A 72,089-nucleotide genomic window follows, 5' to 3' on the forward strand; every position below is an offset into this window, starting at 1 on the left:
CGATAAGCGAAGCTTCTCCCCCACTTGTTTCAAACCAACTTCTTCAACAAACAACCAAGTACCGACAGTGATTCACTCACATGTCGCGTACCAAGGGATAATATGCCGACAGTATTCAACTGTCGTGCAACTCAACTGACTCGACAATTGGCCGGACGGACCGACCTGCTCTGATACCACTATTGTAACACCCTTCTAAACCCCGCGGAAATTATTAAAATAATCCAGAGTAAAACATGAAAACAAGGGTGCCACAATTCCAATTAAAACAAATCATCATAAATCGATCGTCATGCTTCACTTAGGAACGAATCATCAATTTAACAAAATCATGTTTTTATACAATGGAACATTAATCAACGGATAAGCATAACATCATCTATGCAATATCTCACAAAATTATTCCAATAACAACAAAATAGAGTATCATCATAAACTCTAACTAGCGTTCCCCCAGTGTTACAATATCAGAGCATGACACTGACGCTATACTTAAACAAACTGGCCTATGAGCTATCCTCACCAAAGCCACAAGCCGTTATTCGCCAATCTGAAAATGTCAACAATAAGGGTGAGTCTCATTCAAATTAACAAATGTTATTGAATCATAAATAATAACACATCATAGTTACATCATTCACCCAATTGTTTCATAAACAGACATTCAGACAAGTTTCATCATCACAAAACAATCAACCAACACATCATCAATATTTACAACACTGGAATACATCCAATCATGTTATAAAAGTCATGCATATGAATGCAACTGACACTATGCATGTGGTACCAACTTCATCAAATGGGAATAACCCATGACCGATCCAACATCATCAAGATACGGCCCTGCCAGCACAGATTCCACACAATGGGAATCATGCCCTTTACTGATCCAACACATCATCATGGATACAACATCATCAATGAATATGAATGAATGCAAACATACATGAACATACTTATACCATTGTCAAGTCTATGAGTAACATCATCAAATACTCATTTCATCATCATCATCATCATCATCAACATCATCATCATCATCATCAAAGTATGTTTATATACATTAGCATCATTCAAATACAATCAATCATCATCATCATCATTAAAGAACATACATGAATCCACATCAATCATCATCATCAATAAGGAAGAACATACATGTATCCACATCATTCTAAAACAAAGCAATCATCATCATATAATTCTCAACAAATCATCACATCATAATGTTTTTCAAAATAACATCTTATATTGTCACATTTCATCATATATGTCAACAATACGTCATCCATCCAACAGACAAGATATTCACATCATACTCACATCATCACAAAACTATCTCATAAGATTCATCATACCAACAAACAAATCATCACATGAATCATGTTTTAAACATAGCTTGTATCGTTACATCTTATCATATATATCCACAACACATCATACATCAAAACAAGCAAATGTTGATAAAGTAAATTCAATATGCTGCTCATTTAATTATTATAACACAAAGAATATTTCATAAGCTTGATCCTGCTCGAAACAGCACTTAAAACAGGCCAACGGTTCAAAATTTATGCATCTTTAAACTTTTCAAAAATTACTAGCAGCAAGCGGCGCCACACATTGTTCGCGAGGCGCTGCCAGGAAACGACGCCTTCGCGGCGCAAACAAAGGTTCGTGGCGCGAAACGAGAAAACAAGTACGCCTTCGCGGCGCCAACACTGGGACGCGGCGCGACCTGAGCGTATCAAAACTTCCTGGCTTTCTGCCCAGCCGTTCACGGCGCCAACCCTATGCACGCGGCACGAACCGGTAAATTTCAGAGATCTCAATCGCAATTGACAGCATACGAACCTGAATCCCAAATTCCTCAACCTCGACCAAATCGATTCAAGTTGATCAAACACCACAAAACAGCCACACAACATATATCATACACACATATAATATATATTATGCATCATCAAACATCATACAACACCAAATTCATGGAATTCATCAAAATAGATAATTATCAACAAACATCCCCAAAATCCCAACTCTGTCATACGACTCAATTGACATGAAATAATATATCTATATCAGTCCTATTATCCATAACCCGATAATAGATGTTAATCGGAAGAGTCCCTCCTTACCTTAGCCAAGAATCTGGACTTTTCCCCTTCTTCTCCATCAATCCCGTAAGCCTCTTTTCTTCACTTTCAGCAAGAATTCCCAATCTTCAAACTCGCTTATCTCCCTCATCGAGAACCTCCCTGACACAAATTATTATATCAAATCGAAGGAAATTTCGTGTAGAATCCGAATCTTTGAGAATTACCTGATTTGGAGTTACGAGTAGAGAGTTATGACCCATTTTGTGAAGGCTGCCCCATGAATAAGAAAATGGCTTTTGTATATGAGTTCTTCTTCTCTCCCTCTTAGGTCTTTCTCCTATCTTTCTCCATTTTCTCTTATTTTCTTGTTTTATCAAAACATAACATAATTTAGTAATGGGCTTCTTTACACTAACACCCCCACATTACTAACTCCACCAATGGCCCAACACTACATTTTATTATTTATTCCCACATAATTCCAATAAAATGCTAATTCAAATTAATTAATTTAAAACTTAATTAAATTAATTAAATAAGAAATTTTGGGATGTTACACACGTCGCGTTTGCTTAATTCGTTTCGTTTTTGTGTCTGATCAATCATGTTTGCTTAATTCATGAGAATTTATCCCGTTTGCTTAATTCGGAAATAGGATCATACGTCTTGCAAACCTCACAGCGCTTGTCATTGAGTTTGTATCCAAATAGGAATGAACAATCCGCTTAGGGTATTAAAATTATAATAATCGATGATAGTAAGAACTAAATTGGTAGATTGACTTATTTCATAATTCATTTATTTCACAACAGCTTATTTCAATAATCACTTTTTCTATAAATTGAATACCAAAATAAACTCCCCTTAATTTGATTTCCAATTGGTTAGTAATAACTAAGAATCCTTGTGAGACGATATCCGAGTTGTCGTTACCGTCGTTACTACAGTTTACAAAACACTCGTTTTTTATCCGTACGCGACAGCGGATCAAATTGGCACCGTTTCCGGGGATTCTTGTCGTTATTAACTGATTTTAGAGTCTTAGGTTTAGTGTTCGTGCTTTTAGGCCATAGGTTCCTCGCGGTTTCGGCCATAACGCCTTTTTGAGTCGAAAAATCGGTTTTTGGGAAAATTGAGTTTGATCGATTCTTTTTTGCCTATTGGGAGCAGAAAAATTGTGCGATCAATACTCCAAATTCCAACCTCAAATCTCCAAATTCCTCTTTTTTCTATTTTTAGTTATTTTTTTTACTGTTTCAAAAAAATCCAAAAAAAAATTCCATAATTCTTATTTCGTCTAATTAGATGAAATTCTGTGTTTTTATAATTTTCTGATTTTAATTTAATCGTTTTCCTTCTTTCTATTTGTTTCTGCCTACTTTGGATATGGTTGGTATTTTTGTGTTTGTTGAAACCATGGTTGAACAAAGAACTTTGACGCAGTTGGCTGTCCCTAATGTGAACTATAATGGTTTATGTATTGACTATCCTGCGGCTGATGCACCTTTTGAATTGGAATATGGTTTAACACATTTGTTGCCTAGGTTTAATGGTTTTGCAGGAGAGGATCCGCATAAGCATCTGAAGGAATTTCAGGTTGTGTGCTCTGCACCTTCCGAACCTTCACTAGAGGATATTGTCAAACAAATGGCTGCAAATAATCTCCACTATCAACAACAAATAGATTCTACTCTTCAGACTTTGCAAACACAAATTGGACAACTTGTCACTTTGATGAATGCTGTAACACCCCTTTTATACCCCAAAATAAATAAGCATATAATCAGAGAATAAGCATGCATATAATTCAAAAGGGCGTCACATCGACGTTTTCAAAAACTAAAAGCTTTTAAAAACCGACAGCAATTATCTACAATATACACTACACCTGGTCATTTCAAATAACACTTAATCATTTAATCATAATTCATCCAAAATATGCATTCACAGCGAAAAATATTAAATACTCATGTATTTCATAAAATGATTCATGTCCCATACCATGATCATATCTCAATAATCATCTCAATCATAAAATGAACCATAATCAGCATATTTGGCATAAAAGCCTCTCAACAAGAAGTAGCCAAATAATCAGGTTCTGAAGTCACAACATAATACATAATCAAATAGAAACATGAGTTCAACACCACTAGTCTACCCAGTGTTACATAACTAGAGCATCGACTCACTACCTAATCTCCAACAAAACACGGAAGAATCTCTGGCTAGATCACGCACGAGCTACTAAACTCCAGAACCTGCATGTCGCCAAACGAGGGCAACATTAAAACAGAAGGGTGAGAATACAAATCATTATGAAGAAAGTATAATAAGATACAATGGTCAAAATCAACAACTATAGGGATAAATTACACCTTGCCTAATCATATAAAATAATATTAATCCATATATTCACATATATTAAGCATTCAACAAGTATCAAGAGTATGATATTCCAATTTCAATACTATATTTCCAACTATGCACACAACTACAATTATCACATATTCACACATTTAACCAAGTATGTATCCAAACATCACCCGTTTCAATTATCAAACTCATACACATATCACAACTACGTCAATTTCACATATTCAATTATCACATAACTCTAATGTGACTCAATGCAAGATATGTGACACTATGCATGTGGTACCGAAATGTGAACCCAAAGTTTCACCGCTTTCTGATTCAATATCTAGAATCCAAGCCACGCTTCCGATCCGGACAAGATCAAAGCCCCTACGCCTAATCCATATCAAGGATTAACGTCTGCTACGTCTATTTCCAATCAAGGATCACCGTCTATCACCATGTGAACCCACAGTTTCACCGCTTCCACAATAAAGCCGACTATGCCATGAATGTATGTACAATTACCAACCAACTATGCAATTAAGATTATCTCATCAATCTTAACTTACCGCATACCAACAATAATTCAACTCTATGAACTATCCGCCAATTGTACACAACATTCACAACACATATATATCATTCACATATAAAGACCAATAATCAATTACGATTCACAAAACCCAAACAATGTTATTCCCATTAATCACCAATTCTCAACATATATATATATATGGCAAAATACCCTGTTTGGTCCCTTAAGTTTACCCTCTGGTTCACTTTGGTCCCTCAATTAATTTTCGTGCCAATTTGGTCCTTTGAGTTTCTAAATGTAATCACGTCAGTCCTGTCCGTCAAGTTGGCTCTAACGTCCGTTTGTTTAGTCTAGCTGGCAGGTGATGTGTCATAGTATATTAGGTTTTCCTTCTCCCCAATTCAATTTCACGTTCTCCTTCTTCCCATCTCTACACTTCTTGTTCTCTTCTCCTTCTCCTTCGTGTTCATCACTTTTGCATCTTCTCCATTGTGTTAATCACCAACGATGAAGGAAAAACATTGTTCTGAGTTCTTCAAAGAGACCAAATCAGAAAGCAACAAGTCTTGTGTTCTTAGTAGGGCTCGTGCTATGCCAATTTGTTACTGTGGTGATGTTGCTGTGATTCGTAGGGCAAACACTGACAAGAATTTTGGAAAGAAATTTTGAGGATGTATCAATTACAAGGTAAGCCCTAATTTTTGGTTTGGTATGTTAAAGCAATGTGAAGAGGTTGTGTTGTTGATACAAATTTGTTATTTACAGGGGTCTGAGGAAAGAGGTTGTGGTTTTTTCAAGTGGTTCAGTGAGGAAGTGGTGGAAGACAAATGTGAAGATTTGATGCATAAGTTTGAAATCTTATCCAAGGAATTTGAAAAACTGAAGAGCAGAAATGAGGATTTAGGGAATAGGGTGACTGAAATTCAAGGCCAATTGAAGAAGTTTCAAAAGTGGAAGTTTATATGTTTTGTAATGTTATGTTTCTGGTTTTGTAGGATGTTTTAGTATTGGCAATTAGGATGTTTCTGGGTTTTGAATGTGTACTTTGAATGTGTATTTTGAATGTGCAATTGTAACACAGTTGTGAAATGAAATGAGTTTTAGTATTGGCATATTTGGTGTATAATGCATTTGACAGACCAAAACAAACATGACATTAACACATTTCATGATATTTCCACTCTATTCCAAAAAGCATTTGACATAAACATGTTGATAATACAAACTCCATCATGATGTTTACCATTAACATGTTACATAGACTTCTCCAAAATGCCTACAAACAGAACCAAAACAACAAACCTAATTGTTCAAAATGACTTCAAAATACATTAACCATAACCCTAAGTGTTCAAACAGAATTCAAATTACATTAATACTAATTGTAAGACTAAGTAATTTTCTTTGATGGGAGCCTCTTTGTTGGGGTAGTCCTTCTAGTTGTAGGTCCAATCACATTCTTTGCTGCAAATAATCTTGTTGTTGGTCCTGGGGCTACAAATGGCCTTCGTACACCAAGCTTTTGTAACTTCCCAGCCACTTTTGAAGATTGATTGTTACCTTTATTTCCCCTTGAACATTGTCCTGTCACTTGCTTTCCTCTAGAAGATTTTGTTGCACTCATGTAAGCCTGTGTGGATGCTGAGGACTAAGTTGCAGGCACCTGGGTACTAGTTGGCTGACTTGTATTAGTAACTGTTGCTTGACTTGGCTGACTTGTATTTATAACTGTTGCTTGACTTGGCTGAGATGCATCAATAACTGTTGCTTGACTTGGCTGAGCTAGTGGTGTCACCTTGCAAGTTAACTTGTTATGGCCAACCTTCTTGCACCTAGAACACTTAATAATAAAACATGTCCTTCTCATCTTTTTGTCACTCCCATCAATGTTGGGTAAAATCTCATTACCAGATATATCTTGGAACCTCATTCTGTTTTTTGCCCATCTCTCCATGAGGTAAGTTCTGATCTCTTCAAGCATTGTCACAAGTGGTTTTCCTCTAGAGTCAAGAATTACACTGTTACATGACTCAGACATGTTGTTGAGCACAGCATCACATTTGTTGGTTGTCCTAAAATAGGATCTACTCCAAAACCTTGGTGGAGTCTTCATCATATGGAGATATGCTTCTGCATTGGCCAGTCTCATTCTTTTCATCTCTCTTTCCCAAGCTTGAGCATATGTTGACTTTGCTGCCTTCCAGATAACTTCCTTCAACATCTTTCCAGGAAATCTTTTCCTAAAATTATTGTACAAGTGTCTAACACAAAATCTTTGTTCCACATTGGGCAACAACTCATCCATTGCAGGTAATAGCCCCTAAAAATGAAAGTTTACATTACAGAAATAATAAGTTTGCGTTACAAAAATAGTAAGTTTGCAACACATAAATATACAATGAGGAAGTTGTACATTACCTTTTGTTGGTCTGAAATGAAAGTGTAGGTTAAACACTCATTAGCACCTCCTAAGTCAGCAATCAACAACTCCAAAAACCAAGTCCAGCTATCCTTATTTTCACTTTCCACCACAGCATATGCTATAGGAAGCATTTGATCATTAGGATCCCTTCCTATAGCTTCCAGAATTTGGCCCCCACAGAGTCCCTTCAGAAAGCAGCCATCCAATCCTATAACATGTCTACTTAGTTTGAAGCTTTCTTTACAAGCTGCATAACAAATGTATAGCCTTTTAAAATATGGTCTTTGGTCATCAACACCTTCAGGAACAGGGTCCACATTCATCTTAATTGTAGATCCTGGATTTGCTTTCAACAATTCATGACAATAGTCATATATCCTATTGTAATCCCCCAAAAATGACCCATCAACCTTATCCCTGGCAGCCACTCTTGCTCTTATTGCCTTGGTCTTGTTTATCCCCACATTCCACTTTCTCAAAGCCTTTTCTTTTATATCCTTAACCTTCAACCTAGGATTGTTTTTCAATGAGTTCTGAATTCTCTTGCTCAACCACTTTGTAGATAGCAACTTCACATTGTACTCCCTACTACAATTATGTTCATCAATTATCTTTCTTACTTGCCAAGAATCCTCATCTGGTAACTTGCTACAGTAGAGCTCCCATTGACAACCATCCTTACATCTTACCCTTACTCTTTTCTTGTCATTCTTTATGAATTTCAGATCCCTACCATTCTGCACAGCATATGATATCACTGCATCCTTAATGTCACTCTTGGAAGTGAAATACATACCAAGCTCCCATTTGTAGTTGGACATGTCTTTCTTTTCTTTGTAAAATGGGTACTTCTTCCTATTAATTCCACTACTGTCATCACTATCACAGCCACTTTGAAGATCATCACTGTCATTATCACTCCCTTTACACTCTCCTGTATCTTTCATGTGCTTCTTTTTCCCACTAGACTTTCCATCACTGTCATATGAAACGAGATCAGCAAATTCATCTTCATCTATGTCATCATAATCATCAGATTCATCCTCAAATGATACCTCAAGGGCACTATCATACTGAAAGTTCTCATCCTCACTATCATCATCACTTTCATCATGAACCTCAACACTATCATCAATATTTCCTCCAGTTATATTAGCAACTCCTTCTTTAACAACAACATTTCCACCATTCAAACCAACTTCTCCTTCTTCTACAACATTATCACCATTCAACCCAACTTCCCCTTCTTTTACAACATTATCACCATTCAACCCAACTTCCCCTTCTTCTACAACATTATCACCATTTAACCCAACTTCCCCTTCTTCTACAACATTATCACCATTCAACCCAACTTCCCCTTCTTCTACAACATTATCACCATTCAACCCAACTTCCCCTTCTTCCACACCAACATTGTCAGCATTCATCTGATCCAATTTATCAGCTATTTCATCATGTAACTGATTAAGAAACTTTTCAACCTCATCTACAGGCTCAACAACAACATCATCCACTAGTCCATCATAAAAATCAGGTTGAGACAGTGTGTGTTCAATGTAAATGTCAACACTTTGGTGCACCCTATAAAGGTCTGCAATTTCTAAAGCACCTGTGTCATCAACTAGCAAATTCATACCTAATTGTGGATCCTTGTAATACATTTTCTCAAAGTCCCTATAACCTAAGTCTTTCAAAACACCTACTAACTCAAAATAACTCCACTTATCAGCATCTACTTTCAAATTATCAACCACGCCTCCCTCGTACACACTAAAATCAGAGTCAACGAAATGACCACCATGGTGAATTTTCAGTTCCAGGATTTCGTCCATGCTCACCTAACACAGTTCATTAACAATATTTCAACCCTAAATCTACAGAAAGCCCTAAATAAACAAAACCCTAAATCTAGTTAAACCCTAAATTATATCAATACCTAATAACGTGCAGAAAATACTTACCTGGTATAGTGCCTTCGTCTTTAATCGTATGTGCTTCCTCTTCGTTGCAATCGCTCCTTCTCCTTTTTCGTATTCAGCTTCTCTTGTTCGCAGTCGCCTTCAGCTTCTCCTTCTTTGTTTTGCTACTGCTGAATGAGGGTTGATTGAGGATTATAATATCATTATGTGTACACGTAACCATTTTTATGCCATCTGGAATCCTCTTAACCACGTCATCACACAATTTGCCATCCGGACGCTTTTTCTGACCTTTGGCTAACGTTTCAGTAACGGAAGGACAAACGTGATTACATTTAGAAACTTAAAGGACCAAATTGGCACGAAAATTAATTGAGGGACCAAAGTGAACCAGAGGACAAACTGAAGGGACCAAACAGGGTATTTTGCCTATATATATATATATACACGCATACATGTCATTTTAAACAATCACATAATGATTAAATCACCTACTGCCAACAAAACTATTTTTATTGAAAAAAATGCTACACTAGCTTTCTAACGCTTCGAACGGTACTCAAAACGGATTCACAGTTTGAACGTTATGAATTTGTAAAGTTTTAACGAGAATGTAAACGCCGACATCATAAACTGACAACTCTAAACATGTCAGAGTTACGCAAAATAATTAAAAGCATGACTCTTAATAACTCAAAACAACTTTGACAACTCTATTGATAACTCTAACAACTCTATTGATAACTCTAACAACTCTATTGACAACTCGAATGGAATTGAAATTGACTTAATTAACTAAATAGTCCAAATATTTATCTCTAATTCAAAACTCCTAAAAATAATATATTATTGCTATTTAATTATAATAATAATTATTACTATAAACTAAAAAAAAATATAACCTAGTCACAAGAACAAGACAAGGATTAGAAATAATTTTCAAAATAACACTGATAAACGTTGTAGGTACTAGACATATGACTTTTGGATCATTCATGTTAGTAACATAATTCTAGAATGCCTTTAGTACCTTGTGATTAATAAATTTTTCTACTGTTTCAATATCAGTGTTTTTAATAGAACAACAATTCAACTTTTAAGTATTTCAAGCAACATTCATGTGGGACTTCATATCTAACTCATAAGTCTTGTCGGCTATCAGTGTTCATTGTAGAGGAATCATCACTTCTTTGTCAAATTTACTCATAACTAAGCCATAGTCTAATCCATTGTATAACTATTGTATGGAAACCTCTAATGTTCTTAACACAACAGTGTCAAAAAATAAGACAACAACTATTTATTATTTGTATTGAAAATGATGACAACCAAATATGTATTAGTAAATATCTATGAAATTGGTTTTATAAACTAAAATATAGAACATTACAGTACGAACATGGCTGAAGCAACACTACACTACAGTATGCACTAATTGGCTATACTTTATCAAATTGTTATTTACCAATTTTCATCTCTGTCAAAATATAGACAACGTATATGAAGTTACAGTATAGAAAATATTAAATTGGATTCTCAACTATCTCTCAATTTCATTAATGTACCAATTACTAACATTAAAACATGTTTTTAACATTAATTTTATGGATTCTCAACAAAATCTAACATGTCAAAAACCTAAAAATTGAAGAGCAAAAATTCCAAAATCATGTTAATCTACTCATTGACCCAATCATACTAACCCATAATAATAAGGATTCTCCCCCTTACCTCTTCAATTTCTCCTCCAAACCCTAGCTTTTGCTCTTCTCCTCTCTTAGCCTCCTTTCTCCTCTTCCTCTTCTCTTGAAATGAATAAATGTTATGGTGTCTCTAACTCTCTCTAAACCCTTACTATATTATTCATATTGGGCTTAACCCACATAATTCCACTTCTAACTAAATAGGCCCAATTCGATAAAATAGAGTAGTTCAATAAATAATTATGCTATAACAAATAATATTATTACCCTTAATATTATTTTCCGATTAATCCAATTAAATCCGACTTTATCTTAAATAAATAAAATCCAATAATAATATTATTTCTAATATTATTTCTCCAACATATTCCACTTTATTAATTCTTCGATTAACCGAATAAATCTCAACTTTACTTAATAATCCGAACACATTTTCTCACTAATACCGACGATCCAATTACTTATCAAACTTCTTCCAAATTAAATAAATCCTTATTTTAATTTAATTAGCCAATTAATTAAATTCGGACTGTTACAAATGCCATGCAGCCAGCTCAAGGATCAAACCAACAACCCTTGGAAGAGCAATCTGATTTTCAAATAGAGTTGCTTTATGAAACTGTTGATGATACTTGTACTGATTTGTTTACATATGCTTTTCCATCATTGTTTGGTTTTGATGATGTTTATTCTTGTGATGTTTGTACTGACACTAATATTTGCTCTGTTTGTGCTGAAATTGAGCTTGCCTTGCAAAATAATATTCTTACAACAGATAAGGTTGCAAATTAAGTTGTTCATGTAGATGAAGCTCTCGACACCCCGGCTTCCCGGAACAAACCATCCATTGAACAACCACCTTCCCGAGAGCTGAAACCAATTCCTGAAAATCTTAAATATGCTTATTTAGAGATGAATGAAAAACTTCCGGTTATAATTTCTTCTAAACTTTATTTTGATCAAGAAAGTAAGTTTTTGCAGGTTTGGAAGAATCATAAGAAAGAAATTGGATGGACCTTGGATGACATTTATGATATTAGATCCTCCATGTGTGTGCATAGGATCTCACTTGAAGATGTAGCAAAAGTAGTGAGGCAGCCCCATAACATTTGGTTCCTTGATGTTGTGAAAGATGAGAGCACCTTCACGTGCCCATTTGACACTTTTACTTTTAGAAGAACATTCTTTGATCCTGGAATAAAAGACGAAGGAGCTAAACCACTTTTTAAGGACGATGAGCATTACCCGAAGCTGATCCACGAGAACTATGTTTTGGAAGGAGAGATTGTAGAAGAGCCTTCACTAGCAAAGGTTGTTTATGTGATCACATATCCTCCTTGACTACTCGGGTGTGTTCTATCCTTTCTCCCACTCTTATTTTGTATTTATGTTCTTTCATTGAGGACAATGCTTGTTTTAAGTGTGGGGGAGGGAACCATTTATTTTCTTCGCTTTTGTTCGTTGTTTTGTTTTATTTTTACTTATTCAAAAAATAAATGCTTCTTTGAAAGTTTTGAGCTATAGATTAATATGAGGTTTTGTGGAGTCTTGGGAAAAGTTCACAAGATCGGTATCGTCTTAATACCGTAAGTCTCCTGAGTGTGGAAATTATTTTGAATACTTGTTATGAGATAGACTTGAATTCGTATTCTCTAATGGCTCTTGAGTAGTTTATCTTTGCAGTCGGTACCATCTCACACATGCTCTACGCAAGGAAGTCGATGAAAATAAGTGAGTGATTCAAGTTTTATTTGAAAAAAAAAAAGAATGCACCTTCTAAGTTTGGTGACCATCACCCGGTCACTTAACCCAACGGTTGTTGAACCTACAAAAAAATGATTTCAAGACCTATTTTTAATTGGTTCATAGGTTTCTGGTGCTGAACTTGGTAGGGCGGATTACGGTCCGATCCCCCCGCAACTACAATTGGGGAATAAAAGGGGTATAGCACTTAGGTACCAGATCCCCATGCAAAAAGGATCAGAGTCACTAACCGGTAGTCTTACTATGAGTGTGTGGAGATAACGAGCTTAATGTGATTGCGCCAGAATGAAAAAGAGTAAAAAGGAGGATGAGTAAGTTACGCTTTGGCATAATAACATGATTCGAAGTGGTTTGTGTGTCCAGGAGGCTTATGACCGCACAATTGCGGATTTGTGTTCCTACAATATATGTAGTGTGCAAATTTAGTACCTATTGATGCAACCTTAACCGCAGAAGAGTTTGTAGCCCAAAATGAGTAAATGTTGCTGTGTGTTTCTTTTGAGTTTTGATTTTACTTTACTCGGAGTGCAAAAGTTCAAGTGTGGGGGAATTTGATCAGTGCATCTTGATGCACACTCTTATATTTTTATTTAGGCATTTCTTTACTTTATTTTGGTTATTCTTATGTTTTGTTATGTTTTTATATTTTACTTTATTTTTGTCTTTAATTGATTTTCGTACTTAATTTTCAGTTGTTCATTTAGATTTTTTGAAAACACACATTTTAAAAGTTTTGATAAAAAAATTCATGAAATTTATGATTTTTTTATTCAAATTTCTAATATTTTTTCAAAATTTTCGATAAAAACTCATTTTCTTAAATTTAATAACTTTAACAAGGATATAATGTAAAAGCTCGCAATATGAAGATGCCGGGTTTAAGTGACGAGGTTGCAAGTTAAAATTGACATTTACAAAAATCAAAAATTTATTTTCCATAAAATGATTTTTTTTTATTTTTTATTATAGAAATATGAGTGTCTTGAAAAGTGGCCCCGAATACTCCAAATCCCTATCCATTATGGAAACAAGATGGGCTGGTAAAGAAATGTATAGACACGTCTAGAACACTCTCAAGTCACATTCACGTGATGATTTTTCTCCACCATCTTTGTATCCAGAAATGTCCAATGAATCCTATAAATTTCAATGCAAACATCAACTTTTTAAACACCATCAATATTCTTCGCTAGCATCATTGCAAAAAAGGAAAATACAATGACTGCAATAACTCTACCAAACATGAGCTTCTCTGCTCCCACTTCATCTTGCAGAATGAACAAAATTTCTAATGTGAAATTGACAACAATGTCAAGTAGGAACAGAACTTTCTACAGCAATGTAAAGGCTATGGCAACAGGTGGTGAAAAATTGTCACCAAAGATGAAGGTGTCACAAGCTTCGCCTAGAGGTAAAAAAAACTTACAATTCCTTTGTGATTTTATCAAAGGTTTACTCCATTGACACTAACAGTGTTACATATGGCTTTTTTTGACAGTATTGTTGAACCAGTTTCCAGTAGCTAGAACTGTGCAACAAATGATGGACACAATGGATAGGATTGTGGAAGATCCATTGGTGTACAATGATGGTTCCCGTTGGATAGTTGTGGAAAATGAAGAACAGAATAAGAGAAAAATGCCTTGGCTAATAAAAGAAGGCCAAGATGATTACAAGATAAGATTCAACATGCCTGGTATGAACAAGAACGATGTTAAGGTATGGATTGAAGAGAAAATGTTGGCAGTGAAAGCAGAAAAAGTAGCTACGGAGAAACATGAAGGTCAAGCAAATGGCAATGGAAAATTAAGTCAAGAACATGAAGATTGGCCTGCCAGTAGTTATGATAGGTATTATCATAGAATTTCTCTTCCGGAAAATATCGAGTTTGAGAAAATTAAGGCACAAGTTAGAGATGGTGTTCTTTACATAACAATCCCTAAAGCCAAAGCTAATGCAAAAGTAATTGGCATAGATGTTCAGTAAACTCTGAAGTGGCACTTCAGATTAGTGAAGTGTTCTACACCAATGTGTTGATGGTTTCATTTTTTGTCAACTTAATATCTGTTTTATCGTATCAATTTATGTTTGTGTCTCTATCAGTACTTTATTTATAGAGAATGATTATAAGATCATAATAAAGGCGCAATTAACTCGTAAAAGCAATAAATGTGGAGGAAACTTATATCTAAACAACAACTAAATTTACAAAGAATTCGGCTTACAATTAGCAAAACAAATAGACTTGGATTTGAAGCTCGCGACGACTTGCAGAAAGGGTTTCAAATGCAGTACAGTTCTAGCTGAATCCATGAATCCATTAGGTACATCTTCACTTTCTGAAAAATCAGGTTGAGAGCTTCAGAAGGGAAAGAAGATCTACTGGTTAAGATGGCTTCTTTTTTCGGCCAGCTTGTGAGATACGTTTCAGCATTTGAGTTTCCCTTTTCAATCCTCTGAAATACAAAAGTTCAAACCTTGATGGAACCATTACAATTGTTATTACTATGATTATGACAAAGTTCTGAAACAAATACCTCTGATATAAATAAATGTATAGATAGTAAAATAACAGCAGCGTCACAAGAAAAATGGAGGCAGCAATGTAGAACCCGTTTTTCTTTTTCTGCACAAATCAAGAAACCAGTTAAGAATATTTTTCTTAATTTCATCATTTCATCATCGCTACAGCTCAGAAAGTAGTACCACTTCACTATACCGCTGCACTGCAGTGTAATACCACTGCATATACAGCTGCTATCTGACAACATTTTATACTAGAGTGCGTATAGCATGACAATAGTGGTTTTGTCTAAATTCGGCAAAGCTATAGTGCTATAGGCGCTATTTAACAATCCTGTACCACTTTGACTTTATTGTTTTCTCTTCACTGAGCCTTTTTCAGTGAGACCTATATTATAAGTTTCCTTACAAAAAGGTGTCATTTTTAAAATTTACTTTCACATGAACTAAACAAATTTGTTGGAGTATGTTTCTTCATAACTTCTGAATCCTTTATCATAACTAAGGAGCTCTAGAAATCAAGCATAGTTCTAACAAGATACTCCCTTTGTCTCAAAATAAGTGTCTTTCTAGCTCTAAAAAGTTGTCTCAAAATAATAGTCTCTTTGCTTTTCCAATGCAACATTGATTAATTTTTACCATTATCCTTTATCTATACTCTTTTCAAGATATGACAATGTATATCAAATAATAGTAATTAAGGGTAATTTTGTAAAAATGTTATCTTTATTGACTTAATCATTACTTTTCTTAATCTGTGTGTAATAACCTTAAACATTTTTATTTTGAGACGGAGGAAGTAACATGTAGAGTTAGAAAAACTATCACGAGAACTGACAAAAGCAAAGTGAAGGTCAATAAATCTAATCACAAGAACTGATAAAAGAAAAGGGTTGACTATGGCACATTTTAGCAGTTTGTTTAAATTCCTCTACACAACACTATTTGACATCATTTTATACTGGGACATTAGTGATTCCCACTATTTGACATCATCTTGTACTAAATAATGTATTGCGGAACAATAGCAATTTTATTCAAATTCCGTCCGCTACGTCTGCGGCGGCCACTATAACAGCTATTGAACAGTGATAAGAAAAATGATGGAAAAAACAATTTAGTTTTAGATTACAGTCAAATTACCCTGCGCCCTCTGGAGAAAGGCTTTCCACTTCCAGTGCAGCTATGGGCATCACAGAATTGATGCAAGAAGAATTCTGTCAAATTATTGGTGTTAGAATGCAGAATCACAAACTTTCATAAGCATACAAATTATGCGAAAGAATGAATAGTATATTGCAATACCATGAAGCCGGCTTGCCGCAGGGCCTGTGTTAACCGGAAAACAACTGTCTGCTAAGGTCTATAAAAAAATAAGGAAATTAGAACATGAATCTGGGTTTAACACATGAACAGACAAAAAAACAAAAGCACACCTCACATAGATGTTTATTTCTTGCTGCTGCAGCAGGATTGCACTTTGATTTTTTTGACCTGGAATTGATGTCATGGTCACAGTGCAATGCTCCACATACATCTGCTAAGCACTGGCTTTCATTCTGCATCAGAAAAAATCATCTCATTTAAGTTGTTAATGCAGTAACGCGACAAACCAAGTAGAGAAAACTACCAAAACTTTCAAAAGGTTTAACAAATTCACACCTTCCTAAATTATAACAAATGCTTTAAAACATCATTTACTTGTTCATCAATGAAAGAAAACATAAAAATTGTATTGATTCTATTAAACAAGAAGTATCATACCAAATTAAGTAAATTGGAGTGTCTGTTATCAAAATGCTGATCGAGATGTTTCTCTTCGTAGAAAGTTTTCTTACAGTATCCACACTGCCACTCATTTATATCTATATGAGATTTATGCTGCTCCTGATCTCTGTATATATCATTTTCAGAGTGAAGTCTGCACTTTCTTGAGATATTATATTTTTCTTTCTCCACAACTGGCGTCAAATACTGTGAAACAAGAATCGTGTATCAAGAGAATGTATATTTATCAATTACGCAATATCGATGCAAGTAGGTCATAGAGTAGCATTAATCAAGTCACTCATTTGAGCCCTACCTCTTGAATGATCTTCCAAGCTATTCTACTTCTTTCTCTAGAGCAATGTATTTGATGAACATCACCTTGCTCCTGATTCAGAATTCTGAACAGTGACGTTATCTATTAGTCATACAAATTACAGTACAAGAAGCAAGAAGGCCCAAACATATAACCAAGTCTTATCCCACTAAGTGGAGTCAGCTACATGGACTAACTTCCGCATTATGTTCTATTCAGGACCATGCTTCTTCTATCCAAATCGTTAATCTTAGATCTTTTTTAATAACTTCTCTTATAGATTTTCTAGGTCTTCCTCTACCTCTAGCATCTAACACTTTTTTAATACCTAAACCACCTAAGTCTATTCTACTAAGTAAAAGACATAGCATCTAACACTTCAGATTCAAGGCATGTCATGTGTCCGACACGACACTGACACATATAGTTATAGTCAATCTCTTTCATTTTCTTAGATTATTAGTCGTGTCAACGCGACACTGATGTGTCTATATGGTGTCCTTGTTAGTAGTAGTTCATTGTAAGTTATGAAGCATAGACACCGACATCAGAAACAACACATCGACACAGACACCAGTAATATTGGAATAGTAAATAAATTTGACACTTGTCGGACACCAGACACACCTCTCTTCAATCTTCAGAGGCAGTGCTACAAAGATTGTAAGAAGAATGATAAAAATGAACAAAAGCATATACACACAGTTTTTTTATTGTTTCTCCATTATTAATAATAGAATCACCAAGAAAATAAGTGATGAACTCTGAAATACATGCTAATAAGTTCAATCAGACATTAAAACTGACTCACCTTGCACCATCTGAATCTACGTAACCCTGTAACAAAAAACAAAATAAAAATTTAATTTTTACACCAAAGAAAATTACACAATAAACTATTATACAACTGCAATTCCAATTCCATTCTATGCTAATCCCATTTCAATCAAACCAAGAAACAGTTCATTGAAACAAAGTGAACTTAATTAGCTTAACAATATCAACAAAAACGCATCTTGAAATTCCCAATTCCCAATTCCAAAGTAGAAAATCAAACAATAATCCAATTCATACGATTCATACAATTCAAACTTAAATTCAACAAACTTGTCATCAATTTGAAGTATATGATTACATTATGAGTGTGTGGGAGTGATGAGGTTAAGGAAACCCTTGTAAGAAGCAAGAAGACGAAGAAACGATGACACCACCGAACGAAAATCTTATTCATTCCTCTTGTTTGCTTTCAAAGAATGAGGAAAGAAAGAAATTGAAGATGCTTGCTTGCTTGCGGAGACTCGGTACCAGAAACCACGACAGAGTAGCCTATTAGTGTTTGCCACGTGTTAAATCTTACACTCTTTTTACTTAAATGGTTTATTAATTTCTAAATATAACAATGGGCTTTGTTTGTGGATAAAATCTAGGGTTTCTTTTTCTACTAGGAGTAATTTTGAAGAATATAATTTTCATGAGATGTAATAATTTAAAATTCAAATTATATAAAATGGAATGCTTATATATAAAAAATATTTTATTATTAAATTTTTCTCTCAAAATAATCATTTTTCGTTAATATTTATTTATTCATTAAATTTCATTTAATTATTTTACTAATTATAATTAATAAGATTATTTTGATAAATAATATTAATTTTTTATTGATATCAAACACAACTAATTTTTTTTTTTTAATAATTGTCCATAACTTAAATCTGATATTTTTGTAGAAAATTTCTTTATCAACCCCCATGTCTTCTTGGTCACCTCTGGTGAAAAACCCAAACTACCCCTAACTTCGGAAATGCATTTCCGAAATGCAAGAAAAAGGTGTTTTCGGAGATGCATCTCCGAAAGCGCATTTTTTTTTGAAAAAATTGTCTTATTTCGGAAGTTCATTTCCGAAATACTGCGCGTTTTGCAGATTAAGCAAAACAGCCCCCCTCCCCCTAATCATTTACCCTAATCTTCTTCCAAACTCAAACTCCCTGCAAAAATTCTGCAAAAGCAAGTGTGAAGTAGCCAAACTCTTCTTCCAAACTCAACCAAACTCATCATCAAACACTAATTGGTAAGTTTATCATTGTTTTTTCAAGTTTTAGATCCATTTGAATAAACTCTATTAGGGTGTTTAGAAACTGAAAAAATCACATTAAGATAGGTTAGTACTGATATTAGGATGTTTAGTAGGCATAAAAATAGTTTTGGTTTAGGTTTTTGGGGTCTGCCATTAGAGGTTGCAGAGAAGTTCTGCGCAGGGGTGTTTCGGAAGTTCATTTCCGAAAACACCTCCATCCCAGTTTTCGGAAATGAACTTCCGAACTGTATCAGAAGTGCAGGAACATGTCAGGCAACCAACCAGCACGCATCAGACAGGGTAGGGAGACCCAAACTGCGTCGGCTAGACGCGAGCGGGCGGCGGCGCAGCTGGCGTCGACACAGGGACGGGGGCAGGGCCGGGGACGACGTGTGCGAGTTCCCGTGGGCGAGGGAGAGGGTACATCTGCTTCAGGATCTAGGAGTCGGCTGGCTCGGGTATCTTCTTCCCGCCAGCGAGAGGAGGAGGAGGAGGATGAGGAGGAGGTGGCGGCAGTGCCCTACCACGAGCCGGAGGGGGTACCGGATGTTGACCCTCCAGCCGGGGAGGAGGATGAGCAGGAGGACAGCTATCCGGGAGGGCCCATTGACACTTCCGTGCTGATTCACTATCACGATCACGTCGCTCGGCGTATCTGGGAGGGAGAGGTATTTTTTATAAATTAACCGTTTATTTGTCACCATTTTTTATAATTTAACCGTTTATTTGTCGCTTATTTAATATACGTCGCTTATTTGTTTTTTTTGGTAACAGGAGAGAGAGCCGTTGAAAATGGTGAACCACGCCCGGGAGATTTTCAGTCTGTTTAAACCAGCAGCTGAGTGGTTTAACGACCATGTGCGAGGTTCAGGGCTTAGCGGGCTCTACTTCACGGGGTACACCACCATCAACACCGGCATGCAGGGGGCATTTGTGGAGCGCTGGCACAAGGAGACGTCCTCTTTCCACTTGCCGGTTGGGGAGATGACGATCACCTTGCATGACGTGCAGTGTCTTCTCCACCTACCGATTAGGGGGCCGCTGTTGCACCACTCCCAGATCCAGAGGGTCGAGGCCATTGAGTGGATGACGCTCTTTTTGGGCATGGAGCACGAGGTTGCTCACTTTGAGTGCGTCACGACATATGGGCCTCATATCCGGTTCACCACACTGAGCACTTATTTTGAGCACCACCTGGACTTGGCGGCCGATGCCGAGCAGGAGGGTGACGAGCTATTCACACAGTATCACCGCGGCTGCGCTCTCCGGTGCTGGTACATGCATGTGGTAGGCGCTGCATGCTTTGTGGACAAGAGTACAAGGTACGTCGACGTGACCTACCTCCGCTACTTCATGGACCTGGATACCGTTCACCAGTGGAACTGGGGGGCAGCTACTCTGGCATACCTCTACCAGAAGCTGAATGAGGCCTCCAACTGGAGGACGAGGCAGTTGGTTGGATCCTGCACACTACTTACGGTACGTTTTATTTTAATACATTATCGTATTTATTTATTTATTTATGTTTCGTATTTATTTTTAATACATTATCGTGTTTCTGTTTCAGAGCTGGATCATCTCCTACTTCTCCCACATCCACGGCTTTCACATCGATCCTGCGTACGTGGACGCCATGCCCAGGGCCGCCAGATACGTTTTCCAGAGGGGGAACGATGCGATGGGACCATACCGTGGATACCTGGACCGCATGATGCATGATGACGTCACCTGGAGGCCGTTCAGCGATTACGCTCAGATTGTCCCCTTTGACGGCATTGCTCTATATTCAGGCTGGCTGGCATGCGGGACTACCATCATGGTCCGGTATCTCCCTGAGCGGTGCATGCGTCAGTTCGGATTCGTGCAGCGGATACCCAGGTCACCCTTTGAGGCTGCTCCCGACACAGTGACCCGAGTGCAGCTCACTGCCATATGGGAGGGCTGGCAGCATCATGTGGTACCGCAGGAGTACCGTCTCACTCGGGTCACACAGGACTGGCACAGTGAGGAGGGATACGTCACATGGTTCTATCGGGTGTCACATCCTCTGCTGAGACCCGACGTTCCCGGCGCTCCTAGGCCAGCACACGAGGAGATCCTGGAGAACCAGCAGGCCGAGGATGACCACGCCATTGATCTCATGCCGATCTGCCAGCGTATAGAGATGCTTGGGCGGGACGCGTTGGATCGAGGTGTCGTTCAGCAGGGCGGTCCAGAGGCTGTGGCTGTGATGGAGATGATCGTCACTGATGCGGGCCGTGCGGCAGGGTACAGGCGGCAGAGGAGGGCCCAGGGTGAGAGGGTTAGGCACACCCAATAGTGGTCGGGTTTATTTATTTTTTGATTTCGGATTGTATCTTTCGCACAGTATTATTATTATTTTCGGCTTGTATATATTATTTGGATTTGATTTATCATATTAGTATTTTCAGTTTATCTGTTGCTTATTTTATTTGGCGTTTGCGTTTAATTAAAATGCGAGACTATTAAGATAAAACATAAAAAAAAAACACAGTTTCTGCATAATTCGGAAGTTCATTTCCGAAGACACCCCCCATGAGGTGTTTTCGGAAGTTCATCTCCGAACACACCCCCCATGAGGTGTTTTCGGAGAAGCACTTCCGAATTGTGGAATTTTTTTTAAAAAAAAAAGCGCTTCGGAAGTTCATTTCTGAAGCAGAGGTATTTTGGGATTTTCGCTGGGGGTGACCCCCATAGGGAGGTGGCTAAAGAAATTTTCTTTTTTTATGAGAAGTAGAAAAGATTGGAATCTCATACATTTGTATACATTTGTTAGAAGATGTAATTTATAGTTCCAGTAAGCAAGTCTATGTTCGATAATATTGTGTTCGACAAAGTCAAATTTGTTAGAGTCAACATAGTTAAGATAGTTTAGTAGGATGTCGAATAGTGCAAGCATGTATTCGACAAGAGTCGAATATTGCAATGTGTGAATTGTATGTTTTGGTTGCCTATAATAGGCATGTTATGATGTAAATAATAGTAACTTGATAATAATAACTTTCTCCCTTTCATCAATATAGTTTTCTCTTCCCTCTCCTCTTCTTCTTCTTCTTCAATTTCTTCTTGAAACTCTAATTGTTTCAACAAATTGGTATCAGAGTCTGGTTGCGATTCAGGGAGATTTTGAAATGGCAAACAGAAACACAACATCAATGCAATTTCCAGCAAATCTACCGATTTTTAAAGGTGAGAACCACGAGAGATGGGTTATGCAAATGAAGATCATCTTCAGATTTTAAGATGGTGTTGAAATAGTGAATGATGGAGTACCAATATCATACGCAAAAAACTGAAGAAAAAAAGGGTGAAGTTGCAAACGCCGAGAAAATAGTTTGAGATAACACAAATGAAAGCAGATGAATCAGTTGCTGGTTTCTTCTTAAGATTAGTGTTACTCATGAACCAAATGAAGGCACATGATGAATCAATCAACGATTTGCAGAAGATTGAGAAAGTGTTGAGATCTATGACTGCAAGTTTTGATTACATTGTAGTGTATATTAAAGAGTCAAAGAATCTAGCTGAGATGAAGTTAGACAAACTTAAAGCTTAATTAGAGGCTCATGAGAAGAGACTGAAACATAGGAACTCATGAAGAGAAAAGGATGTTGAATAGGAACTACAAGTAAGATTCATCAAGAAGTCTGGAAAAGAAAGTGTGAAGCAAAGAAAGAATCTTGCTAATTATGAGAAGTAAAGTAAGAACTCAAAGAATCACGAAGATTCAACCAAGAAACACCTGTGAAACAAGTATTATGGGAAGAAAGTTAACATGAAGGAGGTGCAATGTTACAACTGACAAGGATTTGGTCGTTATGCTCGAGATTGCCGAAGCAAGAAGGAATCAAGAGCAAAAGATAATGAAGAAGTGTAATATGTACAAGCTGAAGACAGTGATTTTGATGATATTCTACTCATTGCTAACACTCAATCAAACAATGGACAAGTCAATATCACAGTTGGATGAATAAATTAAGAGAGTGATTAAGTTTGCAGACGGAAAACACGTCACATCAGGAGGAAAAGAAAACACATATGAGGTTAGAAAGGATGGTCTAAAAGCCAATATCACATATGTGTTGTATTAGGGGTGTACAAAAATTTGGTTAACTGAACCAAATATCTTATCTGAATTGAACTGAACCATAAAAAATTTAAACCATTTAAATGGTTAATGAATTGAATTGTTTATTTTAACCAATTCAATTAATCTAATTGAATTTAAAAACCAATTTAAACTGTTATAAATTGTTTCCACAATTTTATCAAAAATGTAATTAATATTATTTAACAAATTCAATAAATTTAACAAATCTAATAAACATTTTAATTACAACAACATTTTCAATTTTTTACACGTTGTTTTTCCCCAAAATGGGAACCCTAAAATCTCAAGTTTCTCTCTAACTCACACTAAGCTTCAATTTCAATTTTCTTCAATTTCAATTTTCTTCAGGTTCGATTTCGATTTCACCTTCACGTTATTCATTTTCGTTGGATTTCGATTTCACCTTCATGTTATTCATTTCGATTGATTTCATTTCACCTTCACGTTATTGATTTCAATTGATTTTGATTTTCGTTGGATTTCGATTTTCGATTTCACCTTCACGTTATTCATTTTCACTCACTTTCAATGTAACCTTCATATTCGATTTTCGTTTATGATTCATTTTCTGATTTGAGTGCATTTAGGATTTTGCAGTGGCAAGGGATTCAAGCTTTTCTGAGAGGTTCTTTGGTGGTGGTTTCTACGCCGACGAGTGACTTTGATTGCGGAGGCTGCGGCGGTTGCTATAGTAGCTAGAGGACTGAGATTACTCTACTCTCAATTTCGATTTCAACGATTTCACCCGATTTCACCTTCTCTACTCCAATCTTCTTCGTTCAAACTCTTCTCTCGACTCTTTTTGAGGTAAACTTGCTATCTATGCTCTCAATTTCACTTTGAATTGAAATAATCAATGTTAGAGTCTTGTGATAGTGAGGATGGTAGTGGTCACAGGTCTGAGTTGATTTAGTGTATTTTCTTTAGGTTAACGCGAAACTGAATTGAAAGGAAAATCAAAATTCTATTGATTGAGAGATAGAGTTTTACATTGTGTTCTGTTATGATGCCATCATCAGCTAATTCTCTTATGGCAGTTACAGCTAGCTAAGCATTTTGTTAGGACAATTACAACAGCTGACACTAATTCTAGCACATGCCTAAATTACAAGCTAGTTATGTAAACTATAAACTGACTTATCTAACACTCCTAGATACCTAAATGTGAAAATATGCCTTAGTCCAAGGTATATCCCATTGTAAATGTAAAGGGTACATAAGTGATTCTCTTTCATTACCCTAGATATTATATTTCGAAAAGAATAAATGATTGAAATTAACATTGTCAACTTTTAATGATAACTGTCTGTAGTTTTTGTAATTATAAATCTGATGTCAATATAGAAGGACAAGGAACATTGATAATCTTTTTTTTTTATGGGTGAACAACTTAGATGCTGCCCTTGAAATACTGAAAGCTCTTTTCTATAACTATTCTTGAGTTTTTCTTAGGACTTCATTCAAGTTGTTTTAGAAACCATGCCCTGTTTATCCAATTTACCAATAAAGGTTAAAATTAATCTTTAGGTGCCTATACTATTTGGGGAAATTAAGTCCTTTATTTTGAATGTTTGTAATGGCTTTTGTATGATTGAAATGGCTTTTGTATGATTGTATTCGAATTTCTTGTTTTTGTATGTATAGATGTAGGGCCGAATTTTAGTAGGAAATTGGTTAGTGACATGTTTGAAAAGTTAGTATTATGCTAATTGTTAGGTGAAACATGATGGTGTTTACAACATGTTAATAGGGCTGCTATGGTTAGGAAGATGGCTTGGATATTTACAAGTCAGGGTGGGAATGGTTTGAAACTGGACTAGCTGTTAGTGTGGTTATGCAAGTTTACATGGTTGATTTGAGGGTTTTTGCTTGTTGAATCAATTACTGTTAGTTTGGTTATAGGAAATTAATGCAAGGCTATTTTTTCTGAATTTACTGCAGGGACTGATTCTGATGTTTTTATATGGACTTGATATGCTTGAATCGATATGAATATGTGCAGGGTTTGATGAGGCTGAATGCTTTTTCTCTTTTTCTTTCTTTTTGTACAGGCTGCCCTTGGTTTTCTTGTATACTGGACTATCTTCTGCACGCTAGCACTCAATGGTTGGAATTAAATAGTATGTCATTAGATACGTTTCATCATACGACTTTATTGACTGTTTGCTCCTTACGACAGACCTGATCTAATAGGTTTGTAGGTGAAATAGTTTGGTAGCATGAAGTTAAGTTTAACAAGGCCAAAATGGAGAAAACTTGGAGATTGCTTGGACATGAAGACAAAGTTTTTGGTCCACTTGTGGAATAGGTCTAGGAAGGTTTAGGATAATGATTTTCAGTAAGTCAAAGATCTGGAGTTAACTGTTCTTTTTTGTGTAATTTTTGCAATTTCTTCATGTTCTTGTGATGGCTTTGCTTTGAATGATGTTTCACTTTAGCATATATGACTCAACATTATGCCATTTATAATTTAGTTTAGATAAAAGTTCAAGTGAATATACTTGTACAATTTAATTGGGCTGCATTTATTTGTTTTTTTATAGTTAATTGTTGTTTAAGAAATAATAATTTTAATCAAATTAAGAGTTAAAAATTTTTAATCACTTAATTTTTTTTTTAAATTTGTTAAGCAAATTAATTTTTTTTAAAAAAACTTATTTAAACCAAAAAAAAAATATATCCTGTTTTTAATCACTTAATTTTTTTTTTAAAAATTTGTTAAGCAAATCAAAGTTTTTTTAAAAAATTTTTGCTATTTAAAAAAAAAAAAAACTGCCATAATAACCAAATTTTTAATAAAAAATCCAGATTTGTATCTAATTTTATTAAAAAAACCACAAAAAACTGGTTTTATAATATATAATAAAAGCAGTTTGAAATTTGGTTAAAAGATAATCCAATTCTTTCAAAAAATTTGGTTTTAAATTGGTTATATAAATTAAACTGGTTTAAAACTCTTAACTGGTTCTAAACTGAATTGTAATTGAATTAACAGATTATCCATTTTTTGTTAAAGCAGTTTTTAAAAACTGCACTGAACCACTAATATGGTTCGGTTCAGTTCAGTTCATGAACCACGAACACCCTTATGTTGTATGTATCTTCGATGACAGGTATTTTGATAAGCATAGGTCAATTAGTTACAAAAGGATCAATCATGAAACTAGAAAAAAATTAGAGGAAGGTGTATGATGGTGAAGGAAGGTTGATTCTAAAAGTGTCATTGACGGACAACAAGACCTTCAAAATAGAGATCAACACGGTTGATCATAAATGTCTTGCTTGTACTATAAAAGAAGACAAAAACTGGCAGTTGCATCATAGGTATAAACATAAAAACTTCAAAAGTTTAGGTATGCTTAACCTAAATATGATGGTGTATGGCTTATCTCATATTAAGGAACCAAGTCAGGTGTGTGAGGAATGTTGTCTTGCCCATGTGGTCGAAAGAAAAGGTAGAGCTTGCTCACCTAGATGTGTGTGGACCTTTTGAAGTAAGGTTTAATGGAGGTACATGATATTTCCTAACTTTCATAGACGAATTCACTAGATATATGTGGATTTATATGATTGAAAATAAGAGTGAGGTATTCATGAATTTCAAGAAGTTTAAATTGTATGTCGAGAAATAAAACAGATGCAAGTTAAAGAAACTAAGAACTGATGGTGAAGGTGGATACACTTCTAAAGAATTTGCAAGATTTTGCAATGAGGACGGTATAGATCATGAAGTCATTGAAAACAATACACCATAACATAGTGGTATAGTGGAGAGGAAAAATCGAAGTATATTGAACATGGCCAAGAGTATGTTGAAAGCTAAAGAAAAGCCAAAGAGATTTTGGGGAGAAGCAGTTTTGACAGCAGTATACATAGTTAATAGATGTCCAACCAAGAAGATAGTCGACATGACACCTTACGAGGCTTGGACAAGAATGAAATCAAACACCAGTCATCTTAGAGTATTTGAATTAATATGTTTCAGTCATGTACCCGAGCAATTGAGGAAGAAACTAGATGATCGAAGTCAGACCATGGTGCTCATAGTTTATCAGTCTACTGGTGCATACAAGTTTTATTCGCCAAATGATGATAAGATAGTGATCAGTATGAGATGTTCTTGTGGACGAAATCAAAGGGTGGAATTGGATGCATGGGTCAATTTGACATGAGCAAGATACAGTCACAAATGTGCTTGAAGAAGACCAATAAATTAAATTCACAATCAATCGATATGAAGAACCACTTAAGAAAAATGTCAGAAGATCGACTAGAACGAGAATTGAGTCGAAAAGGTTGGTTGGATAAGAGATATTTCCGAATCAAGCAATTGATACATATGATGATCTCATATAAGAAACAATGATGATGGCTGAATCAAAACCAATTGATTTGAATCAAGCTATGAATGATTCGAATTAGTTGGCAGCCATGAAAGAAAAACTCAAGGCAACGGGAAGAACAAGATGTGAAGTGGGTCTACAAGTTGAAATTGTTGCCAAGTATAAGGCAAGACTAGTGGTGAAAGTTTTTTTTGTTGCAAAAACATTGTATCAACATCAATGAAGTCTATGCCCCTATTGTAAGGCTGGAAACCATCAGAATTGTTGTGTCGACCGCATCATACAAAGGATGGAAGATACATCAACTAGATGTAAAGTCAGCACATGTCGAGTTTTGAGGGAAGTCGTTTGTATCATGAAGATGAGATACCACCATATTAAATGTCATGATTCTATCCCTAGAGTACAAATCAAGCTCAACAATCCTAGACATTAGACCGCTTAGACTCTCCGCCATAAAAATGAAAGGAGTTAGCAGGTTCCCTTGCTTCAAACTTGTCTAAATGTTAATTTCTTGAGTTTGGCACCCATTAACTAGCACCACATGATTCCCATAAAACAGAGAACTCTCATCTAATATCTCAATTTCTCATCAAACACATATCAGATAAGCATTAATCCAGAAAACCCCAACTGACTGAATCATACGCTTTTTCAAAGTTCACCTTCAAAATAAGACAAGCTTTCTCCAATCTCTTGGCTAGATCTATTACTTTATTAACAATCATTACTCCATCTGCCAACATCTTACCTTTTAGAAAAATCGATTGATTTGGAGAAATGAGCTTCTCCATCACCTGCCAAAGTCTGGCCGCCAACACTTTAGCTATCACCTTATAAAGTGAGTCAACCAGAGAAATATGCTTAAAATTACCCAACTGAGAATGAGACTTAACCTAGGGATCAAAATTATAAAGTAGGATGCAAACCTACGAGGTAGAGATGTAAAATCATGAAACTGATCAAACATGATCCTTAATTCCTCTTTCAAAAGATTTCATAATCTTTTTATGAAGGAGAAATTAAAACCATTCAAGACAGGACTTTTGTTACCATCACACATACACATCAAAATCTAATTTCTAGAGTATGAAGGGATCCGTAAGAAAAAAATGACCATCTATCGAAAGAGAACAAAATACAACATCATCGATAGGAGACCTATATGCATTTAGTTCTTTAAAATGCTAGAAAAACAAACTTTATAACCACTTGCCTAATATCGGACAGTTCTTCAATCCAATATTTATCATCTAAAATGATTAATAAATTTATAAATTAATCTAAAGTATAAAATATAGTAGCAGTATATTCATGATAGTAATACCAAAATAATAACTTCTATGAAAGCTCTAATTGATCCACTTAGTTAAAGATATGCGAATAACTAATGTAATTACAATGTTCAATTAATATCCACTTAGTTTTTTTCCCGGTAATTATCCACTTAACTTCATATTTTGTTGTAAAGGTAGACAGGTAGTTCCTCCCGCATTAGTGAACACTCATAGAGTTTTGACTTTGCCTACACTCTCACTTAGTATTATTATTAAGGTGATTTTCAATAACTTCTTTTGAAAATTAATATTATTTTATGGATAGACAAACAAAGTCTTTTCAGGCTCTCACGTGTTTGAATTAGTCGAAATTTTATGACTCTCTCAAAGTACATAAGAAAAATAATTACAATTTTATATTGTACTCATGTTGTCCAAGATATATAAACCCTTGAAAGAGAAAAGAGTAATACACGTGTATGTAATTGATGGTATAATAGTGTAATTGGTTACATTTTGTTATATTTGTTAAATCTAAATGCAATCAGGTGATATAATATGTCAACTAATTCCATACGTAGTTTTTTTGTTTTATTTTGTGATTTATATGTCAACCAATTACATATAAAAGTTTTAGATTTTTTTTTCTTTCTGCTTTGATAATTGTATCTCATCTTGTGGTTGTATAAATACTTTATAATATCTCTAATAAATAATAGTTTATATTTTCACCCTATCTCTCTCTTTCTACACACTCAATTATTCACCAACCTCGTGGTTTCAAGTTCTAACATTTGACACCAAGAGTTTGGTTCAATTCATAAAACACATAGTGTGCGAAAATAATCTATGTCATTTCTAAATTTACCTATACTTGATGCGAATAACGACAAATGGTGCAAGCAAATGAATGTCCTGTTTGGCTACCAATATGTTCATGATGAGATCAAGAATAATGAGAATCCTCTTGTTGAAGATGCTACTCCAAAGCAAAGAGCGTTGCATAAAGAAGATATGAAGAAATATTTGAAAGCGTTAATCCATTAACGTGTTGATACAAGCAAGTTTGAGAAAGTTGGTAATTGCGCGGAAATCACTTTGCAAGCCCGCTTCGATGAGAGAGATAAGAATGCGAAGGAAAGTGGCCTATGAGCAAAGGTAGAGGGAACTTTCAAAATTTTGGTGGAAGAGAGTCCTAAAAGTTCAAAAATTCAACATTTCAAAAGGGTGAAAATACGGGCAATAAGGCTGTTGGATCACATAACTATAGAGGTGGAAATCTTAGAGGTAGAAATAGAAGAAAGATGAATGACAAGAGCGGTGTGCAGTGCTATAATTGTCAAAAATTTGATATTTTGTAAGAAAGTGCAATGCCATGTTATATTTCAAACTTAATAAAGAGTTCAGACAAATCAGATACTTTTTTAAATATATATGAATTGGGGTTCCTTTGCATGGTACTCACCAGAGACATGTTTTGCCACTAGTTAAAATTCACTCTTGCCTTTGCCTTTAAAGTTGATGCGCCCACTCTTTAAAAATAAAATAAAGGAACTTATTTTGTGAATGTACTAAAATAGAAAGATTTAACTTGACAAAATAAATAAAATTACTCTAAAAACATTACTTACCAAAATATGTCAGCTCATTATATTGAAGACATTAATTTAAAAACAAGACTATTAATTAAATACTTTTACTATTTTTTATTATATTAATAGTAGTAACATATATTTAATAAAAAACAGTCAAAATAGTAAAATATTTTTAGATTTTTTTTAATAATATTAATCAGTAGCAAAAAAGAGAGTTTAACATAAAAGTAATTAGATGCAATTACAATTTTTTTTATTGAATCTATCTGTAAAATCAACTTATATACCAAAATTGTATATCAATTCTTATATATTAATGCTATTTTGACACTTAAAAATTTATATATACAGCGTACTTATATTTATCAATATGATAAATAATATATTTTTAAAAAATAAATAAAAAATATTTATAAAAAAATATTTTTACTTTAAAAATATATTTTAGAACACAAATATAAGTTTAACCAACTTTATTATTGTGTTAACCAAAAATATATGTTATTAATGACATATTTTATTTATAATTTATTATTCAAATTTATTACTTTATTAACCAACAAAATATATAACATTAATCAAGTTCTGCATTAAATTATGAAAAATAATATTCAATGTTTACATTTTATTAACCAAGTTCTATATTAAATTATGAATTATATAAAATATAACACATAAAATTGGTTAATGAAGTGTAAAAACTGATTATTACATTTTATAATTTAATGTTAAAACTTGACTAATGTTATATATTTTATTGGCTAATGAAATAGTAAATTTGATTAATAAATATAAGTAAAATATGTGGTTAATAACATATATTTTTGTAGTTAATACAATAATAAAACTTATATTTGTGTTATAAAAAATATTCTTAAAATAAAAAATATTTTCATAAATATTAAAAAAAAATACATTTCATGTGTTGATAATCAATAAATGCGATACGATGTAGATGTACATTTTGGTGTCATTACTCATTCTAATATAATATAATTTTTTTCTCTCGTACAAAATATCTTATTTATAATTTCCCAAAAAAAAAAAATCTTATTTATAACACTTATCTGTTTAAAAACAACTTCCATTTTAAAATAAAATTAAACAATCAATTATTTTTTATTTATTATATCTTATTATCTTTAATTATTCCACAAATTACAATTAATAAACCAGGAACAAACCAAGTATGATATATTTTATGAAACAAACGGCATACAATTTAAAAAGTATTTACAGTCAAAAAAGTTATTCGACTATGTAAAAAAAATTTTCTTCAAACATAAAAAAATAAAAGTCCATCCTGTAAATTATTAACAAAAAAATCTAAACATTTATTTATTTTGATATGTTTTGTTATTGTTCTTTACTACCATAATACCAACTCCACAAGACTCAGCATCAGCATCTACTTAGTCTTCACCACCTTCAATTCTTCTGTACTTACTTAGTCTTCTTCAGATTGTTTTTCATCTTAATCTATATAACTTGGACTTGTTCTGTTTTTTTCTTTCTTTTTCTTTCATTCTATATATACATTCTCTTCATTCATGTTTCTTCTTAATTTTCTTCACATATATTCATAATCTACTCTTAACGTGCGCACCCTCTGAGCAGGGTAATATAATAATGGAGCCTCACGTTGCTAATTCTTTTGCCTCTAAAGCTAGAACTGCTTTCCATTCTGCTGCTGCTAAAGCTGAACGTGTTATCATGGAGTTCAAATCCGATATTGGTTTGCTTCTTCTTTCATTTATATGTTACTCTTTTTAATTTTATGCTATGTAGTACCAACACCTCTGAAGAAAGACGTGTCTGGCCTAATCAGACACTTATACCAACACTTGATCACGTTTTATTTATTTGTTTTTTTCATTATTTTAAGTGGCGTTGTGTCAGAGTCTCATAGATTTTATGTTCCTTTTCTTGTGCTTCATTTGTTGAAAATTGAAATGGAGTTTTGTTTTTAATAATTGAAGAGTTTGATAAGCAATTGCGAGATGATTATGGAAGGCGGACGCATCCAGGAGATGAATATGCTAAAGAGAATGAGTCAAAGGTTTGTTTGATGAAGCATTTTCATCTGTTTTCTATAGATTTTCAGTAATTTTGTGTTTTGACAAAAAAGTATGTAGTTTAGTTTAATTTTAGTATTTGACTGGTTGCATTTGTGGGATTGGAATGTGGAATTGAAATATTCACCTATGGTGTATTGTGTGAGGGATTTGGATTGGGTGAGATCAGAACACTATGATGTCGCTCCAGTCTGACGATCATGGTTGTTAGACCAAAGTTGGAATATGGATTGTCCAATGTTGATCTAGCAATCATGATCTTTCGAGTGTAGCGACAATGGTGCTTTGAGTACACTCAATCGAGATCCATAGTGTTTGTGTGTATTTAAAAAAACCAATTTTAAGTAAATTTGTTTGGTTTTAGTTAAAGTTCTAATATGGAAATGGAAATTTAGATTGAGTTTAGTGTTTGAATTAGTGTATGTTTGCTATAAAGTTGAGAGTTTGCAACTGTTCTTGTGAATTCGAAGTATCTACATAGATCCTTTAGGGCAAACTAATGAGAAAGTTATAGTCCGAAATACGTTGTGTCCTACGATGATAAGGACAAGTTCAATTACAAGTACACAATTGATTGTGAATGTGATGGAATTGTGCAGTTTCTCGATGAACTGAAGCAAATAAAGTGGAGACCTCGACATATAGGAACAAAGCAGGATTGGAAAGATAAAATTAACAGCATACGGAAAGGGAGGAAAGAGATGGAAAATACAGATAAAGTAGGAGATGCAAGCATGGAGGCTATCCCAATTCATGACAAAAATTTGTGCATTCATCAGACGAAAAATGATCTTGATGCCAAGGTAAGAAGATATGTAGTTTAACTCAAGGGCTTAATCAGATATAATAAATGACAATGATGAAAAATTTTCAATTTCAATATAGGCGTGTGACCGTCATTGTCATTACTAGTAGAATAGGAATACTATTTAATGCATGGTGTGCTTTGTGATTGATTAATGATTAGTTATGCATGTTTATTGTTAATCATACGGTTAATTGCTTGAAAATTCTTTCCAATAAATTGAACATGTTTCAGTGATTTTTCGATTCAAATGGAACTTTAATGACACTTGTTGAAAAACTTTAATCTAGGCTTCAGAAAGATTTCCTTCGGTTGAAAGCTTAACTGCTGCGGCTGAAAGGCCTATGCCTCCATCTTCTGTCCTGAAGCAATTGGCAATAGCTGTTAAGTAAGTTTTTCCTACCAATTCCATGAAAATCAATTCTTTGTGAGTTATTCAGAAAGATTCTTAGCTTAACAATCTCAAAATTGTCTCTTTTATTACTAGGGCTGGAAGGAAAGCAAATTCAATGAAAGATTTTATAGCTTCATCAGAAGGTTCTTTGCCTTCGATGGAAAGAGCGGGCTTAAGTCTCTCTGCGGTGAAGGCGTTAGTATTACGTGAGAAAGATGACAAACTTTCTTCTGAGTTTTGTAGCCACGAGAAAGTTTTGTATTTGATTAATTCTCTTTTTAATCCAGGTATAAGATTTTTACACGTCTCGCTTCTGATATAATTGAATCAATGAACCATTTTATGTTTATGCTTTTTGCGCGTGCTTGGTTCTGCGATACTTTCTGCATCCCTTGTAATATTTGAGAGAAATTTGCAGAGGGAGAGTTCCTTAGAACGAAGATCAACTCAAATCCCAATGAAATTGACTTATCTTTTATAAGAGATATTCATGGTGCTCCTCCTGAAAGCCTTGTTGTTAAGCTCGCTGAAGTAATCGGAAACTTCAAGACCCTTCGAGAAATGGAATTTTTTTGGTGCAGGGTTGTTGCTGAAGTATGTTTAGCTCAATACGAAAATTTCTAGTTAACCGCTGAAAAAGTGTGTATTGACTTTTATTTTTTTACTTATGGAGATGAGAAAACTTTGGTCTGAAGAAAAGCATTTACCTGGAGTCCCCCTTGACGATATTCCCGATCTGAAGTCATGTCTTCTCTATCAACAAATTCAAGTAATTAATTGTTGCATTTCTCGGAAAAGGCGCCATATGATTGCTACTGAATCACTGGACTCTATGATGATGATAGCAAATTCGAATACATTAGAATCAACGAACTTCTGTGACGGAACTTCTGCAAGTCGTTTGTTATATGCTCGATTAAGTACTGGAGAGCTTGTTCTTCGACTTGGTGCCCATTGTCCATTCGGAAATGTGACACTATTGGAAACTGGCGAGCCTGCGTACTCTCCTATCACCCAGGTTTGAGTTACACAATCAATACTTAAACTTGTTCCGAATTTGCAATAATTAACGTTTGTGTCCGTTTCATGTAGGAAGTACCGTTGCTTACAGAAGATCTGATCAAAGAGACCGAGGAGTTTGTGCTGCGGACGGGAAGGTCTGTATATTAACTGAGATCCGTTCGACCTGATGATTATCTATCTGTATTTCATTCATCCAACATTCAAACATTAGATTTTATTTTTTGATAATTTTCTTTACCTTTATGGTCAGTCTTGGAGCCGGATGCTCTCAACTCCTGTCTGATATGCAGGCTTTCAAGGTCGGACTCTCCCTTGGGAATTTTTTTTTACTGATATGCTTAATTCATTTCAGATGTTTCTACTGTTGTGATGTTCTATCTGAGTAAATTTGGTTTATGATCATGTTTTAGGCTGCGAATCCCGGTTGTATTTTGGAAGACTTTGTGAGATGGTACTCTCCTCCTGATTGGATTGAAAATGAAGCAAATAGCGATGATAGTTATTCTTCTGATGATAGTAGTAGCGAGTCATTGTCTACCAGAGGTCAACTAAGTCAACGGATGCGAAAAGAAGGTATGTTTGTAGATGGTAGTAATGAGTCTTTAGTGACATGCTATAAAGCTTCTCTGAATCATTCCACGTCGATGGTAGGTAATTTGTGGCACGAATTGTGGATAACGTCTAAGCCAGTACCTGCTGTGAAACAAACACCTCTCTTTGAAGAAGATTTAGCAGTGTAAGTTTATATAAGCAATTTTGTAATGGACTTGAATTCTTCCGCTAAAAAGACAATCTCATTTCAATGGCGATTACGTTTTTCTTAGGGAGGGAATCCTTGACGCATTTGAGGACATTCAGCCAGTTGAGCTTTTTGGTCAGCTTTTTGTTTCACTAGTAAGTTCTCTCAAAAAAGAAGAATAAACTTTGCTGAACTTGTAAATATTTAAACTTCTAAAAAATATATAGTAAATTCGTCGAATTATTAAACCTGGAATTATCATTATCATCTTGCAATTGATTTTAGTTTCGTGATTTCTTGAATTATTTGCCTAGATTTCAGTGGTAGTTTGTCATGAAACTATTAAACTTCTGATCTACATTGTGCAATTTTCATGCATTTCTAATTTTTTTGTCGAATTATTCAGCTTGGTTTAGGATTTACAATTGCCGAACCATTGCTATACCGTAACGTTGTCTTCTCAAAGTTGTTCAATGACTGCAAGGAGTATGTAGTTACTACTTGCGAAAGCATTAGATTCAGCGAAAAAGTTGATGAACTTGTTCAGGTAAGTACTAGTAGACTAATGTGACTAATTTACATCATCTAGTTATTTAGTTTATATCACCAAATCCTTTTGCGACATCTCGTAGTTAAAGGGAAGTGTTGTTAAATAGCGGTTATTGATCTATAGTGTAACGAAATTTGAACAAACCGCTATTGTAGGTATATGAAACAGTGGAGAGAATGTTGATGAATCCGGAGGAGGCACTGAAGCTAATGAAGCATTCAGAAGAATCAACTGTGAATACCGACAGTGAAACAAAGGCCCGGTTCAAGAAGTTTATCTCTAGTGGCAAAGAGAAATTGTCGAGGTCTTTACGGAAAGATCAGATCAACAATGAAGAAAAAGCGACTCCACAATCTTCTTCAAGTTTCTTAAGGTCTTTTCGGAAAGATCAGATCAACAATGAAGAAAAAGGGACTCCACAGTCTTTTTCAAGTTTCTTTGACAGCAAGTCATCTTTATTCTCAAAAAAGTCTACCAAAGGTGGAAAGTTATCCTTTGATCCGGCACCTCCCTCTTTCGAAGACGATTTGATAGTAAATTAAACAAAGTTCAGATTCTTCTCCTGCCAGATAATTGTAAATTACTTCATTTTTTTTACAAAATATGTATAAGCAAATAGCAAAATTTAATGAGTTTAAGGACTATACACTTACACACAGTATAAAACTTTTTTTTTTTTTTACAGGTATAGTATAGTCCTTTAATTTTTAATGTTATGGAGTACTCCAACTATTCCTTAGGTTTGATTGTTGAGGAGGAATTGTACAATAATGATCAATCAAAATAATAAGTGTTCTTCATTCTGTTATATTGTTTTTACATCACTGTTGTATTTTCAATAGAACACTTGTGAGGGATTTTCTGGCAACAATACCAAAACTTTAAATTGTACGGCATGATTTGCAAGAGTAACTTGCTTTACTCATATGATGAGAATGAGACCATTGCAAATGATTGAAATTCCATTTGTAATTTTTAAGCTTAAATGACTAAATGTCTACGAGCCCGTCCCACTCTCATTTTTATGCAAAGCGTGTCAAGATTTTAGTCTCGCACCCTTAACTATTCCAATTTTGCTCTGTTTTTTTTTTTTTTTTTAGTTTTTGTAGGGTGGCCCTGAATGGGGTGGAAATGTCTGTTTGCCACCTTAACTACACGTAACCTATATTATAGGTGGAGAACTTGGTATTTTTCATCAAAAAGATGAATATATATATATATATATATATATATATATATATATATATATATATATATATATATATATATATATATATATATATATATATATATATATATATATATATATATATATATATTAGGTTTGGTTGATCCATCACTTTTCATGTTGAAGTATGCCTAAAATCTTTGTTGATGAAGAGAAAGAAAACATGTTTTGAGATTGTCAGAAAGTCAAAAAGTAGTCTAGTCCGAGCGGTTCACGGATATCGAACTCAGTCGGTTCAGTTCATTAATTCATTCATTAATGTTAGAATATTTTCTATTAATTTGGAGAGCATATAAATTAATATAAAAAGGTATTATAAGATATTTATAGTAGTCTAAGAGATATTATAAGATATTTATAATTTTTGAGTGATATTATAAGATTATAATAATATTTTTTATTCTAACCATTAAAGATATATGTTTGACTTAAATGCTTTTTTGGTCCTCTTATTTTCAAGTATTTAATGTTTTTAAACCCCCCATTTTAAAACCCAGCGTTTTGGTCCCTCAACTATACTCTATTTGGGATTTTTTGGGTCCCCTCCACTTGTCTGGATCACTAATGACATGACATTGGAATAGTGCAGCCACATCATTACTCCTGCATTTTTATTTTCAAAAAATGAATGACAAAATTAAAAATCATTTTCTATCTATTAAAAATATTTTTTAATTATGTATAATTGAAATATAAAATACTCTTAAATCTTCTTCTTCATCCCCTAAACCTTTTTCCCATAAACTCATCGTCACCTCTTTTTTCCATAAAATCAATTCCAAAAATTGAATCAGATTGCATCACGTTCATAAACCAGTTCCAATTCACAAATTTAGTCACAAATTGATAACCTAAATCTCCATCAACAAAATCTTTCCAAAAACAATCACTCATAATTCCAAATTTCACCCTAATTAAATTAAATCAATCAATCATAAATGAAATTAATTAAAATTGATTTGCTCAGCCAAAATTCTTTCAATATAAAAAAGAAAAGAAGTTCGTTAGTAAGGGGATTCACGGACAGAAACTAAAGGAAAAAAGAGAATATTCTGGAAACAAAACTCCACCGTACTGGAAAAATTTCTACCGTTGTTCTTCATTTTTTCGATATCAGAAGGTTGAGAATCTTGTCCTGACACCACATTCACCTTTGTTTTTGCGATTCCTGTGATAATATTGTTGTTTTTAAACTTAGAACTTTCAAACTTTGCTCGTAGATCTACTATTTTCCCTTTGTCTTTTTCAAAAACTATTTCCGAATTTGTAACGAGGGTGAGGAGACAAACACATTGATGTAAAAAAATTTGAATTCTGAAAAAAAAATCGGCGCCGCCGCACCTGACCACCGCGCACCACTATCGACGTTCTTCGTCTCCGTCGTTATCTTCATAGTAACCGCCCCTGTTATTTCTTCTCCACCTTTTTAATTCATATTAGTCTTGAATATTATTATAGTCTCTTCTTTATGATGTATGAGATTACAAAGTGTGGAAAAAAATGATGAATAATGTTGCTGTTGTTTTTCTTCACGTGATAACATCATAAAGACTAAGAAGGATCTCCCTCTTTTGTTTATATTGTTGTTTGTTAGAGAAAAAAAGAGGTGACGATGAGTTTATAGGAAAAATGTTTAGGGGATGAAGAAGAAGATTTGAGAGTATTTTATATTCCAATTATACTTAATTAAAAAAATACTTTTAATAAATAGAAAATGATTTTTAATTTTGTCATTAATTTTTTGAAAATAAAAATGCAAGAATAATGACGTGGTTGCAATATTCCAATGCCATGTCATTAGTGGACCAATCAAGTGGAGGGGGACCAAGAAAATTTCAAGTAGGATAAAGTTAAGGGACCAGAAAGCTGGGTTTTAAAATGGGGGGGGGTCTAAAACATTAAAAACTTGAAAATAGGGAGACCAAAAGTGCATTTAAGCCTATATGTTTTGGGATTTGCTATAGATTTGTTGGATTTTGACTATTATAAATATGTATCTCTTTTGTTGTTAATATAGTGTGACAATTTTAGAGCTTTAGAGAAAAAGGGAGAAATAAGGGTTTAGGGGAATTCCAACGGAAAATTTAGAAAGACAAAGGTTTTTGGAAACCTTTGAAGTTATCTAAGTGGATTAGAAATACTTCTAAACACTTTGGGTTTGAGTGATTCTTATAATGAGAGTTGGAGAGGTTGAGAAACACTTGGATAGAAAATGTTGAGAATAATGCAAGTGTGACTGTGGGGAAAATAGTCTCACATTGGATATGAATATGGTGACTTAAGCATTTATAAGTGGGAGAACCCACTCACTTATCACCTTAAGGTTTTAGATGGAAAATGACGTGTCTCCCACAAAGGTGTGTTCCTCAAAGGAATATCCCAAAAACAACAATGCTCCTCGCTCGACCCTCCCCCGATTGCTGTGCTAACAGAAAATAAGGTTTGTTATTTGGGAACTACAAAGGTCGTAATTCACAACAGATTCAAAATATTTCACATATTCATAATCTTTAAAATCTCTTGTACTTACTACATGTATTACTACAAAAATTCATCAAATCAATCCACCCAAAAATTTATTCAATCCATCCATCACATAAAAAAATAAGTTAATCGATTGGATTAAATTCATCCATTTATAAACATGGATTGATCAAATCAATGCAAAACATTTTGTTGATCCAACGAATTGTTTTTTTATATACTTTAAATTCATTAAATTATTTTAAAAAATAAAATAAAATGTTTTTTTTTAATTTGAAAAATCGAGTTTTTTCAAAAATACAACAATCGTGTTTTTCAAAAAAACAAAAAAAATCAAGTTTTTCGGAAATACGAAAAAATTGAGTTTTTTCGAAATACAAAAAATCGAGTTTTTCAGAAATACGAAAAAATCAAATTTTTTAGAAATACAAAAAATCGAGTTTTTTTCATAAAAACAAAAAAAAAACGAGTTTTCCGAAATACGAAAACACGAAAAAATCGAGTTTTTTTTCGAAAACACGAAAAAATATCAAGTTTTTCGAAAATACAAAAAATAAATTTTTTTGGTAAAACAAAAAAAATCAATTATTTTTGAAATACAAAAATATTGAGTGTTTGTGAAATACAAAAAATCCATTTTTTTCAATAATACAAAAAATCGATCTTTTTACGGAAATACTAAAATATATTCAAAATAATTTTTTAGATGAATGGATATTCATCCATTAAAATGATGTTAATGGATACTATGCAATTTATATTTAATAGATCAATTGAATTTGATATTTTAATGAAGTTTTAATAGATTGTTAATGGACTAATAAATTGTTTTATTAATAATTCAATCCATATCCATTCAATTCATCCATTTTGTCACACCTGAATTATTCACTTGTAATGATGATGTATTTAGTCATTTTATTTTATTCAAATCTGTTTGTGCTGCTTGCTGAAATTAACACATGTTTTGATTCATCTTCTACATATTCAAAAAATATTTTAAAGTAAAATATTTTAAAGTAAAATATTTTAAAGTAAAATATTTTAAAACTGAAAACATCCGAGAAAATGGTTTGTGTGACAAGTTAAGTGAAAAACAAAAAATACTCTACCATATTTTTAGTAACTCCTTGATTATTACTTAGCTTTTTCTCGCATGCTGATCTTATTAACCAGCCATATACCCAAGCTGGTTAATACTGTCATATTCAAAAAACCAGGAAACAATGTGGTGGTATCATAAATTTGTTGAGGAAGTTTTTCACTAAAGAACATTGATACATAATGTTGGATTAAGCATCGTTGTGGGAGACATACCACTTGTCCACCTAAAATTTTAAGGTGATAAGTGATTGAGCTCTCCCACTTATAAATGTTCAAGTCACCACATTCTTATCCCATGCCGAACTATTTTCCCACTTACTCACAATTGCATTATTATTCTAACACTCCCCTCAAATGTGAGTATATAATGCTCCCCCTCACACTTGTACCGTCGTTGACATCTTGCAACGGGACACCACTTTCCGGGATTTTTGATACAAGTGAGTTGGTCCCTTTTTTGAAACCATAGACTTTGATACCAATTTGTTAGTGTGTGAGTTACTTTTAGTGAGAGGAGAGAAATAGAGAAAGTAAGGAAATAAAGCTTTATATTCACTTGAATTGTAATGGTGTGTACAAATAATGATATAGACTATGACTATTTATATACAACCCTGATTGAGCTTGGGCTTTCACAACTTTGATTATATTTGATATTATTAGATTAAATTATATTTGATATTATATCTAATATCTCAATAATATATCAATCTCAATAATATCTCAACAAAACTGTAGGATGAATAACACAAAGATCAACAAATGTTAGAGTGACACATGACAATAAACTAGTAGGAAAGTACTGAATATCACATGTAACACAAATATCTAATCGTTGGATAGTGAAGGATAGAAAAACACTTAGAAAGGGGGGGGGGGTTTGAATATGTGTAGCTTTAAAACTTGTAAGATAAAAACAATTTGCACACTGATTTTTATCCTGGTTCATTGTTAACTAAACTACTCCAGTCCACCCCCTTGGAGTGATTTACCTCACCTGAGGATTTAATCCACTAATCACACAAGATTACAATGGTTTTCCACTTAGACAACTTCTAAGTCTTCTAGAGTATACTGATCACAACCTGATCACTCTAGGATCAATCTGCTTAGATACCCTCTAAGACTTTCTAGAGTATACTGATCAACAACCTAATCACTCTAGTTCTTACAACTTAATGTAAACAAATTCTTTTAAGAGTTACAATGCTTCTTATAAAGCTATTATCACAACTGTGATTTTCTCTTAAGTTTAAGCTTAATCTCACTAATATATTACAACAACAATGTAGTGAGTTTGATGAAGTTTGAGAGCTTTTGATTTAAACAGCGTTTCAGCAAGTTGGTTCAGAGTTCGTAACTTAGCTTCTCATCAAAACTTCATATTTATAGGCGTTTGAGAAGATGACCGTTGGGAGCATTTAATGTTGTGCGTATTCCGTACAGCATTGCATTTAATGTTTCACTCTTTTGTCAACTACCTCGAGCCTTTCTTTCGCTGTGTCTACTGACGTTGCCTTTCATAGCTTTCAACGTTCCTTTTGTCAGTCAGCGTAGCCTGCCAGCTAGTACTTGCTTCTGATCTGATGTTTGTGTGAACAACGTTTGAATATCATCAGAGTCAAACAGCTTGGTGCAGAGCATCTTCTTGTCTTCTGACCTTGAAGTGCTTCTGAGCGTGATACCATGAGAACTTTAGTGCTTCTGCTTCTGATCTCAAGTCCTTCTGATGCTTCCATAGACCCATGTTCTGATTCTGCTTGACCATCTTCTGATATCTTGCCAGACCATGTTCTGATGTTGCATGCTGAACCTTCTGAGTCAGTGCTTCTTGCGCTGATTTTGTGCATACTCTTTATATAATTCCTGAAATGGAAATTGCATAGTATTACAGTACCACATTATCTCATACAAAATTCATATACATTGTTATCATCAAAACTAAGAACATTTATCAGAACAAATCTTGTTCTAACAATCTCCCCCTTTTTGATGATGACAAAAACATACATAAATGATATGAATTTGCGATCAGAATATCAGACGGCTAAAGACAAATTACACAGCTATAGCATAAGCATATAACATAGTGTGTGAATATGTCTCCCCCTGAGATTAACAATCTCCCCCTGAGATAAATAATCTCCCCCTGAAATAAATACTGGAAGAAATTTGTAAATGAAGGACTTCCCTGAGTATTTTCCATTTCAGTTGAGACGATCACATATGCTTAGATCTTCAGAACATTCATAGCTTCTGATTCTTGCTTCCATAGGACAGCTTCAGAGCTGGAATTTCTTCTTGAATCATTGCATGATAGATTGTATCAGAACATTGTTGAATGTACCAGAGCATCATCAGAGCATCTCTACATCCTGAAATGTTACAGAACAAACTAAACGACAAAAGTCAAAGCATGAATGAGTCAGAACATAAAATATGTATCAGAACAAACAATAATGTTTCAGAGCATATTTTAGAACTAAAAACATGCATCAGAACATATAAGGAATAAGAATGTGTTAGAGCATATTCTATCATCAGAATATCAGAACATTCTTCCTTCTTGCTTCTGATCTTGAAGCTTTACAGCACCCAGCTTGCTTCAATTTCCATGAGCTTGATTCCATACAGAATTGCTTTTCCACATGTCTTTGCTTCTCATGTTGAGCTTTTAAGAAGATCTTCAATTCCTGCAAAACACTCAAAGACATAGAACTTGCAAGTTCTGTTAGAAATGTGGATACTTTCTCCCAGCAACTGATAAAATAAATCAGATCATTTATCACATTTTCTCCCCCTTTTTGTCATAACATCAAAAAACATAAAAGATTCAGATGAAAAACAAACAATATGAGGGAAGAAAGGATAATTTTCATTGATTAGAAAAAGGAGAATTGTCAGAAGTACAAGAAGGATGCATAGAAAGCAGATGCAAGAAACAAAGAAAAACAACTAAGACTCAAAGACTAAGATGAACCTAGCTTAGACATAATCTTGGCCAGCATGTCATGAATCCCAGCATTGCTCTCAGTCTGCCTCTCCATGAAAGTGCGGAACTCAGCATTGATCGTGCCTTACTCGTCCATGCGAGAAGATAGCTCAGCTTGGTTCTTCTGAATAACCTCTAGAGTCTTCACCAGAAGAGAGGGTTCACCAGAAGAAGCTTCACAACTTCTGTTCAGAGGGACAACGTTCTGAACCGCAGCTTCCATAGTCAGATCATCACCTTGATTTTCCTCAACAGGAATAGTTTCAGCAGGATGATCTTCAGCATTAGCTTCTTCCATAAAAGCATCTCCTTCATATTCTGCAGCAGGCAGATCAGAATCTCCATTCTCAAGAGCCTGAAGAATGGCAGCGAGATTCCTTGGGGCAGAAGGACCTTCAACTTCTAGAGGATCAGCAACTTCTGGAATGACCAAGCTTGGGTCTTCCTCAGAAGGATTCTCCCTCAGAAAGTCAAACAATGACTTGAAGTCTCCAGTCAGAACTGGATACTTAGGTCTCCATACCACAATATCCCTGCAAGGATTAGCTTCCATTGCTGCAGCAATCCTTGCTTCTACAAGCTCATCAGTGAATTCCTTCTCTTCAAAAATATATCTCCCTCCGAGACGACTGAACTAGAAGTCTTCATAACTTCTCAGAATTCCACAAGGGCGTGGAGCAAGTTCTACACAAATTTCCTGAAGTTCTTCAAAATAAGCATCTGCTTTTCTTCGAAAGATTCTCCAGAATTTTCGCATAGCAACATCATTCAAGCCAGCATGTTCAACTATTTTGAGAGTATCAAAGACTCTTCTGAGATTCCTCTTTACCATTTCATAAATTACACCAATAGGGTATGCTCGGCGGGATTTTATTTTGGTTATGGGAGAATCTGGGTTTGGGACAAAATAGGGTTGAGGCTCTCTATCCAACCGAAAAGATGATTCTGCTTCATTCTCAGAATCTAACACTACCATTTCAGCTTCAGGACGAGGCTTGGGAGTGTAATTGCAGTCACGGAGCAATTGCTCATGTGATGCAGAATCTGGAAGATCAGAAATAGAGGGGTTGTTTTGAGAGGTGGAAGGAATGGGTTCATAGTTTGCATGAGGTGGGGGTTGAGAAGTGGATATATTTGTGTGAGGTGGAAAGAGAGTTTGTAGGGGTGGTATATCAAGGACAGGATTTTCAAGGGCCTGGTCAGAAGCAAGGTTGGTTGTGGGTGGAGAAGAAGGAATGGGATTATTTGTGATGGGTGAGTGAGGAGGAGTAAGAGTTTTGGTTACAGGGGAAGAAGGAGGTGTGAGAACATGGATGTTTATGGGTGATTCTGATGGGGCTTTTTCTGGTTGATTTACTGGTTCAGGGGTTTGAGCAACAGCTATTGGTGCAACTTCTGAATGTAAAGCAGGAACATAATCAGGTTCAAAGAGATGAATACCTTTGGACACCTTCTGAACTGCTTCAATCACAGCCTCAAGCTTCTTCTGCTTCTTACTCTTCTGCTCTTCCACAATCTTAGCCTTCCCAAGAGAAATTTCTCTTCTTTTGGCAGATTCCAGTTTCTCCTTCTCAAATTCAGCAGCCTTCTGACCTTCAACTTCTTGAGTTGTTGGTCCTTGAATGATTTCTTCTTACTGATTCACAGCTTCTTGAACTTCCTCATCTTCATCTGAGGCATCGATGATCAATTTTCTTTTTCTTGCCTTCTTCTTCTCAACAGCCTTTTCAGTTTCCACATTTTCATTACTCTTCTTTTTCTTCTTCTTCTCAGCAGTTTTCTCAACAACAGTAGCAGCAGCTACATTCTGGACTACCTTCTTCTGGTTATCAGAAGGATGATCAAATTTTCTCTTTGTCCTTCTTTCCTTCTTGATAACAGCTTCAGGAGCAACTTCTGAAGCATCTTCCGAAGCAGCAGGCCTGGAAGTAGAGGTTTTCTTGCGACTTTCTTTAGCAGGAGCACCTTTTTCTTGACCTTTTACTCCTTCATCTTCCTTGAGTGAGTTCAGATATCTGGTTCTGACTCCTGGCACTTCACTTCTAAAGAAGGATTCAAAGTCAGCAAGAATAGGATCTCTTCTGCTTCTTGCTCCAGGAAGAGATTGAGGGGTTTTGATGATAGCATCAATAACACTCATCTTTCTCAAGGTGAGAGCATTCGAGCAACTTCCAGTATTGACAGCCAGATCTTTGATGGTACCTTCAGCTTCCAAGTTCTCAACTATCTTGGAATGAACCAGAAGGTTTGTAATGATTCTTCCAAAAGGAACAATAGTACACTTCTTTATTCTGAAGGCATTTCTGGAATCCCTCACAGCATTCCACATGTGGTTGAAGATTATGTAGATAACATCAGCCTTCTTCTTGGTGGCAATGCAATACAGAATGTATTTCTGCTCATTGTTGACAAAATCTGCAGCATGTGTTCCTTTCCTGTGATAGAAACACCCCGGAAGAATCTTGGTCCAGATTTTGTAGAGATCCCTCATGTCCTTGACACGCTTTGTCTCCTTTACGTCTGTATAAAGAGTAGTCAAAACCTCTTCCCAATCAGCCCTTTGATCAATTTCATGAGCACCCTCAAGGTTTCTTAGATCAAACATCATTCTTAGGATGTTTTCAGTAACCACCACAAACTTCCCATGGACAAAGGATAGAATAGATTTAGGAGCAACAACAGCATGCACCCAAAATTCCTTTACAAGATCTGGGTAAACCGGTCCACAAAACTCAGCAAATAAAGAGGTCCATCCTTGAAAGATGATATCTTCTTTAAGATGATACCCATGTTCTTCGAGACTATCAAAGTCTACCATGAGTTCACAGATAACTTCCAACTCCTTTTTGGGAATAGAGCAGGCGATAACCGGAACAATCTGCTGATTTTCTTCATGAAGATGGAGAGGGGCAGATGAGCCAACATTGTGAGATGATGAAGCAGCCATTGAAACAGAACTGAGATTGCGAGAACAATTTCTAGGTTTGCGCTTAGGGTTAGAGAAAAGACCAAAAAGGTTGCAAAAATGCATGCAAGAAGAAATAGAGAATGGGAGCGAAAAAGATAAACGTTATGATTTGAAATGTATTTATAGAGACGGATTTGAAAATGAATGCAATAAAATTTTGAGAATGAACAGTTACAGAATCAAATGAAATCAATTGCATTAAATGGTGAGTGACGTTAGGTGAGAGATCGTGGTAAATGAAATGATTTAACACAGTTACCTAGGGCAGCGTCCCATCAGATTCACTCACGCTTTTACAAACCGTACAGACACGTGTTCACCATCAGAAAATACTTGATGACAGCTGTGTTGAACTGTAAGAACTTTTCATCTTCTGATTCTGATCACTGCTTCTGATTGCTATTCTTTAGAAATGATCTAGTTCTGATAGGAACATCTTTCTTTCCAAGGATCACATCTTCGGAGTGAGCTGAGGTGAGTCTAGAAGATCTTCTGACTGTTGGCTCTTCAGAAATTCTGAGATTCTCTAAAAATGCAGCAACTTGATCTTCTGATTCTTTGCTTCTGAGATTTTCAGCTTCTGAAACTTTGCTTCTTGGTTCTATAGCTTCTGATATGTCAATATCCATATCTGCAAAATTCTCAAACTGCTTTGGCTTTTCAAGACCAAGCTTATCATCAAATCTGATATTGATTGATTCTTCTACAACCAATGTTTCAGTATTGTATACTCTGTAGCCTTTAGAGCGTTCAGAATATCCAAGAAGGAAACATTTTTGTGCCTTAGAATCAAACTTACCAAGATGATCTTTAGTATTTAGAATGAAACAAACACATCCAAAAGGATGAAAATATGAAATGTTGGGCTTTTTGTTCTTCCACAATTCATAAGGAGTCTTATTTAGAATAGGTCTTATAGAGATTCTATTTTGAATATAACATGCAGTGTTTATTGCTTCTGCCCAGAAGTGCTTAGCCATATTAGTCTCATTGATCATGGTTCTGGCTATTTCTTGCAGAGTCCTATTCTTTCGCTCTACAACTCCATTTTGCTGTGGAGTTCTAGGGCAAGAGAAATCATGGGCAATACCATTTTCTTTGAAGAACTCCTCAAAGAATCTGTTCTCAAATTCACCACCATGATCACTTCTGACCTTTATGATTTTGCACTCCTTCGCAGATTGAATCTGAGTGCAGAATTCAAAGAACACTGAATGAGACTCATCCTTGTGTTTTAAGAACTTTACCATGTCCAGCTGCTATAATCATCTACGATGACTAATCCATATTTCTTCCCTCTGACAGATGCTATTTTGACTGGTCCAAACAGATCAATGTGCAGAAGTTCTAACGGCCTTGAGGAAGAGACAACATTCTTAGATTTGAATGCAGGTCTGGAGAACTTGCCCTTCTGACATGCTTCACAAAGAGTATCTGATTTGTATTTCAGATTTGGGAGTCCTCTGACCAGATTTAGTTTGTTAATCTGAGAAATCTTTCTCAAACTAGCATGTCCTAATCTTCTGTGCCAGACCCATTGCTCTTCAAAAACAGACATAAGACAAGTCACCTTCTGCTTCTCAAGATCAAAAAGATCAATCTTATAAATGTTGTTCTTTCTCTTGCTTGTAAATAGGATTGAGCCATCCTTCTGACTTATAGCCTTGCAAGACTTTTGATTGAAGATTATGTCATAACCATTGTCACTTAATTGACTTATGGACAATAAGTTATGCGCTAATCCTTCTACAAGAAGTACATTAGTTATGGAAGGAGAGTTACCAATACTTATGGTTCCAGAGCCAATAATTTTGCCCTTCTGATCTCCTCCAAACTTGACTTCTCCACCAGACTTAAGCACCAGGTCTTGGAACATAGACCTTCTTCCCGTCATGTGTCGCGAGCACCCAGAGTCCAGGTACCATGACATTTTGTGCTTTGTCTTCTTTGCTGCTAAGGATATCTGCAACAGAAATTATCTTCTCCTTAGGTACCCACAATTTCTTGGGTCCTTTCTTGTTAGTTTTCCTCAAGTTCTGATTGAACTTGGGTTTAGCATGATAAGTAACAGGAGGAACAACATGATATTCTTTAGGTTTGGCAGCATGATATTTTTTAGGTTGTGTCACATGCTTCTTGGTGTGTGTAGTGTGAAAACTCTGTGCATGTGAAGTGAGTCTGATATCATGAGAGTGGCCATATTTGAACTGATCATACAATGGTTTGTATGTGATTTTCAAATCATCAACAGGTTCAAATTTATGTGAAGTATCACCCTCATAGCCAAAACCAAACCTTTTGTTTCCAGAAACACCATATATCATAAAAGCAAGATGACTTCTGCCAATACTTCTAGATAGGAACTTTCTGAAGCTCGAGTCATATTCTTTCAGAATATGATTGAGACTAGGAATGGATTTTTCTGATTCAGAAGGACATCAAATATATTTGGATAATTTTAAAACTTTTTCCTTCAGTTCAGAATTTTCCACTTCCAGCTTCTTAGTTTCAAATTCAAATTGCTTTTTCAGCTTTTTGTATTTGATACTAAGATGAGCCATGAGTTCCAGAAGTTCAGTTAAATTGGAAACTAACTCTTCTCTAGATAGTTTAGAAAATACCTCTTCAGAATCTGATTCTGATGTAGATTTTGATCCATCATCCACTGTGGCCATCAGTGCAAGATTTGCTTGCTCTCCTTCAGAGTCTGATTCTGATTCTGATTCTGAATCATCCCATGTTGCCATAAGACCTTCTTCTTATGAAACTTCTTCTTGGAATTTTCCTTCTGAAGTTTTGGACATTCATTCTTGAAGTATCCAGGCTCATTGCACTCATAGCAGATGACCTTCTTCTTGTCAGATCTTCTGCCTCTAGAAGATTCTCCTCTTTCAGGCTTCTTTGAACTTCTGAAGCTCTTGAACTTCCTTTGCTTGCTCTTCTAGAGATGGTTTACCCTTCTGGAGATCATGGACAATTCATCTTCTTCTTCTGATTCTGATTCTTCAGAATCTACTTCTTCAGCCTGAAAAGCGTTAGTGCATTTTTTATAATTAGATTTTAATGCAATAGACTTACCTTTCTTCTGAGGCTCATTTGCATCCAGCTCTATCTCATGGCTTCTTAAGGCACTGATTAGCTCTTCCAAAGAGACTTCATTCAGATTCTTTGCTATCTTGAATGCAGTCACCATTGGACCCCATCTTCTGGGCAAGCTTCTGATGATCTTCTTTACATGATCAGCCTTGGTGTAACCTTTGTTCAGAACTCTTAATGCAGCAGTTAGCGTTTGAAATCTTGAAAACATCTTCTCAATATTTTCATCGTCCTCCATCTTGAAGGCTTCATATTTCTGGATTAGAGCAAGAGCTTTGGTCTCCTTGACTTGATCATTTCCTTCATGGGTCATTTTCAATGACTCATATATATCATAGGCAGTTTCCCTGTTAGATATCTTCTCATACTCAGCATGAGAGATAGCATTCGGCAAAACAGTCCTACATTTATAATTTCACCAGACATCTTGTACTGAAGCATTTTTCTCTTCCTGAATCTTTTCTAAACACGGTTAAGTGCTTGCACCTTAGAACCGGCGCTCTGATGCCAATTGAAGGATAGAAAAACACTTAGAAAGGGGGGGGGGGTTTGAATAAGTGTAGCTTTAAAACTTGTAAGATAAAAACAATTTGCACAATGATTTTTATCCTGGTTCGTTGTTAACTAAACTACTCCAGTCCACCCCCTTGGAGTGATTTACCTCACCTGAGGATTTAATCCACTAATCACACAAGATTACAATGGTTTTCCACTTAGACAACTTCTAAGTCTTCTAGAGTATATTGATCACAACCTGATCACTCTAGGAACAATCTGCTTAGATACCCTCTAAGACTTTCTAGAGTATACTGATCAACAACCTGATCACTCTAGTTCTTACAACTTAATGTAAACAAATTCTTTTAAGAGTTATAATGCTTCTTATAAAGCTATTATCACAACTGTGATTTTCTCTTAAGTTTAAGCTTAATCTCACTAATATATTACAACAGCAATGTAGTGAGTTTGATGAAGTTTGAGAGCTTTTGATTTAAACAGCGTTTCGGCAAGTTGGTTCAGAGTTCGTAACTTAGCTTCTCATCAGAACTTCATATTTATAGGCGTTTGAGAAGATGACCGTTGGGAGCATTTAATGCTTTGCGTATTCCGTACAGCATTGCATTTAATGTTTCACTCTTTTGTCAACTACCTCGAGCCTTTCTTTCACTGTGTCTACTGACGTTGCCTTTCATAATAGTTACTTGACCTCAAACTTAAACCGTTGCTTGACCTCAAGCAACAAATACAAGAGTCAATGATCTTCAGAGTACACCAGTGTTCATACGTGAGATATCTGTTTGTATTGATCAAGAAACAGTTGGTCCGACATTCACATGACGCGACGAGTTTCTGCCACCACTTTAAACCTTAAGCTCCCCTTTTGGATACCTCTCCAACTATGCTTTGCACTTAAGTCTCTTTCCGATTTTTCTCCTCTTTCATTCGGACAATCACATTAAGGCACTGTATTTCTTATAATAATCATCACATGCATGAAACAAATCAAGGCTTTTCATTTTTTCCGACACCAAACGAGCAGCAATTTGCCACCTTCTTATTACCGATGAAATTTTCAAACTTTGCAGTTATATATTGTCCTTTTGGACGACGTTTGGGGATCAACCTCCTTTGGGCTGAATAACCGGGTGAGGGTTACCCAACTTAGCGAGCCGGTTGCCTTTTACCGCCTTTTCATCATTTGGTGCCAACTTTTTATATCTTCTTTTTCTAACCAGTCATCATGCACGTGAATCTGAATTATGCCAGACTTTATCAATAAACTACTCGAGGAGTACTTCTCAGGAGGCAAGTACTATGGTGCAAATCTACACGTTAGACTCGTATTTCTCTTCGGGAGCCAAGGGTGTTTAAACAAACCTCTTCTTGCCACATTATTCCGAACTTCCTGTCCTCAAACAATCCTCCCTTCATCTCTATATACTATTCCCGGTCGCTCTTTAAGATCAAAACTCTTCAAAAATTAAAAATTTCGGTCAAAATTTGGGAGAATGATTTTGTAGGTCTTACACATATTATACTAGCAATATAAATTAAAATGCAAAGAGTAAAACCTCCCCCAAACTTGAACGAAACATTGACCTCAATGTTTTAGAACAAGCCCGAGAGAGGTGACTCACAGAGGGTAATGCACTCCATAGCTTCCACTTGAAATGCCCCTTTATTTCCTGAAATAAAATAAACAAAAAGACAAAGTAATTATTAAAAGTGTGGGTTGCCTCCCACAAAGCGCTTCGTTTAACGTCGCATGGCTCGACGGTCCATTACCCTTTATTATGGAGGGTATTTTCTATTCCACACCTGGTTGCTTTTCACCTCCGCAACCAAAAACTCATGAAGATGAAAGGCATGGACAACTTTTCTCTTCAATTCACTTTCCACATTCTTCTTGACTTTTTTATTCTTTTTAGGACTTTTGATAGCTCCTTGAGTTGTTTCCACCCGAGAAGCTATGCTTGAAACTTTTTCTTGGAGCTGCTCAGGCCTTTTGTCTTTTTTCTCACTTTCTATCATGCCACCAGAAGTTTGATCATTTACAACCGCCCTATGTTTTTTAAATTCTAACATCTTCAAGGTTACTTCTTCATCAAAAGATCTCAGCGTTAGTGTCCCTTTTTCAATGTCGAGGTTGCAGCGGCCTGTCGACAAAAATGGCCTCCCAAGAAGGATAGGCGTTTCTTCGTCTTCCGGAATGTCCATGATGTGGAAGTCAACCGGGAACACAAACTTATCAACTTCCACTAGTACATCTTCAGCTACCCCATATGATTTCTTAATGGTGTGATCAGCGAACCTTAACTGTGTCTTACTCTCACTAATCTTTTCCAATTCAAGCTTTTTGAAAATGGACAAAGGCATTAAACTCACACTAGAACCAGAATCGAGGAGTACCTTTTTAAAATTTATGTTATTGATAGTGCATGGTATTGCCACCGCTCCCGGGTCTTTCCTCTTTATTGGGATCTTTCTTGCTGACGAGACTAAACCGCACTTCTCAGTTGCCATCTTTTGTTCTCCTTCCACTGATCTCCTTTTCGCCATCACCTCCTTCATAAATTTCCTATACAAGGGCATGTGCTCAAGTGCTTCGAAGAATGGTAGATTTACCTCTAACTTTTTGAACAAGGCAGTGAACTTCTCAAAATCTTTCTCTTTTGACTTCTTCTTTGTCACTCGGGAAGGGAAAGGTAGTTTGATCACCGGTTCAGCATCTTTCTTATTTTTTTCTTCAACTGGTTTAACCGGTGGTAACACAACTTCTGGTTCTTTCGGATTTTCTCTTATTTCCAAATCCACCTCTATTACCATAGGGTCATCTATTTCCTCTTTTTCTTTTTCAGATTCAGCCACTCTTTTGCTCCTTGTTGTAACTGCATTAATCTTCTCTTGGTCTTTCGGATTTTTCACAGTTGAACTCGGAAAGTTACCTTATGCCTGTAGAGTGAGGTGCTGTGCTATTTGACCCACCTGAACTTCTAGATTTTTGATTGAAGCTGTGGTGTTCCTATGGTTGTTTCTTGTCTCTTCTTGAAATTGAGAGCATTGTCCAGCCAATCTCTCGATAGCTACTTCCCACTCCGCTTTCTGAGGGCCTTGTTGTTGTTGTTGATCTTTCCAAGCGAAGTTGGGATGATTCTTCCACCCAGGATTATAGGTGTTAGAATAAGGATTATTTTGCCTCAAGAATTTGATTTCTTCAATTTGCTTGGGAGTCGCAACACAACAAACAGTTTGATGAGGACCACTGCAAATTTCACAGATTACAGGTTGAGCTTGTTGCACTTGAGCCACCTGTTGTGTACCTATATTCATAGCCTTCAATCTTTTTTCAACTTCAGCCGATATCGCATCTTCAACTCGGATTTTTGAGGTTTCCAGCTTGAGATCAATGATTCCTTCTGGTTTACTGGCACACCTATCATACAGCTCCAAATGCTCATTTGCAGCTATTGCTTCAATGATCTTGATGATACCAGAGGCTGTTGTGAAATTTGTTGAGCCTCCAGCTGCTGTGTCGATTAACTGCTTTGTCTTGATTCTCAGCCCGTTCACAAACATTTGCATCTGTTCAGTTTTGTCCATATTGTGTGTCGGACATGCCACCAAAGTCCTCTTGAACCTTTTATAGGCATCCCCCAAAGACTCACCCTCCTTTTGCTTGAAGTTCAGAATTTCATACCTTTTTCGTAGAAAGACTGACGCTGGAAAATATTCATTTAGGAAATCTTTTTCCATCTCTCCCCACGATGTGATACTGCCTACTGGTAGCGAATAGAACCACTCCTCTGCCTCTTCTGCTAGAGTAAAAGGGAACATCCTCAATCTCTTTGCTTCTTCGGTATGACCATCAATTTTTAGAGTGGTGCTCATGGTCAAAAATCTCTGCAGATGCTTGTTTGCGTCTTCGTTAACCTTTACGGTGAAAGGTTTCCTTTCAAGCTGATTGATGGTGCTTGGGTGTAGTTGAAAATTTGCAGCATTTACCGGTTGGTTGACAATTGTTTGTCTTCCCCCCGGTGTGTTTGCAGCACCGTAGCCACCAAGGAGCCTCTCAGGAGGAGGAGGATTTTCACCCATGGTTTCTTCTTCACTTTCAGACTCTGAATCGGAATGAACTGACACAATTTCCTCTTCAGGTTCCAGATTAGCCAACCGAGCTTGTCTACGCCTTGCGTGCAAAGTTCTTTCAATTTCTGCGTCAAAAAGAAATTCAGCTGAGGACTTACCTCGCATACACAGATTAGACAAATATTAGAATTAGGAAAAATAAATAGTGCAGAAAATAAAATTTTAGTCGTAGAGCAACAAAATTCTAATTGAAATAAATTTAGAACTCTATAATCTTCGGCAGTCCCCGGCAACGGCGCCAAAAACTTGATCGGTAAAATAGCAAGTGTACTATTTTTGCCTATGTAGTAGTAATGGGAAAATCCCAAGTATCGAATCTCAAGGACTGCTTGACGATATAGAGTTTTATCAGTGTTTCAATTAAACAAAAGTTCAAAAGGTTGTTTTGATTGGTTTTGCAAATAAAGTAAATAAACAGAATAATGGAACGATGAACAGAGATGAGTAGATTGCTAGGGACGGTGAATGATTCTTCATGCAACGAATTCTCTGTCTCAATACAATAACATGCTTTTCATAGTTAATTACCGGTTCTTTAGAGTATCTAATCCTAAGGCCTTAGTGAAAAGATCTTTGACCTCACAACCTAATTACTATGTCCATAGATAATTACGGTTATGATCAAGCATTCCAATAACAAGAAATTCCGGTTACAATATGATATCCCTAGTCCTAGGTGATATAAATATTATATGTTCTTAATCATGTCCACAAATAATATGCCGTCCAGCTACACTATTCATTCATATTCAGAATCCGTTTTTCCGACGGATAAAGCATTATTAACGGATGAAGAACAACTTAACAAATATGAAAATTAAAATAGTTATTGCATCAATTGCATAAATTCATCACAATCAGAATCAGGGTCACCCCCCTAGCAATGGGGGGTTTAGCTACTCATAAAAATAACAAAAAACATAGTTTTGATTGTAGACATTACAGATAAATGAAGGAATCAGATCTTCAATGGCTAAAGCTCATAGAATCCTTCACTCCTTGCATCAATCTTGAATTCTCCAGCCTCTCTAATGTATTTTCGCACTCCAAACTGTCCAACCCCTGTCCAAACGCAATCTGGTTCTTTTATTACTGTCATTCTGGGCTTTTCAGCAAAACAGGCCCAAAAATCACGTGCACACGCGTGTGGGCACGTGTCTGGTGCTGTGACACGCGTCCTGGCAGGGGGGAAGTTTTCTTTGCAATTCTGGCAGCTGGGACGCGTGTGGGCACGCGTCTGGTAGTCTGGGACGCGTCTGGGCACGCGTTTGGGGGTCTGGGACGCGTCTGGGAACGCGTTTGCTCAGCAGACCTCAAAATTTCACTTCCACACGCGTCTGGGGACGCATTTGAGCAGCCAGATGTCCTTTTACAGGCTCCACACGCGTCTGGGGACGCGTTTGGCCAGACCATGTGCTTTTTCATCAGTTTCCTCACGTTTCACACTGATTTTCTCCACTTCATTCATCTGAGTCTGCAAACACTTAAAACACACAACTAAAACGTAAAATGCGGAATAAAGAAATAAAACATAAAATAAAATACTTCAAAGACAACTAAAAATAACAGTAAAAACATGTGTAAAAACCACTGATCAATTAGAGCAAGAGCTTTGGTCTCCTTGACTTGATCATTTCCTTCATGGGTCATTTTCAATGACTCATATATATCGTAGGCAGTTTCCCTATTAGATATCTTCTCATACTCAGCATGAGAGATAGCATTCAACAAAACAGTCCTACATTTATGATGATTTTTGAAAAGCTTCTTTTGATCATCATTCATTTCTTGTCTTGTAAGCCTTACGCCAGTAGTTTTCACTGGATGTTTGTAACCATCCATCAGAAGATCCCATAAGTCACCATCTAGACCAAGGAAGTAACTTTCAAGTTTATCTTTCTAGTATTCAAAGTTTTCACCATCAAATACTGGTGGTCTAGTATAACCATTGTTACCATTTCCATTGTATTGCTCAGCTGAGCCAGATGTAGATGTATTTGTTGGAATTTCACCAGACATCTTGTACTGAAGCGTTTTTCTCTTCCTGAATCTTTTCTAAACACGGTTAAGTGCTTGCACCTTAGAACCGGCACTCTGATGCCAATTGAAGGATAGAAAAACACTTAGAAAGGGGGGGGGGTTTGAATAAGTGTAGCTTTAAAACTTGTAAGATAAAAACAATTTGCACAATGATTTTTATCCTGGTTCGTTGTTAACTAAACTACTCCAGTCCACCCCCTTGGAGTGATTTACCTCACCTGAGGATTTAATCCACTAATCACACAAGATTACAATGGTTTTCCACTTAGACAACTTCTAAGTCTTCTAGAGTATACTGATCACAACCTGATCACTCTAGGAACAATCTGCTTAGATACCCTCTAAGACTTTCTAGAGTATACTGATCAACAACCTGATCACTCTAGTTCTTACAACTTAATGTAAACAAATTCTTTTAAGAGTTATAATGCTTCTTATAAAGCTATTATCACAACTGTGATTTTCTCTTAAGTTTAAGCTTAATCTCACTAATATATTACAACAGCAATGTAGTGAGTTTGATGAAGTTTGAGAGCTTTTGATTTAAACAGCGTTTCGGCAAGTTGGTTCAGAGTTCGTAACTTAGCTTCTCATCAGAACTTCATATTTATAGGCGTTTGAGAAGATGACCGTTGGGAGCATTTAATGCTTTGCGTATTCCGTACAGCATTGCATTTAATGTTTCACTCTTTTGTCAACTACCTCGAGCCTTTCTTTCGCTGTGTCTACTGACGTTGCCTTTCATAACTTTCAACGTTCCTTTTGTCAGTCAGCGTAGCCTGCCAGCTAGTACTTGCTTCTGATCTGATGTTTGTGTGAACAACGTTTGAATATCATCAGAGTCAAACAGCTTGGTGCAGAGCATCTTCTTGTCTTCTGACCTTGAAGTGCTTCTGAGCGTGATACCATGAGAACTTCAGTGCTTCTGCTTCTGATCTCAAGTCCTTTTGATGCTTCCATAGACCCATGTTCTGATTCTGCTTGACCATCTTCTGATGTCTTGCCAGACCATGTTCTGATGTTGCATGCTGAACCTTCTGAGTCAGTGCTTCTTGCGCTGATTTTGTGCATACTCTTTATATAATTCCTGAAATGGAAATTGCATAGTATTAGAGTACCACATTATCTCATACAAAATTCATATACATTGTTATCATCAAAACTAAGAACATTGATCAGAACAAATCTTGTTCTAACAGATAGTGTGTGAAACAACGTATTTTAGAATCATTTTGAGCAGGCAAGGCTCCATGACATTAACCAAAACATGTTACATCTGAGGGTATTTATACAAGGCAGCAAAAATAATTGAGAAACTAAACAACTTAAAAATAAGTTAAAAAAGCCCAAAACACGGGCTCGTTATCAACTACGCCAAACACTAGAATCGATTACGCCTTCGGATAACACACATGCAAAATAGAAGAAAGCTTCTATAATTGATTACACCTTTTAGCATAATCGATTATACCTTTTAGCGTAATCGATTACACCTTTTGGTGTAATCGATTACGCCCACGAAACAACCAGTCCCTACATTCCAGAATAGCTTATTTTTTAAGTTGTTTCCACCAAAATGCTCCCAGAAGCTTATACCATGCATTTGAATTATTATGTACTTCAAATACACCAGTTTAATTCAAATGTTCTAAATTCTTCATGCCCAAGCTCATCACCAATTTATTGAACACATCATTTGTGATTCCCTTTGTCAGCAAATCCGCAACTTGTTCTTCGCTTCGATTGTATCTCAATCTCAGCTTGCCTTCGCTAACCAGATCCCTCAAGTAACGAAACCTCATCTCAATATAATTTCTCCTACCATGTGCAATGGGATTCTTAGAAAGGTTAATGGCTGAAACATTACCAACCAATGGGGTGACAACTTCTCCAACATTGCTTTCCAGCTCTCCCAACGGATTCATAAGCCACACAGCTTGGCACGCACATAACAACGCAACGATATACTCGGCCTCAAAAGAAGAGAGTGCAACCACCAGTTCCTTTTTAGAACACCAAGAGATTGGCGCTCCTCCGAACATAAATATATAACCAGCTGTAGACTATTGATAATCTTTATCTTCGCACCAATTGGAATCAGTCTGAGAAAATCGTATTTCCTGCCCGTATCTGTTGCAGGATACAGAAATACGCAGCCAAGAATTCCTTTGACGTATCTTAGGATCCTCTTAACTGCTGCCAAGTGAGTAGTCCCATTTTTGACTTCTGGAACTCTATGTCAAGAAAGTAAGTCATGATCCTAAGGTCACTCATTTCAAACTCTTCTATAAGTTTACTCTTGAACTTAGAGATACTCCTCCACATATACTGATAAACTATTTTTGAAAGGAAAAATTGTAAACTCTCTCTAGACACACAACTATCCAAATTCCCAATACACCCAAAATAATACATTTTGTTGTGTAGAAAACTCAAACTATCTCTATTTATATTAATACTTCAATTCTATTTTATTTCTACTATCAGATGTGGGATTTGGATGATTATAATATTTGACCCAACAAATCCTCCCTTCATCCAAATATTACATACATTTACGTTGAGAAATAAGTGTGAGTTGTGTTGAGAAACAAGTGTGATTTTATGTCCTACATTGCTTAGAAAAGTGGAGGTTGAGCACTTTATAAGTGAGAGGACCCATACACCTATCACCTTAAACTTTTGGGTGAATATGTGGTATCTCTCTCACTTGTTTAAGTGAGTCTTTGATCTTTAGGTGAGTGTTTGAATCAATGTGTATGCTTCCCCCTCAATGATGACCTATTAATGGTATCAGAGCTCGATTCGAGAAAAGGGACTGACTTCTTGTGTCGAAAGTCTTTCTAGCATGGCGGTCAGGCGGCGTGTCCCGTTGAAGTGTCCATGACGAGGTAAAGGTGTTTGTCAATGGTGATACAAATACGTGGTTGAAAGAGCTTATGCTTGAGGGGGGCATAAGTGATGGACTCACACTTGAGAGAGAGATTATTGAGAAACAAGTGTAAGTTGTATTGAGAAACAAATGTGAGTTCTAAGTCCCAATTGCTTAGAAAAATGGAGGTTGAACACTTTATAAGTGAGAGAAACCATATACCCATCAACTTAGTGTTTTTGGTGAATATGTGGTCTCTCACTCACTTGTTTTGGTGAGTCTTTGATCTTTAGGTGAATGTTTTACCCAATTTGTATGCTTCCTCCTTAATGATATCTCATCAATTTCAAAAATAAAACTCACAAATTTATTATACAACTTGTAATTTTTACAAGGACAAACTTACAAATCCTCTCAAACAATTTCAATTTTTGAGGAGAAAATTATAAACCCTCCAATATACAATTTTTGAACAAAAAATTGCAAACCCCCTCTCAATTACAATTTTTGGATGGAAAATTGCAAACCCTCTCCGAATTATAATTTTGGACGAAAATAATGGCAAACCCTCTCGACAAACTATTTTTGAAAGGAAAAAAAATAGTAAACCCTCTATATACACAAAAATCAAATTCCCAATACACCCAAAAGACTACATTTTATTGTCGGATAGAAAACTCAAACTAACTATCTCTATTTATATTAATACTCCAATTATATTTTTTTCTACTACCTGACGTGAGATTTGGATGAATGTACTATTTGACCCAACAAATCCTCTCTTCATCCAAATCTCACATACCTTTACTTTGAGAAACAAGCGTGAATTGGGCTGAGAAAAAAATGCGAGTGTAAGTCCTACATTGCTTAGAAAAGTGGAGGTTGAGCACTTCATAAGTGAGAGGATCCATACACCCATCACATTAAGCTTTTGGGTGAATATGTGGTATGTCTCTCACTTGTTTGGGTGAGTCATTGACCTTTATGTGAGTGTCTGACCCAATGTGTATGGTTCTCCCTCAATGATGGCCCTCAATGGTATTGGAGTCTAGTTCGAGAAAGGGACCGACTCCTTGTGTTGATAGTCTTTCTGGCATGATGGTTATGCGGCGTGTCTAGTTGAAGTGCCCATGACAATGTAAGGGTGTCTGTCTATGACGACACATTTATGTGGATGAAAGAGTTTCAACTTAAAGGGGAAGATAGTGGATGGACTCACACTTAAGGGGGAGATTATTGAGAAACAAGTGTGATTTGTGTTGAGAAACAAGTGTGAACTCTAAGTCTCATATTATTTAGAAAAGTGAATGTTGAACACTTTAAATGTGAGAGGATCCATACACCGACCACCTTACAGTTTTGAGTGAATATGTGTTATCTGTCACTTATTTAGGTGAGTCTTTCACCTTTAAATGAGTGTTTGACGTAATGTGTATGTTTCTCCCTCAATGATGACCCATTAATGAGAAGGTTAAGTTTTGAGATTTTGGAATTGGAATGTTTAGTCAGGTGGGATTTGTGCAGTTCAAGGATAAAGAAGAGTTTTTTAAATTTGAGTTTGTCATCTTTTAATTTTGATTTCAATGAATTTGTCAAGAGTTTGTTGAGAAAGTTTGTTCACCACTTAAAAGAGATTATTTAATGGGATTAAATAACTTTTCACGCACTCATCTAATTTTTTTGACTAAAAAGATATTCATTAATTCAAATTAAAAATACATCGATCATTACAAATTCAAGATCGCTAAAAACTGAAAAAGGTGAATCTGCAAACAATCTCGCAGCACCTAGGTTAATCGCATGCAACGGCAACATGAAAGTGCCTACAAATATGACAAAAATAAAAGTCACCAGAATATTCATACTTCTGGATCTGCAACATTGACGCCCAAGTCTTCTTCGGATCTGCAATGATTTGAAATGAATGTGTCAATTTGAACCAACAAACACCGTACTAAGACGGGAAAACCAACAAACACCGTACTAAGACGGGAAAACCAACTAACACCGTACAAGACGATGAAAACTTAAAAACACACAAAACAAGAAGCAAATCTGTATGGATAACCACTTATTTAAACAAAAAAGAGAAAGAAAAACGGTGTTGAGGGGTGATTTTTAGCCAAAATTGGCCAAAAACCACCCCTAAGATGGAAGAATGAAAAGAGAGAAACGTTGAGAAGAATTTTGAATTGAAATTGTATTAAATGGGTATCTAATTAAATTAGATTAAAGCGACATTTTTGTACATTAATTACAATAATATCTCTACAGCTATCTGTATTAGATAATTTAGTTAGATTTAGGTTTGAAAAAGTTTTATCGCCTGTATAACTATTAATCTCTTATTTAATTTATTATTTATAATTTAAAATCAAAAACTTTTTACTGAGTTTTAAAAGATTTTGAATCATCTTTAGAACTTCAGACTTGAACAATAAATATGCTTCTAAGAATGTAAATTCAGACTTGAAAAATATGCTTTTAAGAATATAAAACTGGAAGCTAAATTTAGAACATACAATATAAAGAAACTCTTTTTTTTTCCCTCTAGAAAACAGAGAAAAATTATTTAGAAAAGTATAAAGGGTATTTCAATCCCTTATAAAAAGCAGAAATCAATCTTTAAGGTAAAGTCTTGAGTTTTGAATTTTGAGAGTGTGTTTTTTTTCAAAGTTTTAGGTTTGAGCAGTTCATATAAAACTGTGGTTTGATTTTAAATGGGATTTTCGCTAATAAATAATGGAGTTGATGCTCTTATATTAGTCGATCGTAAAATTGAATATTAAGATTTAAAAAAAAAACAAAGGGAAACAAGAAAAATAAAAGTAAGCATAACAAACTCATTCAAGCACACCCTGAACACATCAGCCCCTTACCAAACCATCAAACCGGAGAAGAAGTAGACTTTGAATAACTGCAATCCTGGCTATGAACAGCTTGACAACCACCAGCGCTCCGCCGATTTAATTTTCAATAAAAAAAAGAAACCCTTGAGCCGATCTGCCCGATCCAAAAATACGATCATGAGAATTTTTTTTCTAAGCCAACAAATGATTGAAGACGGTTACTTCTCCTTTGAACATAATTATGTTTCTAAGAAGCCATATCCGTCGGGCCGTGACTAACAAAACCAGCATTTTGAGTATATTAACTTTTCTCTGGCCCATTATATCGATGGAGCATAAAAGTGTTAGATCATCAATTTAAAGGTCAATATGAGAGAGTATTATTATTGAGACATTTATTTAAGAGCAAGACATTTATTTATGAGCAAGACACATTGTGAGACACACATCACATATTTATTCAAGGTGTGTGAATTCTCCCACTTGTAAAGTATTCAATCTTCACTTTTCTAGTTAATGTAAGACTTTCTCATACTTGTTTCTCAATTCTTTCAACTCACACTTGTTAACACTCCTTCTCGAGTGTGAGTATCATTAATCCTCCCCCTCAATTAAAAATTCTTTCATTCAAATACATTGGTACCGCCGTTAACAACGTGACATGCCTCCTGCGCACTACTAAGTGGGGAGGACTTTCGATGCAAGTGTGCTGATTCTTTACTCGAATCAACAATTCATAATACTATTGTTGGATCACCAATTTGCAGGTCAACATGTGAAAACATTTTATTATGACATTTCTTTATGAGCAACACGTTGTGAGAGACACAATGATGTTGAAAAACATTATCACAAACAATTATAAACTTTTTTTCTTCTTATAATAGATTCGAGTAATTTTTCTCAACTTTTATTTATATTCAAATCAAACAAATATATGCACATTTATTTTATTTATAATTATGACACTTTGATCTTTGTAAAACAAACTCAAAGATCATACAAACATGAATAATATTAAAATTGTGAGAGAAATCATAAAGTACTAACATTATAAGGTACTAATAGATTATACATATATAGAAGAAGCACATAATTATTTATCAAAACATATTCATGCTCTTACACGCACAAACACTTTGAAGAAACACAAAACGGTTTCGCAGGAAAGTTACACTCTTTGTTTATACAATCAGCTCTAGTGTTGCATGGCCATAGAGCTGCAATTTCAAATAAAAATAGTTCATTGTTATTGCTAATAATAATCAAATAATAAATTGAAAATTAGTATGAATAAATAAATGACTTACGAATCGGTTTAGGTTTACCGCTATAAGCATGCTTAGTAAACAGAGAAAGAAAGATTATCAATGCAGAAACAAATTTGAAAATTTGAACCATATTTTTCTCCAATGTCTATAATAAATTTAAAATTTTTTGACCACTTTATAAATAAAAAAATCAATGATTTATTAAATATGATTAAATAGATCTTCGCCTTCTAGGGTTACAAGAAATCGATAATAATAATAATAGAATTTTTGTTAAATGTCTCTAACGTTCATCAGTGAGTTAGGTTTATTTTAAGCTTAGTGATTCGATGTTTAATCCATAGTATATAAATAAGTATCTTATCTAGAAATCTAGATAATTGTTACTATTTTTTTATTATTATTTCTTGTTTAGCCTTCTATGATTTTGATGAATTATATTCAATAAAAGTTAGTTGTAACGCATCAAGAGGTGATAACATATTAATTTATAAAGTTAAACTATTATAGAATGAACTCTTATTTTTTTTATACAAAATTAGTGGATCAAAATTTATACATATCAAACCCCTTTCAATCAAAAATAAAAAGGAAATTAGTTACATTAAAATATATTATCTTTATTGAAACTGAGTTGCTTTAAGAACTATAACTTTAATTATTTTAATGATCACAAATGATACCAAAAAAAATGAGAGTGAAGACCCATTTTAATTTTAATTTTAATTGATTTTTGTTTTTTAATTTTAATTTTAAACAATTCAGGAATAATAATATCAAAATAAGTCAAATCGGTCAAATTTTATATTTGAGTTTGTGTGTGCGTGCGTGTGTGTCCTGGTTCCCCTCATAATTTAAGAGTACTCCAATCCCCTTTCAAAACGAAAGATATTTTACTATTGTTAGGACTTGTACAGACCAATACAATAACCAAGAAAAAACCTCTTGTGATAAACCAAATTAAAATGAGAAACAATCCTCTAAAACTCAACTCTTTTACTTCCTACACTCTTGGATAGCAAGGATACAAACCAACCAAGTAGAACAAGAAAACAATCATTTCTTTTCTACTCTCCTGTTTCTAATAAACCTGGATAACAAAGAAACGCACTTAATATCAAATAATTCTTGATACTTAGGAATTTTACGCACTTAACATTTTTTGAATTTCAAATAATTATTCAAATTTCAAATAGCATAAGGTTTTATGCATCTCTATCAAAGATTTTATGCATGATAATTTGAGAACTTTAGAGATGAAAATGTATAAAATATTTTGAGCATATAATGCTTGAGTGAAGGTAAGTATTGTCATTATACCTTCTTGAAACTTAATTCTGTTGTTTCCAAAGCCTTGCACATAATATTTTTTTCTTTAGTTTTATCTTTGTCTTCATCAAAACATATTCAACATAGGGAAACTTGACTTCACACTCTCCCCATTTTTGATAATGACAAACATTCTTTTTGATGCTTTGTAATTTCCATTATACGTCTCCCCTTAAGATTTATAACTCCTCCTATGTATATGAAACTTAGAAATATTCAAAGTTTATCATCTTGATGAAGTTATTGTACCTTTAATAGTCAAGACAAGGAAATACACAAGTAAAATATCTTTTTCTCCCCCTTTGATATTATCAAAAAGAAAGAAAAGATGGGTGAAAGAAAATAAATTTACAAGTATACAAGGCTAATGAAATGCTTCAATATCACAAGATAAATCAATCAAAGATGCATTAACCATTAATCATAGGAATATAAACAAATATTTATTCTTTTACCTTTGAGTGTTACCTGATGAATGATGTCATCTTCAATCAAGCATTCATCTTTTGGTGAACTTGATTTTGAAGTCTTTGCCACAAATTTGACTTAGGCTAAAATGGTTGTGCTTTAGTCCTTCAACATAAAGTACATCTTTAATCAATGTGAAAGGTGGTGCTCCAACTCTGTATTTGCCCAAAATTCTTCCTTTAAGTTGTCCACATATGTGACATAACCCTTGGACTTCAAAACTAGATTTAAAATTTAGTTTATATCTCCTGTCAAATGCTTAGAATAACCACTATCAAGATACCATAGATTTGTAGTGGTCTTCAAGCAAATCTATAAAACAAATTAAGTTTTTTTGGGTACCCAATGTGCCTTGGGTCCTTCATAATTAATTCCTTTATTTACCCACACATAATGTCCACTTGCCACACTAAAGTTTCTTACATAGCAAGCATTAGGTGTATGACCACTTATACCACAATAAAAATATGTAGGAACGAAGTTACTTCTATATCTAGGAACATTGGATTTCATTTTAGGAAATCTCTTCTTAGGATGATGATGAACCTTTTAAGCTTTGTTCACCTTTTCCTTGTTGAATTAGTCACTTGCCTTAGCAAAGATAGTTTTACTAGTACTTGGTTTGTTAAATATAGAATAACCAATTCCACTTTTATCATTAAAATATCTTTGTTGACAAAGGACGCCTCCAAACGAATTTGTTCTTTTTCATATCTTTCAAGAACTCTTTTTAATTGGACAATTTGAAAAGAAAATGAATCACACTCTTTGCATGTAAAATTTTTGTTTTTGTTTTTCAAGAAAACTTTGTTTTTAAACTTCAAAATTCTTTTCCATGGTGTCAATATTTTCTTCAAGAGATAAAATTTGTTTCTTTTGGGTTGACACCTTTTTATACAAAATCTTACATTCATTAAGTAGTTTTTCAATAGCACATAGAGCATCATTATCATAAGAAGATATTTCATTACTAACCTTTTCTTCTTCATCGTCGGAGTGGTGTGAAGCCATCAATACAAGATTAACACATTCTTTGCTTTTGGAATTGGAAGATGGACTTACTTCATTATCTTCTCATGCTACATATGCTTTCTTTGACTTTTTATCCTTCTTTCTCTTGAAGTATTTATTCTTCTTTTCAAGTGTAGGACATTCACTTTTAACATGTTCTTTTTCTGCACATTCAAAGCATGTAACCTTCCTTGTTGGTTCTTATCTTTTAATGATATGCTTTTTTCTTTCTTTTCTTAGAAACTTTTCAAACTTCTTGATAAGATTATCATCTTCTTCACTAGTGGACTCATCCTCTTGATTGCTATCATGATGTTTTATTCTTGTCTTTAAGGCAATGTCTTTTGGGTCTTTTACTTAAATTTCATGATTTTCAAGTCTTCCAAGTTACGTCTCATATTCTTGAAGTTTTTGGAACAACGTTGCGGAAGTCATTTTGGATAGATTTTTCTTATCGGATATTGCCGTCACTTTTGACTGTCATTCTCTAGTTAAAAAGTTAAGCACTTTAGGATTAAGTTAATCGTATTAAGAGTCTTACCAAGTTCTTTAAAGTGATTTGTCAAATGCACAAATCTTTTCTGCAAGTCGAGGATTGATTCTCGGGGCTACATTCTAAATAACTCGTACTCTTGACTCTAAGTGTTTAATCTTGATCTTTTAACTTCAGCGGTTCCTTAATGAGTTTCCACCAATGTATCCCATATTTCCTCTTCCATTGTGCATGCTGGAATACAAAATAATTCATCCATTCTAAGTACACCTTGAAGAAGATTTATTGCTTTCTTGTCGTAAAGATCTCTTCTTCATCATCTTTATCCCTTGAACCTTCAAACTTTGGAATGCCAACACCATTACAACACTTGTAGGAACGAATGGACCATTTACAATTGCTTTCCATATTTATTTTCCTTGAGATTCTAGATGTGCCTTCATATGTACTTTCCAAAAATCAAAGTATTCACCACAAAACAAACGAGGCTTGTTACTACTACCACCATCTTTGAAAACCAGATTTGCATTTGCGGAAGCCATTATGAATCTTTAGGAACATGCTACCTATAACCTGCTTTGATTCCATTTGTAAGTTAAAGAGTGCTCCTAAGAAGAGAAAGGATGAAATAGGTGTAATGATCAAGTTTTGATTCAAGTGGTATGTTACTTTATTTTTCTGGTTTGACGATGTTTACGAAAAAGATAAAATGCAAAAAAAAAATAAAGAACACAAGGATGTATCATGGTTCCCCTTACAATCAGAGAGTACTCCAGACCCCTTTCAACACGGAAGAGATTTTACTATTGTTAGGACTTATACAGACCAACACAATCACCAAGAGCAATCCTCTTGTGATCAACCAAGTTGAAATGAGAACAATCCTCTCAAGCTTAACTCTCTTGCTTCCAATAATCCTGGATAACAAGGATACGAACCAACCAAGTAGAACAAGACAACAATCGTTTCTTTTCTACTCTCTTGAACAACAAAGAAACACACCTAATATCAAACAATCATTGATATTTAAGAATTTATTACAATAAATGATGAATAAAGATGTAGAGTAATCATCACTTTTATAATCTTAAGTGATATCTCAATGTAATTGATCTCCCCTTCCAATGACAATAATTCACAAATATTAAAGTGTTAGAATGCTCAAGAATTTTCTGGTTTAGATGATGTGAATGTATGCATAATTTTTTTGAATAAAAGTTGTAATATTTGAAATGTGAATTTTGAAAGTTTAATTATTTGATTGGAAGTGGTGAATTGTAATTTGAAATTATGTATTTATATGAGCATAACACCTTTATGAATCATGGTGAAGTTATGAAAAAATATCATGAACAAATGCCAATGTAATATAAAAAGGTTTCATGAAGAGGTGCATGAAAAGGTGTTAAAAAAGTTACTGTTTTTTCAAATTTGTACAAGACTTGTTAAGTCTGTTTTAATGGATACCTGACTTAACAAATGCATAATGTTTTTTGAATTTCAAATAATTATTCAAATTTCAAATAGCATAAGGTTTTATGCATTTGAATCAAAGATTTTTATGCTTGATAATTTGAGAACTTTAGAGATGAAAATGTATAAAATATTTTGAGCATCTAAAATTGTAGTGAAGGTTAGTATTGTCATTACACCTTATTGAAACTTAATTCTGTTGATTCCAAAGCTTTGCACATAATGTTTTATCTTGAGTTTCATCTTTATCTTCTTGATATCAAAAACTTTTTTTTCATCAAAATATATTGAACATAGGGAAGTTTGAGTTCACAATATTGATAAGGGTAAAATCGAGTTTTTAGCATATAAGAATAACCGTGTCATTTCGCAGAGCCTAATATATCATCTAAGTTACATTATTAATTAATAAGGATTTAACATTATTAAAAACTTTTATCTACTACATAACTATTAATCTCTTATTTAATTTATTATTTATAAGAAGATTTTAAAACCAAAAACTTTTTAGTGAGTTTTAAAATCATCTTTAGAACTTCAGACTTGAAAAATATGCTTTTAAGAATATAAATTCAGACTTGAAAAATATGCTTTAAAAAAAATAAAATTGGAAGCTAAATTTAGAACATACAATATAAATAAGCTCTTTTTATTTTTTTCTCTAGAAAACAGAGATAACTTATTTAGAAAAGTTAAAAGGGTATTTCAATTCCTTATAAAAAGAAGAAATCAATAAAATCTTGAGTTTTGAAAGTGCATTTCTCTCAAAATTTTAGATTTGAAGGTGTTAACAATTTTTATATTAGAGCAGTCTTTATAAAACTATGGTTTGATTTTAAATGGGACTGCCGCAAGTGAATAATGAAGTTGGTTCTCTTATATTAATCGATCGCAAAATTGAATATCAAGATTTAATAAAGGGAAACAAGAAAAATAAAAATAAGCATGACAAACGCATTCAACATACCCTCTACACATCAGTCCCTTAACAAACTATGACTTTGAACTAGAGGTGTTAATGGTTCATAAACTGCACTGAATCGAACCAAATAAATGATTCAGTTCTGTTTTAAATAACCACATTAATAACAATTCAATTAATTATTAAAACGGTTTCAATTCAGTTATAAATTGATTTAAACCGATTTGTATATCTAATTGGTTTAAAACTAGTTTGTAGTTATAAACGAATTTTATATTAAAAATTGTTTTATAATTAGTCTATTTTAAAATTTATATATATATATATATATATATATATATATATATATATATATATATATATTATATATATATATATATATATATATATATATATATATATATATATATATATATATATATATATATTGTTTTAGTAGACGTCACTCATCTCAATTTGCAATATCGCTTTGTTTATGCATACACAGACACCACACATCTCAATTTACGAAATCTCTTTGTTTATGCACAAACAGAATTTCAATTGTTCACAGACCTTACATTTACATTCGACAAATTTTCTTGCAAATGCAAACTCTATCAATGACTTATATGAGATTATGAAATCAATAATAAATTATTAATCTTTTTGGAATTGATTAATCAAAATAAAATAAATTTTATTCATATGTTCAGTCAAACAAATTATTTATTTTAAATGGGTTAGTTTGTTTTTTTAAAAGAAAAAAAATTCGGAATTTTTAAGAAAAAATTATTTTCAGTTTTTTTTTTTAATTTTTAGGAAAAAATATTTTGAATATTTTTTTTACTTTCGGATTTTTTTTCCAAAAGTTTTTATTTTTGTTTTGATTTTTTTTCAGAATTTTTTATTTTTATTTTAAATTTTTGAAAAAAATATGACTTTTTAAAATTATTTTTATGAGAAATTAATTAAAATAATTAAACCAGTTTATAAAAAGAAATTGGTTTAGAACCGATTCTAAACTGAATTTGAACTGTTTAAATTAAATGGTCCAGTTCATTAACCATTTAAATAGTTCAGCTTTTTTATGGTCCAATTCGGTTCAATTCAAATATACAATTCAATTAATCATATTTTTGAACACCTCTATTTTGAACGGCTACAATCCTGGCTACGAACAGCCTGACAACCACAAGCGCTCCACCAATTTAATTTTTAATATAAAAAAAACCTTGATCCGATCTGCCCGATCCAAAAATACAAGACAATGAGAATTTTTTTATCTAAGCCAACAAATGATTGAAGTCGATTACTTCTCCTTTGAACATTATTATGTTTCTAAGAAACCATATCCGTCAGGCAGTGTCTAACAAAACCAGCATTTTGAGTCTATTAACTTTTCTCTGGCCCATGATATTTTTTTTTTTTTGTGTAAGCAAGATGGAATATATAGGAGAACAAAGGGTTCTCAAACCTGTTTACACAGAGGGCGGAAACGATACAAAAATCCGCCAAAAAGAAATTACACACCAAAATAGCTATGAGAGAAAAAACAATGGGTCTTTAGTAAACTCATAGAAACTATATATTGGATGCTTAATTTCTCCAAAAAACGACCACTTCCAAAACAAAGACTTGATTTTCCACACCGTATTATCAACATCCCAACCTTCATTGCGGAAGCAAAAACCGTTTCTAGATAACCACAAAATCCACACAATGGCTAACCATAGCACCCCACATTTACCTTCCTTAATTTTCTTTTGTTTACAAAAGAGGAACCAATCCATAAAGCTTTGATGGCAATCTTCTTCCAAACCACCAATCGGTTTTCCAACCCAAACCGCTATCTCTCTCCACACCACCCCCACCTCTTTACACTTGAAAAAAGAATGCTCACAACTTTCCGGTATGGAGCCACAAAAAACACACAAAGAATTCTCTATTGACAAAAGAATACCCCTTCCCATCAATAAGTCCTTTGTTGGTAATCTATTTATTAAAATTCTCCAACCAAAGGCCTTAATATTAAACGGCACATGCACCTTCCAAATTAAATTCTTCACACCATCGAGTCTATTCGGAGGACCGAAAGGATAAGTTAAGCTAGCCAAAAACTCATAACAAGAAGCAACCGAAAAAGAATCATCACCCGAACCGCTCCACTCAACCTTATCTCTTCCCTCCGTACGGATAGAACGGCCACTCAACCATGAATGTATAGAGTCATTCTCGGCCACCACCGCGGGATCGGAATCATCGTCCAAACACACTCCTAAATTCCCCCACTTCCACACTCCATGAACCCAACCTCCCATACTTGCCACCGACACTCTATACAAACTCGATAACGCAAACAACTTTGGAAAACGCTCCTTTAAACTATACTTGTTCGCCCAACAAGATTCCCAAAACGGAGTATTATAACCATTTCC

General features: G+C 34.6%; 3 protein-coding genes and 1 long non-coding RNA gene across 4 annotated transcripts; 3 read left to right on the top strand and 1 right to left on the bottom strand.

Annotated features, from left to right (window-relative positions):
- Positions 1 to 13,962: 13,962 nt before the first annotated feature.
- On the top strand, positions 13,963 to 14,890 carry LOC131625013 (small heat shock protein, chloroplastic-like). The gene is made up of 2 exons (XM_058895931.1): positions 13,963 to 14,220; positions 14,308 to 14,890. The coding sequence occupies exons 1-2, from the start codon at positions 14,028 to 14,030 to the stop codon at positions 14,793 to 14,795; spliced, it is 681 nt and encodes a 226-aa protein (XP_058751914.1). The 5' UTR covers positions 13,963 to 14,027; the 3' UTR covers positions 14,796 to 14,890.
- Positions 14,891 to 14,933: 43 nt separating this feature from the next.
- Positions 14,934 to 18,735, bottom strand: LOC131625012 (uncharacterized). The gene is made up of 9 exons (XM_058895930.1): positions 18,551 to 18,735; positions 18,227 to 18,252; positions 17,416 to 17,500; positions 17,097 to 17,306; positions 16,769 to 16,891; positions 16,638 to 16,695; positions 16,476 to 16,549; positions 15,347 to 15,435; positions 14,934 to 15,265 (listed from the first exon to the last, which is right to left on the bottom strand). The coding sequence occupies exons 1-9, from the start codon at positions 18,644 to 18,646 to the stop codon at positions 15,196 to 15,198; spliced, it is 831 nt and encodes a 276-aa protein (XP_058751913.1). The 5' UTR covers positions 18,647 to 18,735; the 3' UTR covers positions 14,934 to 15,195.
- A 5,153-nt stretch (positions 18,736 to 23,888) lies between these two features.
- Positions 23,889 to 26,078, top strand: LOC131624982 (uncharacterized). Its single transcript, XR_009290696.1, has 4 exons — positions 23,889 to 23,972; positions 24,222 to 24,431; positions 25,676 to 25,744; positions 25,818 to 26,078. It is a non-coding gene; the product is annotated as an uncharacterized LOC131624982 (long non-coding RNA).
- A 6,390-nt stretch (positions 26,079 to 32,468) lies between these two features.
- Positions 32,469 to 37,181, top strand: LOC131624998 (uncharacterized). Its single transcript, XM_058895910.1, has 14 exons — positions 32,469 to 32,574; positions 32,819 to 32,898; positions 33,514 to 33,717; positions 34,010 to 34,107; positions 34,207 to 34,400; positions 34,532 to 34,707; positions 34,787 to 35,131; positions 35,206 to 35,270; positions 35,387 to 35,435; positions 35,547 to 35,709; positions 35,788 to 35,872; positions 35,961 to 36,030; positions 36,282 to 36,422; positions 36,581 to 37,181. Exons 1-14 carry the CDS (start codon positions 32,469 to 32,471, stop codon positions 36,965 to 36,967), a joined length of 2,163 nt encoding a protein of 720 aa, XP_058751893.1. The 3' UTR covers positions 36,968 to 37,181.
- Positions 37,182 to 72,089: the final 34,908 nt, after the last annotated feature.

The sequence above is a fragment of the Vicia villosa genome, unplaced genomic scaffold (genome assembly GCF_029867415.1).
Source record: "Vicia villosa cultivar HV-30 ecotype Madison, WI unplaced genomic scaffold, Vvil1.0 ctg.000177F_1_1, whole genome shotgun sequence".
Taxonomy (NCBI): Eukaryota; Viridiplantae; Streptophyta; class Magnoliopsida; order Fabales; family Fabaceae; genus Vicia; species Vicia villosa.

What these genes read in the sequence shown, in the direction of transcription:
- LOC131625013 (XM_058895931.1), top strand. Translation starts at nt 14,028, where the DNA reads ATGACTGCAATAACTCTACCAAACATGAGCTTCTCTGCTCCCACTTCA. An exon ending in GTCACAAGCTTCGCCTAGAG is followed by an intron (nt 14,221 to 14,307) that starts GTAAAAAAAACT and finishes TTTTTTTGACAG; the next exon opens with TATTGTTGAACCAGTTTCCA.
- LOC131625012 (XM_058895930.1), bottom strand. Translation starts at nt 18,646, where the DNA reads ATGAATAAGATTTTCGTTCGGTGGTGTCATCGTTTCTTCGTCTTCTTG. An exon ending in ACTCCAATTTACTTAATTTG is followed by an intron (nt 16,892 to 17,096) that starts GTATGATACTTC and finishes TTTCTGATGCAG; the next exon opens with AATGAAAGCCAGTGCTTAGC. An exon ending in GAAATAAACATCTATGTGAG is followed by an intron (nt 16,696 to 16,768) that starts GTGTGCTTTTGT and finishes ATTTTTTTATAG; the next exon opens with ACCTTAGCAGACAGTTGTTT.
- LOC131624998 (XM_058895910.1), top strand. Translation starts at nt 32,469, where the DNA reads ATGGAGCCTCACGTTGCTAATTCTTTTGCCTCTAAAGCTAGAACTGCT. An exon ending in TTTGTGCTGCGGACGGGAAG is followed by an intron (nt 35,271 to 35,386) that starts GTCTGTATATTA and finishes CTTTATGGTCAG; the next exon opens with TCTTGGAGCCGGATGCTCTC. An exon ending in GTCAGCTTTTTGTTTCACTA is followed by an intron (nt 36,031 to 36,281) that starts GTAAGTTCTCTC and finishes CGAATTATTCAG; the next exon opens with CTTGGTTTAGGATTTACAAT.